This window comes from Canis lupus, chromosome 4 (assembly GCF_048164855.1).
Source record: "Canis lupus baileyi chromosome 4, mCanLup2.hap1, whole genome shotgun sequence".
Taxonomy (NCBI): Eukaryota; Metazoa; Chordata; class Mammalia; order Carnivora; family Canidae; genus Canis; species Canis lupus.
In genome coordinates, this window is record NC_132841.1 from 550,199 (window position 1) to 613,411 (window position 63,213).

General features: G+C 45.3%; 1 long non-coding RNA gene across 1 annotated transcript; it reads left to right on the forward strand.

Moving 5' to 3' along the window:
• Positions 1-24,805: 24,805 nt before the first annotated feature.
• On the forward strand, positions 24,806-60,611 carry LOC140631449 (uncharacterized). The gene is made up of 4 exons (XR_012029001.1): positions 24,806-24,871; positions 36,203-36,947; positions 57,451-57,587; positions 58,652-60,611. It is a non-coding gene; the product is annotated as an uncharacterized lncRNA (long non-coding RNA).
• The last annotated feature ends 2,602 nt before the right edge of the window (positions 60,612-63,213 follow it).

The following is a 63,213-nucleotide window of genomic DNA, read 5'->3' on the forward strand; positions in this document are numbered from 1 at the left end:
CCCTGTTTCAACTGACACTGAAACACTATGAACTCTTTGGAAGACAAATGTCAAGGAAATAAATGTTATACATTGCTAATTTTAAATGCACTTGCAATATGGTGTCTATTTTTTTAGAATATTTTTTTATTTATTTTTTCCATAGTAAAGTGATTCTTTATTGTTATTAATATTATTATTATTATTATATTATCATTATTAAGTTTTTCATAATATATTTTGTAGAAGGAAGTTACTATGTGTATTCCACACATAAGAGTGGGAACTATGCTCATGAACTTGAGTGTGGAATGTCTGCACAAATTGTTTGAAAATCTTCTACATGGGAGATTTCTTATCCCTCTGGGTTTGTTTGTTTGTTTCTCTTTTTTTTTAATTTTTAAATTTATTTATGATAGTCACAGAGAGAGAGAGAGAGGCGCAGAGACACAGGCAGAGGGAGAAGCAGGCTCCATGCACCGGGAGCCCGATGTGGGATTCGATCCCGGGTCTCCAGGATCGCGCCCTGGGCCAAAGGCAGGCGCCAAACCGCTGCGCCACCCAGGTTTCCCTGTTTGTTTGTTTCTTTATCAAAGATGCTATTTATTTATTTGAGAGAGAGAGGAGTGAAAAACATGTGCTAGAGGGGCAGAGGGAGAGGGAGAAGCAGGATCCCTGCTGAACAGGGAGCCTTCCTTTGGACCTGGATCATGATCTGACCCTAAGGCAGAAGCTTAACAGACTAGGACACCCAGGTGCCACTCTTTCTTTCTTTCTTTCTTTCTTTCTTTCTTTCTTTCTTTCTTTCTTTCTTTCTTTCTTTCTTTCTTTCTTTCTTTCTATTCTTAATAATAAATTTACTTTTTATTGGTATTCAATTTGCCAACATACAGAATAACACACAGTGCTCATCCCGTCAAGTGCCCCCCTCAGTGCCCGTCACACATTCACCCCCATCCCCGCCCCCCTCACCTTACATCACCCCTAGTTCGTTTCCCAGAGTTAGGAGTCTTTATGTTCTGTCTCCCTTTCTGATATTTCCCACACATTTCTTCTCCCTTCCCTAATATTCCCTTTCACTATTATCTATATTCCCCAAGTGAATGAGAACATACAATATTTGTCGTTCTCTGATTGACTTACTTCACTCAGGATAATACCCTCCAGTTCCATCCACATTGAAGGAAATGATGGGTATTTGTCATTTCTAATGGCTGAGCAAGGCCCACCTTTTCTCTCTCTTCATCTTCTGAGTCTCCCATGATATGAATGTTATTGTTTTAATAAGTGGCTGAGTTCCGAAGTCTTCCTTTGTGGTCCATAACCTTCCTTGTTTTAAGGCTTCCACTTGGGACTGCATCTCAGTTATAGCATTTTTAACGATGGCCTGACTAGATTTTACTTCTTTTATTTCTACAGTAAGGGATTCTCTACTTTTCTGTTGTGCTCTTTTTCCAGCCCAGCTGCTATCTTTATAATCATTGTTTTAAACTGTAGTTAGACATCATATATTTGTATTGATGGACTTCCTGGCTGTGAGTACTACCTCATGTTTTTTTATGGAGGTGAGTTTCTCCATCTCATTATTTTTTCCAGAAAAGAAAGAAGGAAGAAAAAGAAAAACCAAGAAAAACAATAACAACTGCCCTCCCAAAAAAAACCCACCAGATTATTTTGGCCTGGTTGTTAAAAGATTATAAATCCCAAAATAAGAAACACAATTAAAATACCATGAAACTAAAAATAAGAAATATATAAGGTACATACATAAAAATTAAAATAAGGCAATTAATATAAAAGAATCAAAGAAAATAAATGAATATAAAGCACAAAGTAGAAAGGAATCTAGACCCTACTTTCCAGGCAGAGCTGAATCACTGCAGCCTCTGTGGTCTGACACAATGGTGGCAATGAGTGGTCTGTGTGGGGTCTGGGGATTGGCCATGGCTCTGATTGTCAGGTGCACATATGCCTGGGGGATGGACATGCGGGGTCAGAGGCGTGGTGGGCGTCAGCACTTCTGGCCTCCAGTGGGCAGTGCTGTGCTGCTCCCTGAGACTCCGCGCTGATGGGCGGGATGCGGGTGGGGACAGTGGGTCCTCTGGCTCTGGAGCTGAGCATTCCGTCCCCCAGTCTGCAGGCCCTCCACAGAAGATCACCGAAGCCCCCGAGTCTCTGCTGATTCTCTCAGAACCCTGCTTTCACTCTGCCCACGTCTGAGCCCCTTTTGGTTTTGTTTTTTTATCTCAGACTGTGGGCCCAAGATTGTGAATCTGAGAAACCACCAAGAAGCCGATTCCGATACAAACACATGAGGGATTATTTACATGCTCGATCTTGTGTCCAAGTATACCCGACACAGCGGAGCAAGGACTTGCCCTGAGGAGGGTTTTAGCTTAGTTTTAAGGGCTGGTCTCCGGGACCTCCAGAAGGGCTGGAACAATTCCTCAAGTTCTGTTTACATTTTGATATGGGGCCTTCAAGGGCATTGAGCCCTGTTCTCATTCTAATAGGGGCTTCCTGCCCTTGGCCTGGGCTCAGTTTTGATTCTATTGTGGGGCTTTCTAGGACATTAAGCTGTAAACAGCAAAGGTTCCACACCTGGAAGGGGGACGTCAGACTGTCCCTATATGCTGAAGATGCGGTACTTGAAACAGGAAACCAGAGAGCCTCCACCAAAACTTGTTAGAACTTAGGAGTGAGTTCAGTAAAGTCACGGGACACAAACTGACCCTACAAAGCAGAGTAGCCTTGCTGTGTCCTGACAATGAGCACTCAGGAAGGAAAGGAAGGACGTGAAGGCCTTCTCAGGAGCATCAAGGAGAAGAAATAATGAGATTGAACCAAAGGAGCACAAGACTTGTGCACTGAGCCATACCAGGCTCTGGGAGGCCGTCCTGGGCTTGTGGGGTGGGAGCCTCATCTTGTGAAAATGTCCGCAGTTTCTGAAGCTACCCTCAGTTTCAATGTCATTCCTATCAAAATCATGGTGGCAGATCTTAGAAATAGGAAAAAAAAAAAACAAACTATAACATCCATCCCCCCCAACAAATGACCCCGAACAGCGAATCAGTACTGGAGAAGCATGACAGAGTGGGATGTAGCACTTTCCTATTTCAAATGATATCACAGAGACACAGGATAAAGCAGTGTGGTTCCAGGCCTCTGGCTGGCTCCATCGGTTAAGCATACGACTCCTGACCTCACCTCTGGTCCTGATCTCAGGGGTCTTGAGTTCTAGCCCTGGGCTGGGCCATGGACGAGGCGTGGAGCCTACTAAGACAAACCAGACCCACGTGGGGTGGTCCCGGCATAAGCTGAATGAGCAAAACAGAGAGTCCAGAAGGAAATGTGCTCTGATACAACTGATTTTTTAAATTTAATTTAAACCCAATTAATTAATGTATAGTGTATTATACTTTCAGAGGAAGAATTCAGGGATTCAGGGAAGAATTATCTCACCAGTTGGAGATAACAGCAGTGCCCGTGACATCACGTGCCCTTCTTCATGCCGGTCCCCTGTTATCCTCCCCCCTCCAGAGACCCTCAGTTCATTTCTTATCGTTAAGAGTCTGTATTTCCTGCATCTGTTTTCATCTTATTTGTTTTTCCTTCCCTTCACAGTAGTTCATCTGCTTTGCTTCTATAATTCCATCTATGAGTGACACCACACGGTCATTCTCCTTCCTACTGACTTACTTCACTTAACATGATCCCTTTAGTTCTATCCACATCATTGCAAATGGCAAGATTTCCTTCTCTTTGATAGCTGAGTACCATTCCTCTCTCTATGACCATCATCTATCTCCCATCCTCTTTATCCATCATCTGCCACAGGGCACCGAGTCTCCTCCCACAGTGTGGCTACTGTGGACCCGGCTGCTGTGGACATTGGGGTGCAGGTGTCCCGAGTCTCACTGCATCTGTATCTTCGGAGTGAGCTCCAGGCCGTTCACCTGCTGGTCGCAGAGTGGCTCTATTTGTAACTTCCTGAGGGGCCTCCACACTGTTTCCATTGCGGCTGCACCAACCCGCTGTCCCGCCCACAGTGGAAGAGGATTGAGGAGTTTTGCAGGATGTGGTAAAAGTCTGTTCCACATTTTATTCGTGTGCTGTGGGCTCCAATTCCTTGTCCTTAAGTATTTTTGGGGAAGCCGGGTGTTGGGCTCCTTTTCAGTGAGATGTTTCCGAAGCTAACAGCCCCAGCTGGAGCCTGAAAGAGGCAGGTGCGGCCCATGAAGCACCCGCTGCCTCCTACACAGCCTCCTGCAGCACCTGAGCATCCCGCACGGGGCGCCCGAGACCAGAACCCTCCCATGGGGCGCGCATGTGCAGTAGGCCTCCTCTGCCTGCACTAACAGGAGCCAGCCTGTGCTGGGGAGGCCCGAGGAGGAGGTGGGGACGCATCTATGCTGATGAGCTGCAGCCTCCTCAGGACCCGCAGGGAGTCTTCAGGGGGAAATTGGGCCGTGTTCACGCTCTCAGGAACTCCGGTCTCCTCAGGACCCAAGGTGAGGCATTAGGAAAATGTGGGCCCGCATCCACCCTGTCAGGAGCCCCTGGGCACCTCAGGACCCGCGCGGAACTTCAGGAAGATGTGGGCTGACATCCTCACTGACAGGAACCCTGAGCCTCCTCAGGACCGCCGGGAGGCTTCAGGAATTGTGGGCCCACATCCATGCTGACAGGAGCCCCTGAGCAGCCTCAGGACCCGCGGGGAGGGTTCAGGAAGATATGGGCCCGCATCGACGCGGACAGGAGCCCCTGAGCAACCTCAGGACTTGTGGGGAGGCTTCAGGAAAATGTGGCACCGCGTCCACTCTGGCAGGAGCTCCTGGGCCCCTCAGGACATAAGTTGAGACATCTGGAAGCTGGGGGCCGCATTCATGGTTACAGGAACCCCGGCCTCCTCAGAACCCTCGGTGACGCTCTGGAAGGACTTGGGGCCACATGGACACAACAGGACACTGACTTCCTCAGGACCCCCGGTGTAGACTTTGGGAAATATGGGCATGTGTCCATGCGGACAAAAGACCCCAGCCTTGTCAGAGCCTGTGGTGAGGCCTAAGAAAGATGTGGATGCCGAATCCACACTGACAGGTTTCTCCGGCCTCCTCAGGATGCACTGTGAAGGATTGGGATGATTTGAGGCCACGTCCATGCTGACAGGAGCCCCCAGCCTCCTCAGGTCTTATGGTGAGGCTGAGGAAAATGTGGGGCCACGTCAAGACTGAGAGGACCCCCGTCCTCCTCAGGACCTGCACTTTGGCTTCGGGACACATGAGACTCCATCAAGGCTGACAGGAAACCACAGCCTCCTCAGGATGCGCGGTGAGTTTTCAGGGGATGTGGGGCCATGTCCAGGCTGACGGGAGCCCCGGCCTCCTGAAAACCTGCTGTGAGGCTTCCAGAGGATGTGAGGCATACTCCACGGTGACAGGAGACCCGGTGTCCTCAGGACACGCTGACTATGACTCTGGAACACGTGGGGCCACGTGCGCACTCACAGGAGCCCAGCTTCCTCAGGACCCCCTAGAGGACTCTGGAGGCGCCGTTGGGGGCCACGTCCACATCAGAAGAGACTACTCAGAACCACAGGGTAAGTGAATGGGTAGAATGAATGATAGGATCAGGGGAGGGGAGTCAGTTGGTGGTTAGGCTTAGGTTAGATGTTAGGGGTTAGTGATTATGCTTATGGTTACGGATTAGAGGTTAGGGTGAGGGATAAGGATAAGGGTCAATGTTTAGGAGTTAGGATGGGGGTTGGGTTCCGGACAGGATTAGTGTTAGGGTTAGGGCTAAGATTTTAGGGATTAGGGGGATCTCTGGGTGGCACAGCGGTTTGGCGCCTGCCTTTGGCCCAGGGCGCGATCCTGGAGACCCGGGATCAAATCCCACGTCGGGCTCCTGGTGCATGGAGCCTGCTTCTCCCTCTGCCTATGTCTCTGCCTCTCTCTCTCTCTCTGTGACTAGCATAAATAAATAAATTTAAAAAAAAAAGATTTTAGGGATTAGGGCAGGAGGTTAGGAGTTGGGGTTTGGGTTATGGTTAGATTTAGGATTGGGCTAGGTTTGCAGTTAGGGTTAGGGGTTAGGGTGTGAGTTAGGGTTAGGGTTAGGGGTTAGAGTTAAAGTTAGGGCTAGGTTAAAGGTTAGGGCGAGGGTTAGTTTTAGGATAGGGGTTAGGGCTAGGATTAGGGTTAGTGTTTGGTTAGGGGTTCGGTATAGGGTCAGGTCAGGGTCAGGGTACAGTTTTGGAAAAGGGTAAGAGAGGGTTCAGCAGTGGGTTAGGGATTAGTTTTAGGGTACGGGTTAGGGTACACTTTGGGGTATGAGATAGGATTAGTATTAGAGGGTTAGTGTTAGGGTATAGGTAAAGGTTAGGAATAGAATTTGAGTACATTAAGTTAAGGTTATTGGTAGAGGTTAGGGTTAGGGTTAGATTTAAGTTAAGGGTCAGGGTTAAGGGTTTAGAATAGGTTTAGGAGTTAGGGTGAGGGTAGGCAGGAAGGTTCAGTAAATGTGTTTCGGTCTTTGGGTTTGTGTTTGGTTTTTGATTAGTGATAGTTCTTTTTTTAAATTTTTATTTATTTATGATAGTCACAGAGAGAGAAAGAGAGAGAGGCAGAGACATAGGCAGAGGGAGAAGCAGGCTCCATGCACCAGGAGCCCGATGTGGGATTCGATCCCGGGTCTCCAGGATCGCGCCCTGGGCCAAAGGCAGGCGCCAAACCGCTGCGCCACCCAAGGATCCCGTAATAGTTCTTGTTAAAGGGTTAGGTTAACATTAGGCTTAAGTGTAGGGTTAGGGTTATGTCTGTGTATGGTTAGAGTTTGGGTCTTGGCATGTGCCTGCACTGGGACTCCTAGCATCTTGGGCAGTTTATTTTTATGCAGTCTATTTAGGTTTTGGGTTCTTTGAGCCTGACTCTACCACGTCAGTGGCCTCCCCAGAGAATCAAAATCCAGGCTTCTGCTGGGGTGAGAATAGGCATGTCAGGCTTCTCCTGAGCTGAGCTAAGGAGGGGATTTGTGGCTCTAAAGACTCTTTGTTTGGATTTTCAGTTGTCTTTCTGATTTATCTCTTGTGCACACATGTTTCCTCTATACTACCAATTATTATTTTAAAGTTTTACTTAAATTCCTCTTTGTAAACACAGTATGATATAGTTTCAGGTTTACCACATAGTGATTCAACCCTTGAATACAATGCCTGGTACTGGTCAGAGGTGACCTCCACTATCCCCATCCCCTGATTCCCCATCCCCCCCCACTTTCCTCTGGTATTTATTAGTTTATTCTCTGTGATTAAGAGTGTGTTTCTTGGTTTGCATCTCTCATCCATCCTTCGCCCCTTGCCAGTTTGTTTGGTTTCTTAAAATTCACATGTGAATGCAATTGTATGGTATTTGGTATCTGTCTTTCTCAGACTGACTGAGTTCATTGTGCATAAGTCCCTTCCACTTCTCCCATGTCATTGAAAATGGCTTCATTTCATCCCTTCTGATGAATGAGTGATGTTGCAGTGTGTATATTTACCACATCGTCTCTGACCATTCATCTGTCGATGGACATATAGGCTGTATACACAGTTCCGCTGTTGTTGATAACACTGTGACCAACACTGGGCTGCATGTTCCTCTTTGAATCTACTAAACTACTTTTGTATCCTCTGTGTATACTCTGTGCAATTTTGGAATCATAGGGTAGCTCTATTTTTAACTTCTTTTTTTAAATTTTTTTTTATGATAGTCACAGAGGGAGAGGCAGAGACACAGGCAGAGGGAGAAGCAGGCTCCATGCACTGGGAACCCGATGTGGGATTCGATCCCGGGTCTCCAGGATCAAGCCCTGGGCCAAAGGCAGGCACCAAACTACTGTGCCACCCAGGGATCCCCTATTTTTAACTTCTCGAGGTCCCTCCAGACTGCTTTCCACAGTGGCGGCACCTTTATTTATGTATTCATGCGAGACACAGAGAGGCAGAGTTATAGGCAGAGGGAAAATGAGGCTCTATGCGGGGAGCCAGATGTGGAACGTGATCCCCCAGACCCCGGGATCATGACCTGAGCCAAAGCAGATGCTCAACCACTGAGGCACCCAGGTGCCTTCCTGATTCAATTTCCTTGCTAGTTATGGGTCTCTTCATATTTTCTATTTCTTCCTCTTTCAGTTTTGCTCATTGGCACATTTCTAGGGATTTGTCCATTTCTTCCAGGTCTCCCAGTTTGTTAGCATATAATCTTTCATAGTATTCCCTTATAATCATCTTATTTTTCTGGTGTTGATTGTGATCTCTCTTCTCTCATTTGTGATTTTATTCATTTAAGTTTTCTCTTTTCTCGTTGATAAGGCTGGCTAGGGCTTGATCCATTTTATTAATTATTTTGAAGAACCAGCTCTTATTTTCATTATTCCATTCTACTGTTTTGTTTATGCTGCATTGTTTATTTCTGCTCTCATCTTTATTTTTTCTGTTGGCTTTAGGCTTTCTTTGCTATTCCTTTTCCAGCTCCTTTAGGTGTATGGTTAGGTTGTGTATTGGAGACTTCTTGTTTCTTGAGGTAGGCCTGTATTGCTATGTACTTCCCTTTAGGACTGCCTTTGCTACAACCCAGAGGTTTGGAGAAACATGTTTTCATTTTCATTTGTTTCAAATTTCCTCTTTAATTTCCTGGTTGCTCCATTCATTCCTTATTTGGATGTTCATAATCTCCACATATTTTTGGTATGTCCAATATTTTTTCTTACTTTCGACTTCGAGTTTCATAGCGTCATGGTCCGAAAATGTACAGGGTGTGATATCAACCTTGTTGATATCAACCATGTACCTGTTGTACCTGTTGAGGGCTGATTTGTGGCCATGATATGATCTGTTCTGGAGAATGTCCCATGTGCACTTGGAAGGAATGTGTATTCTGCTTTAGGTTGAAATGTTCAGACATTATCTGTTGAGTCCCTGTGGTCCATTGTGTCAAGGCTATTTTCCCCGGTTGATTTTCTGCATAGACGATCGGCCCATTGCCATAAGTGGGTGTTAAAATCCCCTGTAATTGTATTATTATCAGTGAGTTCCTGTTGTTTGTTGCTAATTGGTTTCTATATTTAGGTACTGTCATGTTGGCAGCATAAATATTTAGTTGTTTGAACTTTTATTTAAAATAAATTTATTTTTATTGGTGTTCAATTTACCAACAAACAGAATAACACCCAGTGCTCATCCCAAAGTGCCCCCCTCAATGCCCGTCACCCATTCACCCGTACCCCCTGCCCTCCTCCTCTTCCAGCTCCCTAGTTCCTTTCTCAGAGTTAGGAGTCTTTATGTTCTCTCTCCCTTTCTGATATTTCCCACACATTTCTTCTCCATTCCCTTATATTCCCTTTCACTATAATTTATATTAACCAATTGCATGAAAACATACGTTTGTCCTTTTCTAATTGCCTTACTTCACTCAGTATAATACCCTCCAGTTCCATCCACGTTGAAGCAAATGGTGGGTATTTGTCGTTTCTAATGGCTGAGTAATATTCCATTGTATACATAAACCACATCTTCTTTATCCATTCATCTTTCAATGGACACCATGGCTCCATCCACAGTTTTGCCTTTGTGGACATTCCTGCTAAAAGCATCAGGGTGCAGGTGTCCCGGTGTTTCAGTGCATCTGAATATTTGGGGAAAATCCCCAAGAGTGCAATTGCTGGGTCATAGGGCAGGTGTATTTTTAACTCTTTGAGGAACCTCCACACAGTTTTCCAGAGTGGCTGCACCAGTTCACATTCCCACCAACAGTGTAAGAGTCTTCCCTTTTCTCCACATCCTCTCCAAAATTTGTGGTTTCCTGCCTTGGTAATTTTCCCCATGCTCACCGGTGTGAGGTGGTATCTCATTGTGGTTTTGATTTGTATTTCCCTGACGCAAGTGATGCTGAGCATTTTCTCATGTACATGTTGGCCATGTCTATGTCTTCATCTGTGAGATTTCTGTTCATGTCTTTTGCCCATTTCATGATGGATTGTTTGTTTCTTTGCTGTTGAGTTTAAGAAGTTCTTTATAGATCTTGGAAACTAGCCGTTTATCTGATACGACATTTGCAAATATCTTCTCCCATTCTGTAGTTTGTCTTTTAGTTTTGTTGACTGTATTCTTTGTTGTGCAAAAGCTTCTTATCTTGATGAAGTCATAATAGTTCATTTTTGCTTTTGTTTCTTTTGCCTTCGTGGATGAATCTTGCAAGAATTTACTGTGGCCGAGTTCAGAAAGGGTGTTGCCTGTGTTCTCCTCTAGGATTTTGATGGACTCCTGTCTCACATTTAGATCTTTCATCCATTTTGAGTTTATCTTTGTGTATGGTGAAAGAGAGTGGTCTAGTTTCATTCTTCTGCATTCGGTTGTCCAATTTTCCCACCACCATCTATTGAACAGACTGTCTTTCTTCCAATGGATAGTCTTTCCCCCTTTATCGATTATTAGTTGACCATAAAGTTCAGGGTCTCTATTCTGATCCATTGATCTATGTGTGTTTCTGTGCCAGTACCACACTGTCTTGATGACCACAGCTTTGTAGTACAACCTGAAATCTGGCATGTGATGCCCCCAGATATGGTTTTCTTTTTAAAAATTCCCCTGGCTTGGGATCCCTGGGTGGCGCAGTGGTTTGGCGCCTGCCTTTGGCCCAGGGCGCCATCCTGGAGACCCGGTTTCAAGACCCACATAGGGCTCCCTGTGCATGGAGCCTGCTTCTCTCTTTGCCTGTGTCTTTGCTTCTCTCTCTCTCCGTGTGTGACTATCATAAATAAATAAAAATTAAAAATAAAATAAAATAAACTTCCCCTGGCTTTTCGGGGTCTTTTCTGATTCCACACAAATCTTAAAATAATTTGTTCTAACTCTCTGAAGAAAGTCCATGGTACTTTGATAGGGATTGCATTAAACATGTACATTGCCTGGGTAACATTGACATTTTCACAATATTAATTCTGCCAATCCATGAGCATGTAATATTTTCCATCTCTTTGTGTCTTCCTCAATTTCTTTCAGAAGTTTTCTATAGGTTTTAGGTATAGATCATTTATCTCCTTGGTTAGGTTTAATCCTAGGTATCTTATGCTTTTGGGTGCAATTGTAAATGAAATTGACTCCTTAATTTCTCTTTCTTCAGTCTCATTGTTAGTATATAGAAATGCCATTGATTTCTGGGCATTGATTTTGTATCCTGCCATGCTACCAAATTGCTGTATGAGTTCTAGCAATCTTCACGGGGAGGGTTTTGGGTTTTCTAGGTAGAGTATCATGTCATTGGTGAAGAGGGAGAGTTTGACTTCTTCTTTGCCAATTTGAATGCCTTTAATGTCTTTTTGTTGTCTGATTGCTGAGGCTAGGACTTCCAATACTATGTTGAATAGCACTGGTGAGAGTGGACATCCCTGTCTTGTTCCTGATCTTAGGGGAAAGGCTCCCAGTGCTGCCCCATTGAGAATGATATTTGCTGTGGGCTTTTCCTACATGGCTTTTAAGATGTCGAGGATTGTTCCCTCTATCCCTACCCTCTGAAGTGTTTTGATCAGCAATGGATGCTCTATTTTGTCAAATGCTTTCTCTGCATCTAATGAGAGGATCATATGGTTCTTGGTTTTTCTCTTGCTGATATGATGAATCACATTGATTGTATTTCGAGTGTTGAACCAGCCTTGTGTCCCAGGGATAAATCCTACTTGGTCATGGTGAATAATATTCTTAATGTATTGTTGGATCCTATTGGCTTTATCTTGTTGAGAATTTTTGCATCCATGTTCATCAGGGATATTGGTCTGTATTCTCCTTTTTGGTGGGGTCTTTGGTTTTGGAATTAAGGTGATGCTGGCTTCATAGAACGAATTTGGAAGTACTCCATCTCTTTCTATCTTTCCAAACAGCTTTAGTAGGTATGGTTTCTTCTTTAAACCTTTGATAGATTTCCCCTGGGAAGCCATCTGGCCCTGGCCTTTTGTGACTTGGGAGTTTTTTGATGACTGCTTCAATTTCCTCCCTGGGTATTGGCCTGTTTAGGTTTTCTATTTCTTCTTGTTCCAGTTTTGGTAGTTTGTGGCATTCCAGGAATGCCTCCATTTCTTCTAGATTGCCTAATTTATTTCCATATAGCTGTTCATAATATGTTTTTAAAATCGTTTGTATTTCCTTGGTGTTGGTAGTGATCTCTCCTTTCTCATTCATGATTTTATTTTATTTTTTTTCATTCATGATTTTATTAATTTGAGTTTTCTCTCTCTTTTAATAAGACAGGCTAATGGTTTATGTATGTTATTCTTTCAAAGAACCAACTCCTGGTTTTGTTTATCTATTCCACATTTCTTGTGGTCTCAATTTCCTTGAGGTCTGCTCAAATTTTAATTAAATCTCTTATTCTCTTGAGCGTAGGATCTAGCTGCTGTTTTTTTCTCTAGCTCCTTTATGAGTAAGGTTAGCTTTTGTATTTGAGTTCTTTCCAGTTTTTGAATGGATGCTTGTATTGTGATGTATTTCCCCCTTAGGACTGCTTTTGCTGCATGCAAAAGATTTTGAACGGTTGTATCTTCATTCCAATTAGTTTCCATGAATCTTTTTAATTCTTCCTCAATTTCCTGGTTGACCCTTTCATCTTTTAGCACGATGGTCCTTAACCTCCATGTGTTTGAAGTCCTTCCAAACTTCTTGTTGTGATTTAGTTCTACTTTCAAGGCATTATGGTCTGAGAATATGCAGGGGACGATCTGAATCTTTTGGTATCGGTTCAGACCCTATTTGTGACCCAGGATGTGGTCTATTCTGGAGAAAGTTCCATGTGCACTTGAGAAGAATGTTTATTCAGTTCAGTTTAGATATAAAGTTCTGTAGATATCTGTGAAATCTATCTGCTCCAGTGTATCATTTAAAGCTCTCGTTTCTTTGGAGATGTTGTGCTTAGAAGACCTATCGAGGGTAGAAAGACCTAGATTGATGTCACCAGTATTTCTTCACTTTTGTTATTAATTGGTTTAAATATTTGGTAGCTCCGATATTCGGGGAGTATATATTGAGGATTGTTAAGTCCTCTTGTTGGATAGATCCTTTAAGTATGATTTAGTGTCCATCTTCATCTCTCACTATAGTCTTCGGGGTAAATTTTAGTTTTTCTGATATAAGGATGGCTACCCCTGCTTTCTTTTGAGGACCATTTGAATGGTAAATAGTTCTCCAACCCATTATTTTCAGATTGTAGGTGTCCTTCTGTCTAATATGAGTCTCTTGAGGGAGGAAATAGTAGGGTCCTGCTTTTTTATCCAGTCTGAAACCCTGCGCCTTTGAGGGGGTTATTAAGCCCGTTCATGTTCAGAGTTACTATCAACAGATATGAGTTTAGTGTCATCATGATATCTATTCAGTCCTTGTTTTGTGGATTGTTCCACTGAACTTCTTTTTAAAGGGGAATTTTAAGAGTCCCCCTTAAAATTTCTTGCAGAGCTGGTTTGGAGTTCACATATTCTTTCAGTTCCTGCCTGTCTTGGAAGCTCTTTATCTCTCCTTCCATTTTGAATGAGAGCCTTGCTGGATAAAGTATTCTTGGTTGCATGTTCTTCTCATGGAGGACCCTGAATATATCTGACCAGCCCTTTCTGGCCTGCCAGGTTGCTGTGGAGACGTCTGCTGTTACCCTAATGCTCCTCCCCATAAAGGTCAGGATTTTCTTGTCTCTTGCTGCTTTAAGGATCTTCTCTTTATCTTTGGAATTTGCAAGCTTCACTATTAAATGTCGAGGTGTTGGACGGTTTTTATTGATTATAGGGGGGGGATCTCTCTATTTCCTGGATCTGAATGCCTGTTTCCCTTCCCAGATTAGGGAAGTTTTCAGCTAGGAGTTGTTCAAATACATATTCTGGCCCTCTATCCCTTTTGGCGCCATCGGGAACCGCATTTACACATAGGTTTTTCTTCCTCAGACTGTCGTTTATTTCCTTTAATCTGTCTTCCTGGTCTTTTAATTGTCTGTCTCTTTTTTCCTCAGTTTCCCTCTTTGCCATCAACTCGTCTTCTATGTCACTCACTCGTTCTTCCACCTCGTTAACCCTCATCTTTAGGACTTCTAGTTTCGATTGCATCTCATTCAATTGACTTTTAAATTTCGGCCTGATTGGATCTAAATTCTGCAGTCATGAAGTCTCTTGAGTCCTTTATGTTTTTTTCTAGAGCCACCAGTAGCTGTATAATAGTGCTTCTGAATTCGTTTTCTGACATTGAATTGTAATCCTGATTTGTAACTCTGTTGGAGAGAGGACTGTTTCTTTTTTTTGGGGTGAGCTTTTCTTTGTAGTCATTTTGCTCAAAGCAGATTGACCAGAAACAAGTGTATTGGGAATAAGAGAAAAAGAGAGGATAGAAAAAAGGAAAGAGAAGAGAAAAAGAAAAAAGGAAAAAGGACTAAAAAAAGCAAAAAAAGAATAAAAGGAGAAAGAAAAAGAAAGAAAGGGGGAGAAAAAGGGTGGGGGAAGCAATCAGAAATAAATAAAACATGGGGGTGTATCTTCTGATTCTGTATACTTTAAGTCCCTTGACTTCCCCTGGAACTTGTCCGTCTAGATGGTCTTCTGGGGGAGGGGTCTGTTGTGCTGATCTTCAGGTGTTAGCCCTTGGGGGAGCTCCTCTCCCCCTGCCAGGTGAAGCGCTCAATGGGGGTAGTTTACCCCATGAAGCCCAAGGAGAAACAACCCCAGTGGCAGTGGCCAGGTCTGAAAACCGGTATTCAACCCCCACAGTAACTCCAGAACAGTCCATCTGCAGGGCCTGGGGGCTCCAGGGTGAGGCTGCTGATCTGCTGAGCTCTTGGCAGGAGCGTCATTGCTGTCCTGGGCCCTCCGGGCCTCTGCCTGTCCTGGGGGAGGCCGAATCCTGGGCTGTGTCATGGCGCCCTGTGCTCCGGGGCCTGTGCTGTTGGATTCTCGCTCCCCGCCGTGCAGCCACCTCTCCATGGAGCTGCCGCCCTAGCCCCTCTGAGCTGCTGTAGGAGCTGCGCAGCCCCCTCCACATGAAGCCTCTTCCTCTGCCCTGGGTGCCACCACCTAGCTGCTCCCAGGGACCCGCAGCCCCCTCCACACACAGCCACCACCTGAGCCCCTCAGAGCTGCTCCTGGGTCAATGCATGTGCCCTGCAGCCCTTAGGGAGCTCGGTTCACTGTCTTGGGAGTGCAGGTGTCTGTTAGTTTCCCATGGACCCCGAAGGTATCCCCACCCTCCTCGGGTCCTGCTCTGAATCCCTGCGGGTGCCATTCCACCCTGGAAGATTGGTGCAGCTCCTGCATCTCTGGGACAGAGCTCTCCTGACCGGGGGGCACTCGCCCTGGCCTTAGCCCGGCTCCTTGGGGGCCTCTCCCCCTTGGATGCCTTTTGTTTCTTTACTCCTTTTTTGGTCTTCCTACCTTGATAGAAGCGCGAACTTTTCTCTCTGTAGCATTCCAGCTGATATATGTTTAAATCTCAGGTCGAATTCCTAGATTTTCAGGATGATTTGAAGGTTATCTAGGTAATTTGGTGGGGACAGGTGACTTGGGGACCCTTCTCTTCCGCCATCTTGCCCTTCTTCCTGTATGTTGCCTTTTAGGTTTGGTTGTTTCCTTCACTGTGCAGAAGCTTTTCAATTTGATGAAGTCCCAATAGTATTTTTGCTTTTGTTTCCCTCACCTCAGAGGCATATCTAGAAACAAGATCCAATGGCCTATGTCATAGATGTTGCTGCCTATCTTTTCTTCTTTGTATGGTTTCAGGTCTCACATTTAGGTCTTTCATCCATTTTGAATTTATTTTTTATATAGATGGTGTAAGAAAGTGGTCTAGTTTCATTCTTCTGCATGTGGCTGCCTGGTTTTCCCAACACCATTTGTTCTTATCCTGGGGTCAGGTTTAGGGTTTCTTGAAGAGACTGTCTTTGTGCCATTGGATATTCCTTCCTGCCTTGTTGTCCATTAATGGATCATAGATACATGTTTGTATCTTGTTTTGGCTTTCCATTCTGTTCTATTGATCTAAGCATCTCCTGTAGGGAGATCCCTGATTGCTGATTCAATTTCTTTGCTGGTTATCGGTCTTTTCAATTTTCTTATTTATTTATTTTTCATTTTTGCTATGTTATATATTTCCAGGAATTGATCTATTTCTTCCAGGTTCTAGGTTGCTGGCATATAATTTTTCATCATATTCTCTTATTATCGTTTGTATTTCTCTAGTGTTGGTTGTTATTTCTCTTTTCTCATTTGTGATCTTATTTCAGTAATTTCTCATCTTTTTATCTTTTCTCTTTTTAAAATATTTTATTTATGTATTCATGAGAGACTCAGAGAGGCAGAGGTATAGGCAGAGGGAAAATGAGGCTCCATGCGGGGAGCCTGATGTGGGACTTGATTCCCCAGGACCCCGGGATCATGACCTGTGCCAAAGCAGATGCTCAACCACTGAGGCACCCAGGTGCCTTGCTGATTCAATTCCTCTGCTAGTTATGGGTCTGTTCACATTTTCTATTTTTTCCTATTTCAGTTTTTCTCTTTTGCACATTTCTAGGGATTTGTCCATTTATTCCAGGTCTCCCAGTTTGTTAACATATATTCTTTCATAGTATTCCCTTATAATTGTCTTATTTTTCTGGTGTTGATTGTGATCACTCTTCTCTCATTTGTGATTTTATTTATTTAGGTCTTTTCTCTTTTCTCATTCGTAAGGCTGGATAAGGCTTGACTCCATTTATTAATTATTTTGAAGAACCAGCTCTTAGTTTCGTTATTCCATTCTACTGTTTTTTTAATTTCTGTATTGTTTATTTCTGCTCTCATCTTTATTTTTCCCTCTTCTGTAGGCTTTAGGCTTTGTTTGCTATTCCTTTTCCGGCTCCTTTAGGTGTAGGGATAGGTTGTGTATTAGAGACTTCTTGTTTCTTGAGGTAGGCCTGTATTGCTATGTACTTCCCTCTTTGGACTGCCCTTTCTACATCCCAGTGGTTTGGAGAAACATGTTTTCATTTTCATTTGTTTTAAATTTCCTCTTTAATTTCCTGTTTGCTCCGTTCATTGTCTAGTAGGATGTTCATAATCTCCACGTATTTTTGGATTGTCCAAATTTTTTCTTACCATTGACTTCGAGTTTCATAGAGTCGTGGTCCGAAAAGGTACAGGGTGTGATATCAACCTCCTTGTTCCTGTTGTACCTGTTTAGGGCTGATTTGTGGCCCATGATATGATCTGTTCTGGAGAATGTCCCATGTGCACTTGAAAGGAATGTGTATTCTGCTTTAGGAAGAAATGTCCAGACTATATCTGTTGAGTCCCTGTGGTCCAGTGTGTCAAGGCTATTTTTCCCCTGTTGATTTTCTGCATAGACAATCAGTCCATTTCCATAAGTGGGTGTTGAAATCCCCTGTCAGTGTATTATTATCAGTGTGTTCCTGTATGTTTGTTGTTAATTGGTTTCCATATTTAGGTACTGCCATGTTGGCAGCATAAATATTTAGTTGTTTGATCCTGATAGAGAGTCTTTTTAATTATGAAATAATGTCCTTCTTCATCTCTTCTTACAGTATTTATTCTTTCTTTTTTGAGATTTAAATATTTTATTTATTTATTTTTGAGAGATACAAAGAGAAGCAGAGGCAGAAACATAGGCAGAGGGAGAGACAGGCTCCCCAAAGGGATGCCAATAAGGGACTCGATCCTGGGATCCCAGGATCACACCCTGAGCCGAAGGCAGATGCTCAAGCACTGAGCCACAAGGTGTCCCCCAGTGTTTGGTTTCAAATCTAGTTAGTCTGATATAAGTATGGGTTCTCCAGCTTTCTTTTCATAACCATTAGCGTGATAGATGATTTTCCATCCCCTGACTTTCAATCTCCCGGTTTCTATAGGTCTAACGTGAGCATCTAGTAGGCAGCATACTGATGGATCTTGTTCTTTTAATAACGATTTTATATTTGAGAGCATGAGAGAGAGAGAGAGAGAGAGAGAGAGAGGCAGAAAATTAGGCAGAGAGAGAAGCATGCTCCCCACTACTAGCACACTATGGGACTCAATCCCAGACTCCAGGATCACACCCGGTGTCAAAGGCAGAGGCTCAACACCTGAGCCACCCAGGCATCCCGGATCCTGTTTTTTAAGCCACTCTGATACCCTCTATCTTTTGATTGGAGCATTTAGTCTATCAGCATTCAGAGTGATTATTGAAAGATATGAACTTACTGCCTTTGTGTTACCGGTAGAGTTGGTGTTTCCAGTGATGTTCTCTGGTCCTTTCTAGTCTTTGTTGCTTTTGGTCTCTTTTTTTCCGCCACTAGAAGAGTCCCTCTTAAAATTCTTTATTGGATTGGTTAAGTGGTCATGAACTCCTTTATATTTTGCCTGTATGGGAAATCTTTATATCTCCTTCTATCCTGAATGACACCCTTGCTGAAGAAAGAATTTATAAAAATTAGACTCTTATAAAAGAAATTTAAAAACATAAAATAAATTTTTGGTGTTATGATCGAAGAAAATGGCATTTAGGAGGAAAACCAGAAGCTGAAAGGGAGGAGGACAGATTTCACCCTCCGTAGCCTTCACAGGGACCTGGTGTCCTTTCCTAGGAGGGCCCCCCCTCCATAGGATGCTTCCTGCTCCTCTGTGCTCCTTGTTGGAACCCAGCAGGCACATCTCTGTACCTCTGACACCTCTGTCGTCGTGGTTTATAACATCTTCCATGTATCCTTTTGGGGACCACAGCGTCGTGTATGGAATCATCTGGCTGCTGTTTGACATTGGGGGGATTCTGATTTTTATTGGTTTTGGGGTGTGTGTGTGTCTATCACATGCAGCTATCACGTGCAGCTATCAGATCCTCTGGCTGGGTCACCCAAATGCCAAAATGGTGGGCATAACATCATTTCTGGTGCTGGAGCTGGGCAGCTACTGGGGTCTCCTACCGACCCTGTGCTGGCTCATGCAATGACTTTCCAGTGGAGTGTCTGCTGAGATGGAAGTTCCGGCTTGACCACATTCCTAGGTCCTGCAGTGGGTCCTGCCAAGCACCATGTGCTTCTCTTCTCCCTGATGTCTCTCCAGCAGGGAGCCAGACCTCAGAGCCGCTCTGGGGGGTGCTCCTGAGGAGAAGGGTGCACATGGAGGGGAGCCCTGGGGCTGCCTGTGTGTGGGAGTCGGGGTGGGGACGGGGATGGGGTTCCTCAGACCCTGTGCTGCCTGGCCTTCAGGCTGAGTCCCATCCTCACCGAGCTCCTACTCACTCGGGCAAGAAGGGTGCCCTCCACACGGTGGTGTGAGAGATCCAGCACCGTAAGGTGTGCACGCTGAGTCCACCTGGTGCAGGTGGCCCAGGTGCATGAGCTGCAAGTGTGGGACCCAGGAAATTTAACAAAAATCTCCTACCCCTGAGCAAGCAGAGCAGGACTGATTCCATTTTGTGCTACACCCGCCAACTCCCCTATGACCCCCTCATCACCTGATTATGGCTTAAGGCGCTGCCCCACCCTAGTCAGATTGCTGGGCACACCCTAATCAGAAATCAGCTCATAACAGTGAACCCCGCTTTGTGCCCACCAAATCTGTGCGCCGATTCTGACCAAAGTAATAGACCAGCTCAAGTGGATACTATACGGTAGGGTGCAATTCAATCAGCCACCTGTGTGAACTGACATGACTGTGCAAATTTCTGCATATCCCATGGTCCACTGGCCCCTATAAAGCTGATATGCCTCTTAGTTTCAGGGTCCAAGTCCCTGCTCCGCTGTGTCGGGTGCACTTGGACACAAGCTCCAGTTTGTAAAGAAAGCCTTGGGAGTTTGCATCGGTGTTGGCTCCTCAGTGGTTTCTCAGTTTCACAATCTTGGGCACAACACAAGGGACTACTGTCCTGACATCCCTTCTAGGGCCATGCTGACTGCCCTGCAGGCCCTCTCTGCCCCAGGCTCACAGGCAAGGGGATGTGGGGAGGGGAGGAAGTGCCCCGTACCTGGCCAGCCACGACCTCCTGGACAGAAGGAGCACAGACATCCGGGTCGCTTTGCACAGACCCTGGTGACCTGAGGCCTCTTGGCTGTCACTCTGTCCCAGGCCCTCCTGCCCCCCACGTCCCCCACCCCATCCCCTGCTTCTCAGGGGGCCGTCCCTCTCCCCTTTGGCATTCAGCTCCCATGGCAACCCCTGGAGGCCCCATCCTACTGGCCTCCTCATCCCCGAGGCACCGGGATTGTGGGCACTGGAGTCCTCCCCAGCATCCTACCATGGAACAGTGTGTGTTGGCTGCTATTGCTCCCCCCGGCCTCAGAAACCCGTTTTCCCTACCCAGAAGGCCCCGGGCCTCCCTCGGGGCCCCGAAGCCCCCTGGCCCAGCAGCCTCACCCGACCCCCTAGCCATCCCAAAATACAGTGTGGCTGCCGAATGTCCTGTTGCCGTCCAAGTCTACCTGGGTGATGTCCCTGGCGGAGACCAGGACCTCCTCCTTCATTTCCTGTGGTAAAACTGGGGAGGAGGAGTAGGCGTCAGGGACACAGACCCCCACCTGTCATGAGCTGCCATGCTGGCCAGGGAGCCCTGGGGCCACCATGGGAGTGTGTCCTGCCGAAACCTCTTTCCTTCCCCTGGGAGCCCGGGCATGGCGGGAGTTCCCACCATGCCTGTAGGACCTGTGTGAGGGCCTGTGCCCAGCTGTTGTGGGCGAGGAGGTGACTGAGGGTCAGCCTGGGTGGGAGGGGATAAGGGTTCAGCCCAGGTGGGAGGGGACATGGGGATGTTGTGCCCAAGATTGCAAATCCGAGAAACCACTACGGAGCTGACACTGATGCAAACCCACAAGGGTTGATTTTCAAACTCGAGCCTGCGTCCAAGTACACCCGACACAGCGGAGCAGGGACTTGGACCACGAGGTGGGTTTTTGCTTAGTTTTAAGGGCTTGTATCGGGGACCTCCAGAAGGGCTGGAGTAATTCCTCAAGTTCTGTTTACATTTTGATATGGGGCCTTCAAGGGCATTGACCTCTGTTCCCATTATAATAGGCGCCTCCATCCCTTGGCGTGGGCTCAGTTCTTATTCTATTGTGGGGGTTTCTAGGACATGAAGCTGTAAACTTTTGTTTTTTTCCTGTAACTGAAGTAATGTAAATTTCATCTCTTCTTCACAGGGGCCTGGGATGGCTGGACGTGTTCGAACGCTGAACTTAAAGCGGAAAGGCCTTCATTTTCTCAGCCTCCTTGCATCCCATCCCATCCTATCTAGCTCCTTTCCCCTTCCCCGGACCTCCTGAGAGAGCAGTTGCAAATGACCTCAGCGTGGCAGTGTGTGTTGGACAGGACCAGGGATTTGGGATCAGGGAGACCTGGGTTGCGTGCACCCCGGCTGTGCAGCGGGATTCGATGCTGCAGATTCTTATTCCCTAAGGCTATCTTGAAAACTGACTTTTACATAGAAAAGCTGTCCTTTATGTTTAAAAGATGAGGAGCGAGTCAAAGCCTTTTTTCTCTGCCCATCTGATTGCTCAGATTCCAATCTGAGATGTATTTCCTGTTAATAAGGATAATTTACTATCCATAGTACTATGGTTAAAATATTCTGACACAAGTAATTCAGAGGGATGAGGGTTTCTCGTCTCTTTCTTCCCAGCTCAGTCACTCCTCAGGAAATGCATCTTTATGGATTTGGAAAGAACTGAGAGACATTATTACCAATGGTCCTATTATTATGTGAAGGATTCTTCCCTGAGAATCTTCCCCTGTTTCAACTGACACTGAAACACTGAACTCTTTTGAAGACAAATGTCAAGGAAATAAATGTTATGCATTGCTAATTTTAATTGCACTTGCAATATGGTGTCTATTATACTAAAAGTATTTTTATCTGATTTTTGCTATTTATTATCCGTTCCTGCTTTTGAGGTTAGGGAGGCATTATACATGTTCATAAGTGTTTTTATTTCCTTCTGATCTAAAATTTTTACTTTGTTTCCATCAAAGGAACTCTTTAAGAATAAGGCAACAGTTAATTAAACTATTCTTAAAATGTCTTCACACTTGGAGCCTGATTCATTTAAGTCAATTTTCAAAATAAATCTTATTTATTAGGAAAAAAACAAAGATATATAGGGAAATTGAGAAGATAGTACAGAGCATTCGCATGCACTTGCACTCAATTTCTCCAATTATTGATATCTTATATTAGTACGGTACAAATGTTAGCTAATGAATCAATATTAAAATAGTCGCATTAACCAAAGACCATACTTTATTCAGATTTCCTTAGTTTTTGCTAAGTTACCATCCCTCATATCACATTCCATTTGTCCTCCTGTTTTCTTAGGCTCCTCTGGATTGTGACAGTCTTTCAACCTTTCCTTGTTGTTGCACTGGAACACTTTGAGAAGTAGAGTATTTTGTAAAATTTCCCTCAGTTGGGACATGTCTGTTGTTTATCTCATGAATGAATTGTTTTTGTGGATTTTATGCAGAGATATACTGCCATTTTTATTATATCATATAAAGGATAGATACTATCAACATGATTTATCAGTTTTGGTATCGATCTGATCATCTTGCTGAGGTAGTGTTTGTCATCTTTCTCCATAGTTAAGTGATTCTTTTCATTATTATTAATTATTGTTATTATCATCATCATGTTATTTTGTTTTTCATAATATATTTTGTAGAAGGAAGTTACTATGTGTATTCCACACGTAAGAGTGGGAAGCTATGCTCATCAACATGAGAGTGGAATGTCTGCACAAATTGTTTGAAATTCTTCTACAAGGGAGATTTCTCTTCTTTGTGGGTTTCTTTTTTTTGTTTCTTTTTCAAAGGTGTTATTTATTTATTTGAGAGAGAGAAGAGAGAAAAAGCATGAGTGAGAGAAGCAGAGGGAGAGGGAGAAGCAGGTTCCCTGCTGAAAACGGAGCCTTCCTTGCGACCTGGATCATGATCTGACTTAAGGTAGAAGCTTAACTGACTGAGCCACCCCAGTGCCACTCTTTCTTTCCTTCTTTTTTTTTAAATAATAAATTTATTTTTTATTGGTGTTCAGTTTGCCAAATCAGAATAACACCCAGTGCTCATCCCATCTAGTGACCCCTCAGTGCCCGTCACCCATTCACCCTCAACCCTGCCCTCCTCCCCTCAATCACCACTAGTTCATTTCCAAGAGTTAGGAGTCTTTATGTTCTGCCTCCCTTTCTGATATTTCCCACACATTTCTACTCCCTTCCCTTATATTCCCTTTAAGTATTACCTATATTCCCCAAATGAATGAGAACATACAATGTTTGTCTTTCTCCGATTGTCCTACTTCACTCAGCATAATACCTTCCAGTTCCATCCACCTTGAAGCAAATGGTGGGTATTTGTTGTTTCTAATGCCTGAGTAAGGCCCACCTTTTCTCTCTCTTCATCTTCTGAGTCTCCTATGATACGAATGTTATTGTTTTAATAAGTGGCTGACTTCCCTACGTCTGCCTCTGTGGTCCATAACCTTTCTTGTTTTGAAGGCTTCCAGTTGGGACTGCATCTCAGTTATAGCATTTTTAACGTTGGACTGACTTGATTTTAGCTCTTTTATTTCTACAGTAAGGGATTCTCTAGTTTGCTTCTGTGCTCTTTTTCCAGCCCAGCTGCTATCTTTATAATCATTGTTTTAAACTGTAGTTAGACATAATATATGTTTATTGATGAACTTCCTGGCTGTGAGTACTACCTCATGTTATTTTATGGAGGAGAATTTCTCCATCTCATTATTTTTTCCAGAAAAAAAGAAGGAAGAAAAAGAAAAACCACGAAAAACAATAACAACTGCCCTCCAAAAAAACCCACCAGATTATTTTGGCCTGCTTGTTAAAAGATTCTAAATCCCAAAATATGAAACACAATTAAACTAACATAAAAGTAAAAATAAGAAATATATAAGGTACATACATTAAATTAAAATAAGGCAATTAATAAAAAAGAATCAAAGAAAATAATTAAAAATAGAGCACAAAGTACAAAGGAATCTAGACCCTACTTTCCAGGCAGAGCTGAAGCTTTGCAGCCTCTGTGGTCTGGCAACTTGGTGGCAGCGAATGGTCTGTGTGGGGTCTGGGGATGGGCCTTGGCGCTGATTGTCAGGTGCACATCTGCCTGGGAGTTGCACCTGTGGGGGTCAGAGTCGGGGTGGGCGTCAGCGCCTCTGGGCTCCAGCGGGCGGCACTGTGCTGCTCCCTGATTCCTGGCCCTGATGGGCGGGATGCCGGTGGGGACGCTGGGTCCTCTGGCTCTGGGGCTGAGCATCCCACCCCCCAGTCTGCTGGGGCCTCCACAGAAGAACCCCGAAGCCCCTGGGTCTCCGCGGCTTCTCTCAGAACCCTGCGTTCACTCTACCTGCACCGAAGCTTCTTTTGGTTTTCTTTTTTTATCTCAGACTGTTGTGCCCAAGATTGTGAATCTGTGAATCTGAGAAATCACAAATCACCGAGAAGCCAACACCAATGCAAACACATGAGGGTTTATTTACAAGCTCGAGCTTGTGTCCAAGTATACCCAACACAATGGAGCGGGGACTTGGACCCCGAGGTGGGTTTTAGCTTATTTTTAAGAGTTGGTCTCGGGGAACTCCTGAAGGGTGGAGTAATTCCTCAAGTTCTGTTTACATTTTGATATGGGGCCTTCAAGGGCATTGAGATCTGTTCTAATAGGGGCTTCCTGCCCTTGGACTGGGCTCAGTTTTTATTCTATTGTGGGGTTTGCTGTGTCCTGACAGTGAGCATTCAGGAAGGAAATGATGGATGTGACTCCCTTCTCAGGTGCATCACAGAGAATAAATAAGGAGACTGAACAAAAAGAGCACAAGACATTGGGGGCTTCGTCCATATCAGAAGGGACTCCTCAGAACCACAGGGTAAGTGAATGGGTAGAATGGATGGTAGGGTCAGGGGAGGTGAGGCAGTTGGTGGTTAGGCTTAGGTTAGATGTTAGGTGTTGTGATTAACCTTATGGTTACGGATTAGAGGTTAGGGTGAGGGATAAGGGTAAGGTCAGTGGTTAGGAGTTAGGATGGGGGTTAGGGATTAGGGAATGAGGTTAGGGTTAGTGACAGTATTTAGAGTTAGGGTTAGGGTTATGCTTTAGGGTTTAGGGCAGGAGGTTTGGAGGTGGGTTTAGGGTTATGGTTACAGTTAGGGTTGGGCTTAGGTTTGCAGTTAGGGTGAGGTGTTAGGGTGTGAGTTAGGGTTAGGGGTTAGCGTAAAATTTAGGGCTAGGTTTAGGGTTAGGGCAAGGGTTAGGTATAGGATAGGGGTTAGGGCTAGGGATAGGATTAGTATTTATTTAGGGTTTAGGGTCAGGTCAGGGTCAGGGTCAGGGTACGGTTTTGGAAAAGGGTAAGAGATAGGTATAGGGAGTGGTTTAGGAGTTAGTTTTAGGGTACAGGTTAGAGTAAAGTTTGGGGTATGAGATAGGATTAGTATTAGAGGGTTAGGGTTAGGGTACAGGTTAAGGTTAGGAATAGGATTTGAGTACATTAAGTTAAGGTTAGGGTTAGAGGTTAGGGTTAGATTTAAGGTAGGGGTCAGGGTTAAGGGTTTAGAATAGGTTTAGGATATAGGGTGAGGGTTGGCATGAAGGTTCCGTGAATGTGTTTTGGTCTTGGGGTTTGTGTTTGGTTTTCGATTAGTGATGGGTCTTGTTTAAGGGTCAGGTTAACATTAAGATTAAGTGTAGGATTAGACTTATGTCTGTGTATGGTTAGAGTTTGGGTCTTGGAATGTGCCTGCACTGGGACTCCTAGCATCTTGGGCAGTTTAGTTTTATGCACTCTATTTAGGTTTTGGGTTCAAAGATAGCCTGACTCCACCAAGTCAGTGGCCTCTCCAGAGAATCAAAATCCTGGCTTCTGCTGGGGTGAGAATAGACATGGCAGGTTTCTCCCGAGCTGAGCTAAGGAGGGGATTTGTGGCTCTAAATACTCTTTATTTGGATTTTCAGTTGCCTTTCTGATTTTATCTCTTGTGTGCACATGTTTTCTCTATACTACCAATTATTATTTTAAAGTTTTACTTGAATTCCTGTTTGTAAACACAGTATGATATAGTTTCAGGTTTACCACATAGTGGTTAGACCCCTGGATACAACGCCTGGTACTGGTCACAGGTGCCCTCCACTATCCCCATCCCCTGATTCACCATCCTCCCCACCTTCCCCTGGTATTTATTAGTTTATTCTCTGTGGTTAAGAGTGTGTATCTTGGTTTGCTTCTCTCATGCCTCCTCCGCCCCTTTGCCAGTTTGTTTGGTTCTCAAAATTCACATGTGAATGCAATTGTATGGTATTTGGTATCTGTCTTTCTCTGAGTTCATTTAGCATAAATCCTTTCCACTCCTTCCACGTCACCGTAAATGGATTCATTTCATCCCTTCTGATGACCGAGTGATGTCGCAGTGTGTATATTTACCACATCTTTCTGCCCATTCATCAGTCGATGGACATCTGGGCTGTATCCACAGTCTGGCTGTTGTTGATAACGCTGCTACAAACAGTGGGCTGCGTGTCCTTCCTCGAATCTACTAAAGTATTTCTCTATCCTCGGGATAAATACCTAGCTGTGAAATTTTGGAATCGTAGGGTAGCTCTATTTTTAACTTCTTTTTAAAAATTTTTTTATGATAGTCACAGAGAGAGTGGCAGAGACACAGGCAGAGGGAGAAGCAGGCTCCATGCCCTGGAGCCCAAAGTGGGATTCAATCCCGGGTCTCCAGGTTCGCACCCTGGGCCAAAGACAGGTACCAAACCACTGCACCACCCAGGGATCCAATTTTTTTAACTTCTCTAGGACCCTCCACACTGTTTTCCACAGTGGCTAAATGTGTTCGCATGCCCACCAGGAATGTAAGGAGGCTACCCTTTCTCCAAAGCCTCACCAACACCTGTTGTTTCTTGTGTTGTTAATTTTAGCCATTATGACGGCTCTTAGCTGACATATCATTGTGGTTTTGGTTTGCATTTTCCTGATGATGGGTGACGCTTTGTGTCTTTCCGTGAGTCTGGTGGCCATCTGGCTGTCTTGTCAGAGACAAAGTCCATTCATTTTTCTGCCCATCTCTAGTTGCATAATTTGTTTTTAGGATCTTGAGATTAATATTTCCTTTATGTGTTTTGCATACTAACTCTTTATTGGATGTGTTGTTTACCAATATCTCCTTTCATTTTGTATGTTGCCTTTTAGCTTTGGTTGTTTCCTTCACTTTGCAGAAGCTTTTCATTTTGATGAGGTCCCAGTAGCATTTTTGCTTTTGTTCCCTCACCTCAGTGGCATATCTAGAAAGAAAAATCAGTGGCCATTGTCAAAGACGTTGCTGCCTATCTTTTCTTCTTTGATTGGTTTCAGGTCTCACATTTAGGTCTTTCATCCATTTTGAATTTATTTTTTATATATATGGTGTAAGAATGTGGTCCAGTTTCATTCTTCTTCATTTGGCTGCCTGGTTTTCCCAACACCATTTATTCTTATCCTGGGGTCAGGGTTAGGGTTTGTTGAAGAGACTGTCTTTCTGCCATTGGATATTCCTTCCTGCCTTGTTATCCTTTATGGGTCATAGATACAGGTTTGTATCTTGTTTTGGCTTTCCATTCTGTTCTATTGATCTAAGCATCTCCTGTTGGGAGAACCCTGATTGCTGATTCAATTTCTTTGCTGGTTATCTGTCTGTTCAAATTTCTTATTTCTTCATTTTTAATTTTTGCTATGTTATATATTTCTAGGAATTGATCTATTTCTTCCAGGTTCTAGGTTGCTGGCATATAATTTTTCATCATATTCTCTTATAATCGTTTGTATTTCTCTAGTGTTGTTTTTTATTTCTCTTTTCTCATCTGATTTTATTTGGGTCCTTTCTCAACTTTTTATCTTTTTTTAAAAAAAATATTTTATTTATGTATTCATGAGAGACACAAAGATGCAAAGGTATAGGCAGAGGGAAAATGAGGCTCCATGGGGGGAGCCTGATGTGGGACTTGAACCCCTAGGACCCTGGGATCATGACCTGAGCCAAACACATGCTCAACCACTGAGGCACCCAGGTGCCTTGCTGATTCAATTCCTTTGCTAGTAATGGGTCTGTTCACATTTTCTATTTCTTCCTATTTCAGTTTTGCTCATTTGCTCATTTCTAGGGATTTGTCCATTTCTTCCAGGTCTCCCAGTTTGTTAGCGTATAATCTTTCATAGTATCCCCTTATAATTGTCTTATTTTTCTGGTGTTGATTGTGATCTCTCTTCTCTCATTTGTGATTTTATTTATTTAGGTCTTTTCTCTTTTCTCATCATAAGGCTGGCTAGGGCTTGATCCATTTTATTACTTATTTTAAAGAACTAGCTCTTAGTTCTGTTATTCCATTCTACTGTTTTGTTGTTTCTGTATTGTTTATTTCTGCTCTGATCCTAATTTTTTCCCTTCTTTTGTAGGCTTTAGTCTTTGTTTGCTATTCCTTTTTCAGCTCCTTCAGGCGTAGGGTTAGGTTGTGTATTGGAGACTTCTTGTTTCTTGAGGTAGGCCTGTATTGCTATGTACTTCCCTCTTAGGACTGCCTTTGCTACATCCCAGAGGTTTGGAGAAACATGTTTTCATTTTCATTTGTTTTAAATTTCCTCTTTAATTTTCTGGTTGCTCCATTCATTCTCTAGTAGGATGATCATAAACTCCATGTATTTTTGGTCTGTCCAATTGTTTTCTTACTGTCGACTTCCAGTTTCATAGCGCCTTGGTCTGAGAATGAACAGGGTGTGAAATCAACATTCTTGTACCTGTTGTACCTGTTGAGGGCTGATTTGTGGGCCCTGATATGATCTGTTCTGGAGAATGTCCCATATGCAATTGAACAGAATGTTTATTCTCCTTTTGGAACTAATATTCTAACTATATCTGTTGAGTCCCTGTTGCCCAGTGTGTCAAGGCTATTGTTCCCTTGTTGATTTTCTGCATAGATGATTGGTCCATTGCCATAAGTGGGTGTTGGAATCCTCTGTCAGTGTATTATTATCAGTGATTTCCCGTACGTTGGTTGTTAATCAGTTTCTATATTTAGGTACTCATGTTGGCAGCATAAATAGTTAGTTGTTTGATCTTGATAGTCTTTTTAATTATGAAATAATGCTCTTCTTCATCTCTTCTTACAATATTTGTTGTTTCTTTTTGAGATTTAAATATATTATTTATTTATTTTTGAGAGATACACAGAGAAGCAGAGGCAGAAACATAGGCAGAGGGAGAGGCAGGCTCCCCAAAGGGAGGGTGATGTGGGACTCGATCCTGGGATCCCAGGATCACACCCTGAGCCGAAGGCATTGCTCAACCACTGAGCCACCAGGTGTCCCCCAGGGTTTGGTTTCAAATCTCGTTTGTCTGATATAAGTATGGGTCCTCCAGCTTTCTTTTGATATCCATTAGCGTGGTAGATGATTTTCCCTCCCCTGACTATCAATCTGCTGGTGTCTATAGGTCTAAGGTGAGCATCTTGTAGGCAGCATACAGATGGATCTTGTTTTTTTAATGATGATTTTATTTATCAGAGAGAGAGAGAGAGGCCGAAAATTAGGGAGAGAGAGAAGCAGACTCCCCACCAGGAGCCCAATATGGGACACGATCCCAGACTCCAGGATCACAGACTGAGCAAAGCCAGATGCTCAACCCCTTGAACCACCCAGGTATCCCGGATCCTGTGTTTTAAGCCACTCTGATACCCTATATCTTTTGATTGGAGCATTTAGTCTATCAGCATTAAGAGTGATTATTCACAGATATGAACTTTGTTCCTTTGTGTTACCAGAAGAGTTGGTGTTTCTGGTGACGTTCTCTGGTCCTTTCTAGTCTTTATTGCTTTGGTCTCTTTTTTCCCCCACTAGAAGAGTCCCTCTTAATCCCTTACTGGACTGGTTAAGTGGTCATGAAATCCTTGATATGTTGACTGTCCAGAAAATCTTTCTCTCTCCTTCTCTCCTGAATGGCACCCTTGCTGAAGCAAGAATTCATACAAATTGGACTCCAATAAAAAGGAATTTAAAAACATAAAATAAATTTTTGGTCTTATGATTGAGGAAAATGGCATTTAGGAGGAAAACCAGAAGCTAAGAGAGAGGAGGACAGATTTCACCATCTGTAGCCATTACAGGGACATGGTGTCCTTTCCATGAAGGGGCCTCCCCTCCCTCTGTAGGATTCTTCCTGCACCTCTGTGCTCCTTGTTGGAAACCAGCAAGCACATCTCTGTATCTCTAGCACCTCTGCAGTCATGGTTTATTGCATCTTCCATGTATCCTACTGGTGACAACAGTGTCGTGTATGTAACCATCTGGCTCCTGTTAGACAACATTGGGGGGGATTCCGACTTCTGTTGGTTTTGGGGTGTGTGTGTGTCTATCACATGTAGCTATCACGTGCAGGTATCTGATCCTCTGGCTGGGTCACCCAAATGCTGAAATGGTTGGCACAACATCATTTCTGGTGCTGGCGCTGGGCAGATAGCTGGGCTCTCCTTGCCGACTCCGGGCTCGCTCCTGCAGTGACTTCCCACTGGAGGGTCAGCTGAGCTGGAAGGTCCAACTCGGCCAAATTCCCATGTCCTCAGGGGGTCCCACTGAGCACCTGCTGTTTCTCTTCTCCCAGAAGCCTCTCCAGCAGGGAGCCAGACCTCAGCGCCGCCCTGGGGGGAGATCCTGAGGAGCTGGCTGCCCATGGTGGGGAGCCCTGTTGCTGCCTGTGTATGGGAGTCGAGTTGGGGTCTGGGCTGGGGTTCTCAGTCCCCTGTGCTGCCTGGCCTTCTGGCGAGCCCCATGCTCACCCAGCCCCTACTCACTAGGGTGAGGAGGGTGCCCTCTACACACTGGTGTGAGAGATCCAGCACCACAAGCTGTGCACAGTGAGTCCACCTGGTGAGGGTGGCCATGGTTCGTGAGCTGCAAGTGTGGGACCCAGGAAAGTTAACAAAAATCCCCTACCCCTGGACAAGCAGAGCAGGACTGATTCCATTTTGTGCTACACCCGCCTCCTCCCCTATGACCCTCACATGAGCTGCTTTTTTCTTAAGGCGCTGCCACAACCTAGTCAGGCCGCTAGGCACACCCTAATCGGAAATCGGCTCATAACAATGTAACCCTGCTTTGTGCCCCCCAAAACTGTGCGACGATTCTGACCAAAGTAATAGGCCAGTTCAAGTGGATACTATTTGGTCAGGTGTAATTCAATTGGCCACCTGCGTGTGGACCATCATGACTGTGCAACTTTCTGCATATCCCATGGGCCACTGGCCCCTATAAAGCTGCTATGCCTCTTAGTCTCGGGATCCACGTCCCTGCTCCGCTGTGTTTGGTGAAATTACACCCAAGCTCCAGCTTGTAAAGAAACCCTCAGGAGTTTCCATCGGTGTGGGCTCCTTGGTGGTTTCCCTGATTTACAATCTTGGGCACAACACCAGGGCCTGGTGTCCTGACATCCCTTCCGGGGCCACGCTGACCGCCCCACAGGCCCTTTGTGTCCCAGGCACACAGGCACGGGGATGCGAGGACGGGAGGAAGTGCCCCGGAACTCGGCCATCCTGGGCCCTCAGGACAGAGGGAGTACAGACCTCCCAGGTCGCTGTGCACAGACCCTGGTGACCTGAAGCTCCCTGGCTGTCACTCTGTCCCATCCCCTCCTGGCCCAGGGGACACAGCCTGAGTCCAAGTAAAGTCTGTGGGGTCCTGACCCTGGCGTCTGGCTGCCCCTGGAAGGCACGGGTGGATGTCAGCTCTGTGTACCTGGCGGCGCCCCAGCAGGGGCTGTTTGGGGCCTGGATGGTGCCCCCTCCTCCTCTCTGGGTGTCTCTCCACACTCCATGCATAGAGTTCTGGGAGACACAGAAACGGGCTGGCTGTGCATTTTCACACAACACTTTATTGACTTTTTACAGCAAAGGGGCTCAGAGCCTAATGCGCGCCTTCCCCTGGGGAGGGAGACCTTTCTGTCCTTTAGGGGAGGGCAATAATCACACGGTGTGGAGAGGCGGGTGCTAGAGTCCACATTGTGGGAACATGTGTGGACTCCAGGTGGGGGCATGTGTCCTGAGATTTCATCCTGAGTGACTGTTCTGAGGACAGCAGAGATGACCTGGACCTGCAGCTCATGGGCTCCTGTACTGGGGCCCCGCAGGGCAGCTGGACACCTGCCTTGGGCCCTCTGGGGCCCCAATACCTGCAAGAGCCTGCCTCCTGGTGTGGGGTTGGGTGGGGCCAACCGGCCTATCCATCCTCTCCCTACCCTGGGGTGTCCCGGGATCCCCCAGTCTGCCCTAGGTTAGCGACCTGGATCTGTGGGGCACGCCCAGGGCCCAGGAGGCCACATCCACCTGTGAGAGGGCTCGCTCAGCCTGGGGCCAGAATCCAGGGCTGGCCAGGACCATGGAGGCCTGGATCCCATTAGTCTTTGTGTTGGGCCTGGGAGGGGCTCAATTCAACCTAGTCCCCACAGAGCACAGAGCCAGGTCAGCCCAGGTCCCTCTGGGTTAGGGGCTGGTGTCCTGTGCAGGGTGTGCCACCCTCCAGGACAGACAGTAGGCGGAGGCAGGGCCCAATGTATCCTCTGCACCACTCACCTACACCCAGCCTTTCGGGGATCTCTGCCTTCCCTCCTCCCTGCAACCTCTGGGTTCTCTATGGGACAATCAGGCTTCTGATGGGAGCAGGGTATCCAGAGAACCCCGGGGAGGCTGAGCATGTCCCACAGGGGGCAGCTGCACTGGGTCCTTGCTGGGGGCCGATGGTGTGGGGGTGGATGTTGTGGGGTAGGGATATGATGTTGGTGGTATATTAGGAAGGTACAAATATTAGCCTTGAATCAATATTAAAATAGTTGCATTAACCAAAGACCATACTTTATTCAGATTTCCTTAGTTTTTGCTAAGTTACCATCCCTCATATCCCATTCCATTTGTCCTCATGTTTTCTTAGGCTCCTCTGGATTGTGACAGTCTTTCTGCCTTTCCTTGTTGTCGTTGAACTGGAACACTTTGAGAAGTAGAGTATTTTGTAAAATTTACCTCAGTTGGGAAATGTCTGTTATCTCATGATTAAACTCTTTTTGTGGATTATATAAAGAGATATACTGCCATTTTAATTATATCATATAAAGGATAGATATTATCAACATGATTTATCAGTCTTGGTATCAATCTGATCATCTTGCTGAGGTAGTGTTTGTCAGCTTTCTCCGTAGTAAAGTGATTATTATTATTATTATATTATCATTTTTATATACACATTTTCATATTCTATTTTGTAGAAGGAAGTTACTATGTGTATTCCATACATATGAGTGGGAGGCTATGCTAATCAACTTGAGGGTGGAATGTCTGTACAACTTCTTTGAAATTCTTCTACATGGGAGATTTCTCTTCCTTCTGGGTTTGTTTGTTTCTTTTTAAAGATGTCATTTATTTATTTGAAAGAGAGAGGAGAGAAAAACCAAGAGCGAGAGGGGCAGATGTAGAGGGAGAAGCAGGTTCCCTGCAAACAGGGAGCCTGCCTTGGGAATTGGATCATGATCTGAGCCTAAGACAATAGCTTATGTGACTGAGCCACCCAGATGCCACTTTTTCTTTCTTTTTCTTTTTTTAGTAATAAATTTACTTTTATTGGTATTCAATTTGCCCACATACAGAATAACACCCAGTGCTCAGCCCGTCAGTACACGTCACACATTCACCCCCACCCCCACCCTCCTCCCCTTCCATCACCCCTAGTTCATTTCCCAGAGTTAGGAGTCTTTATGTTCTGTCTCCCTTTCTGATATTTCCCACACATTTCTTCTCACTTCCCTTATATTCCCTTCACTATCATCTATATTCCCCAAATGAATGAGAACATACAATGTTTGTCCTTCTCCGATTGACTTACTTCACTCAGCGAAATACCTTCCAGTTCCATCCACTTTGAAGCAAATGGTGGGTATTTGTTGTTTCTAATGTCTGAGAAAGGCCCACCTTTTCTCTCTCTTCCTCTTCTGAGTCTCCTATGGTATGAATGTTATTGTTTTAATAAGTGGATGACTTCCCTACGTCTGTCTCTGTGGTCCATAACCATTCTTGTTTTGAAGGCTTCCACTTGGGACTGCATCTCAGTTATACCATTTTTAACATTGGCCTGACTAGATTTTAGTTCTTTTATTTCTACAGTAAAGGTTTCTCTAGTTTTCTACTGTGCTCTTTTTCTAGCCCAGCTGTTGTCTTTATAATCATTGTTTTAAACTGTATTTAGACATCATATATGTGTATTGATGAACTTCCTGGCTGTGAGTAGACCTCATGTTATTTTATGGAGGTGATTTTCTCCATCTCATTATATTTTCCAGAAAAGAAAGAAGGAAGAAAAAGAAAAAACAAGAAAAACAATAACAACTGCACTCCTCCCCAAAAAACAAAACAAAACAAAAAAAAACCCAGATTATTTTGGCCTGCTTGTTAAAAGATTCTAAATCCCAAAATAGAAACAATTAAAGTGATCCCTGGGTGACGCAGCGGTTTAGTGCCTGCCTTTGGCCCAGGGCACAATCCTGTAGACTCTGGATCAAATCCCACGTCGGGGTCCCAGTGCATGGAGCCTGCTTCTCCCTCTGCCTGTGTCTCTGCCTCTCTCTCTCTCTCTCTCTCTCTCTCTCTTTCTCTCTGTTTGTGACTATCATAAATAAATTGAAAAAAAATTAAGAATCACAATTAAAGTACTATGAAAGCAAAAATAAGAAATATATAAGGTACATACATAGAAATTAAAATAAGGTAATTAATAAAAAAGAATCAAAGAAAATAAATGAAAAAAGAGCACAAAGTACAAAGGAATCTAGACCCTACTTTCCAGGCAGACCTTAAGCTCTGCAGCCACAGTGGTCCAACAACTTGGTGGCAACGAATGCTCTGTGTGGGGTCTGGGGATGGGCCATGGCGCTGATTGTCAGGTGCACATCTGCCTGGGAGATGCACCTGCGCGGGTCAGAGGCGGGGTGGGCGTCAGCGCCTCTGGGCTCAGTGGGCTGTGCTGCCCTGTTCCTGAGACCTGGCCCTGATAGGCGGGATGCGGGTGGGGTCTCTGGGTCCTCTGGCTCTGGGGCAGAGCATCCCCCACCCCAGTCTGCTGGGGCCTCCACAGAAGAGCGGCCAAGCCCCCAGAACCCTGCGTTCACTCTACCTGTGTCCGAGCTTCTTTTGGTTTTGTTTTTTTATCTCAGACTGTTATGCCCAAGATTGCTAATCCGAGAAACCACCGAGAAGCTGACACCAAGGCAAACACATGAGAGTTTATTTACAAGCTTGAGCTTGTGTCCAAGTATACCCGACAGAGCAGAGCAGGGACTTGGACCCTGAGGTGGGTTTTAGCTTAGTTTTAAGAGTTGGTCTCGGGGTACTCCCGAAGGGTTGGAGCAATTCCTCAAGTTCTTTTTTTTTTAAACTTCTTTTTTTTTTTTTTTTTTAAGATTTTATTTTTTTTATGATAGTCACAGAGAGAGAGAGAGAGAGAGAGAGAGAGAGGCAGAGACACAGGCAGAGGGAGAAGCAGGCTCCATGCACCGGGATACCGACGTGGGATTTGATCCAGGGTCTCCAGGATCGTGCCCTGGGCCAAAGGCAGGCGCCAAACCGCTGTGCCACCCAGGGATCCCCCTCAAGTTCTGTTTACATTTTGATATGGGGCCTTCAAAGGCATTGAGATCTATTCTCATTCTAATAGGGGCTTCCTGCACTTGGCCTGGGCTCAGTTTTTATTCTATTGTGGGGCTTTCCAGGGTATTAAGCTGTAAACTTTTGTTATTTTCCTGTAACTGAAGTAATGTAAATTTCAGCTCTTCTTCACAGGGGCCTGGGATGGCTGTACTTGTGGAATGCTGAACTTACAGTGGAAAGGCCTTCATTTTCTCGGCCTCCTTGTGTCCCTTCCCATCCTATCTAGCTCCTTCCCCCTTCCCTAGAGCTCCTAAGAGAGCAATTGCTAATGATCTCAGCCTGGCAGCTTGTGTTGGGGGACAGGCCCAGGGATTTGGGATCAGGAAGACCTGGGGCTCGGGCGTCCCAGCTGTGCAGCGGGATTTGATGCTGCAACTCTTATTCCCTAAGGCTATCTTGACAACTGACTTTGTACATAGAAAAGCTGTCCTTTCTCTTTATAAGACGAAGAGCGAGTCAAAGTGTTTTTTTCTCTGCCCATCTGATTGCTCAGATTCCCAGGATAGATGTGGGCCCGCATTCACCCTGACAGGAACACCTGGGCCGCTTCAGGACCTGCAGGGAGGCTTCAGGAAGCTGTGGTGCTGCGTCCACTCTGGCAGGAGCTCCCGGGCCACTCAGGACATAATTTGAGTCTTCTGGAAGGTGGGGGCCGCATCCATGGTGTCAGGAGCCCTGGCCTCCTCAGATTCTGCAGTGAGGCTATGGGAGGACTGGGGGCCACTCCCAAACAACAGGACGCTGACGTCCTCAGGACCCCCGGTGTAGACTTGGGGAAATATGAGGATGCTTCCATGCAGACAGAAGACCCCAGCCTTGTCAGGGCCTGTGGTGAGGCGTAAGAAAAATGTGGGTGCCGAATCCAAACTGACAGGAGTCTCCAGCCTCTTTAGGATCAGCACTTTGGCTTCAGGACATATGGGGCTGCGTCTATGCTGACAGGAGCCCACAGCCCCCTCAGGACCCGCAGTGAGTTTTCTGGGGGCCATGGGGCCATGTCCAGGCTGACAGGAGCCCTCGGCCTCCTGAGGACCTGCTGTGAGGCTTCCAGAGGATGTGAGGCATAGTCCACAGTGACAGGAGACCCGTGTCCTCAGGACCCGCTGACTATGACCCAAGAACACGTGGGGCCACATCCACACTCACAGGATCCTGGCTTCCTCAGGACCCCCTGGAGGACTCTGGAGGTGCCATTGGGGGCCACGTCCACATCAGAAGGGACTACTCAGAACCACAGGGTAAGTGAATGGGTAGAATGAATGGTAGGGTCAGGGGAGGGGAGGCAGTTGGTGGTTAAGTTAGGTTAGATGTTAGGGTTTAGTGATTATGCTTATGGTTACAGATTAGAGGATAGCGTGAGGGATAAGGGTAAGGGTCAATGGTTAGGAGTTAGGCTGGGGGTTAGGGATTAGGGAAAGGGGTTAGGGTTAGTGTTAGGGACAGGATTTAGAGTTAGGGTTAGGGTTTAGGCTTAGGGATTAGGGCAGGATGTTAGGAGTTGGGGTTAGGGTTATGGTTAGTGTTAGGGTTGTGATTAGGTTTGCAGTTAGGGTTAGGGGTTAGGGTGTGAGTTAGGGTTAGGGGTTAGCGTTAAGGGTTAGAGTTAAAGTTAGGCCTAGGTTTAGGGTTAGGGCGAGGGTTAGGCTTAGGATAGGGTTTAGTGCTAGTGTTAGGGTTATTGTTTGGTTAGGGGTTACGGATAGGGTCAGGGTAGGGTCAGGGTATGGTTTTGGAAAAGGGTAAGAGATAGGGTTAGGCAGTGGGTTAGGGATTAGTTTTAGGGTATGGGTAGTGTACAGTTTGGGGTATGAGATAGGGTTAGTATTAGAGGGTTAGGGTTAGGGTACAAATTAAGGTTAGGAATAGGATTTGAGTACATTAAGTTAAGGTTAGGGTTAGAGGTTAGGGTTACGATTAGATTTAAGGTAAGGGTCAGGGTTAAGGAAACCTCAGAATAGGTTTAGGAGTTAGTGTGGCTTGGCAGGTAGGTCAGTGAATGTGGTTCGGTCTTGGGGTTTGTGTTTGGTTTTTTGATTAGTGATAGTTCTTGTTTAAGTGTTAGGTTAACATTAGGCTTAAGTGTAGGGTAAGGGTTATATCTGTGTATGGTTAGAGTTTGTGTCTTGGCATGTGCCTGCACTGGGACTCCTAGCGTCTTGGGCAGTTTAGTTTTATGCACTCTATTTAGGTTTTGGTTTCAAAGATAGCCTGATTCCACCAAGTCAGTGGCCTCCCCAGAGAATCAAAATCCAGTCTTCTCTGGGGTGAGAATAGGCATGGCAGGATTCTCATGAGCTGAGCGAAGGAGGGGATTTGTGGCTCTAAAAACTCTTTGTTTGGATTTTCAGTTGCCTTTCTGATTTTATCTCTTGTGTGCACATGTTTTCTCTATACTACCAATTATTATTTTAAAGTTTTACTTGAATTCCTGTTTGTAAACACAGTATGATATAGTTTCAGGTTTACCACATAGTGATTCAACCCTTGAATACAACGCCTGGTACTGGTCAGAGGTGCCCTCCACTATCCCCATCCCCTGATTTCCCACCCCCCACCTTCCTCTGGTATTTATTAGTTTATTCTCTGTGGTTAAGAGTGTGTTTCTTGGTTTGCATCTCTCATCCCACCCTTTGCCCCTTTGCCAGTTTGTTTGGTTTCTTAAAATTCACATGTGAATGCAATTGTATGGTATTTGGAATCTGTATTCTCTGACTGAGTTCATTTAGCTTAAGTCCCTTCCACTTCTCCCACGTCATTGTAAATGGCTTCATTTCATCCCTTCTGATGACCCAGTGATGTTGCAATGTGTATATTTAACACATCGTCTCTGCCCATTCATCTGTCGATGGACATCTCGGCTCTATACACAGTTTTGCTGTTGTTGATAACGCTGCTACCAACACTAGGCTGCATGTTCCTCTTAAAATCTACTAAACTACTTTTGTATCCTCGGGGTAAATACCTAGCTGTGCAATTTTGGAATCGTTGGGTAGCTCTATTTTTAACGTCTTTTTTTAATTTTTTTTATGATAGCCACAGAGACAGAGGCAGAGACACAGGGAGAGAAAGAAGCAGGCTACATGCACTGGGAGCCCGACGTGGGATTCGATCCCGGGTCTCAGGGATCTCGCCCTGGGCCAAAGGCAGGCACCAAACCACTGCGCCACCCAGGGATCCCCTATTTTTAATTTCTTGAGGACCCTCCAGACTGTTTTCCACAGTGGCTTCACCTTTATTTATGTATTCATGAGAGACACAGAGAGGCAGAGTTATAGGCAGAGGGAAAATGAGGCTTCATGCAGGGAGCCTGATGTAGGACGTGATCCCCCAGGACCCCGGGAACATGACCTGAGCCAAAGCAGATGCTCAACCACTGAGGCACCCAGGTGCCTTACTGATTCAATTTCTTTGTTAGTTATGGGTCTGTTCATATTTTCTATTTCTTCCTATTTCAGTTTTGCTCGTTTGCACATTTCTAGGGATTTGTCCATTTCTTCCAGGTCTCCCAGTTTGTTAGTGTATAATCTTTCATAGTATTCCCTTATAATCATCTTATTTTTCTGGTGTTGATTGTGATCTCTCTTCTCTCATTTGTGATTTTATTTATTTAGGTTTTCTCTTTTCTCGTTGATAAGGCTGGCTAGGGCGTGATCCATTTTATTAATTAATTTTTGAAGAACCAGCTCTTAGTTTCGTTATTCCATTCTACTGTTTTGTTTTTTTCTGCACTGTTTATTTCTTCTCTCATCTTTATTTTTTCCCTTCTTCTGTAGGATTTAGGCTTTGTTTCCTATTCCTTTACCAGCTCCTTTAGGTGTAGGGTTAGGTTGTGTATTGGAGACTTCTTGTTTCTTTAGGCCTGTATTGCTATGTACTTCCCTCTTAGGACTGCCTTTGCTACATCCCAGAGGTTTGGAGAAACATGTTTTCATTTTCATTTGTTTTAAATTTCCTCTTTAATTTCCTGGTTGCTCCATTCATTCTCTAGTAGGATGTTCATAATCTCCATGTATTATTGGTCTGTCCAATTTTTTTTCTTACTGTCGACTTCGAGTTTCATAGCGTTGTGTTCCGAAAATGTACAAGGGGTGATATCAACCTTCTTGTACCTGTTGTACCTATTGAGGGCTGATTTGTGGCCCATGATATGATCTTTTCTGGAGAATGTCCCATGTGAACTTGAAAGGAATGTGTATTCTGCTTTAGGAAGAAATGTTCAGACTATATCTGTTGAGTCCCTGTCGTCCAGTGTGTCAAGGCTATTGTTCCCCTGTTGATTTTCTGCATAGACGATCAGTCCATTGCCATAAGTGGGTGTTAAAATCCCCTGTCATTGTATTATTATCAGTGATTTCCTGTATGTTTGTTGTTAATTGGTTTCTATATTTAGGTACTCCTATGTTGGCAGCATAAATGTTTAGTTGTTTGAACTTTTTTTTTTAGTAAATTTATTTTTTATTGGTGTTCAGTTTACCAACAAACAGAATAACACCCATGCTCATCCCGGCAAGTGCCCCCCTCAGTGCCCATCACTCATTCACCCGCACCCCCTGCCCTCCTCCCCTCCCAGCATCCCTAGTTACTTTCTCAGAGTTAGGAGTCCTTATGTTCTGTCTCCATTTCTCATATTTCCCACACATTACTTCTCCTTTCCCTTATATTCCTTTTCACTATTATTTATATTAACGCATTGAATGACAACATACATTTGTCCTTCTCCGATTAACTTACTTCACTCAGCATAATACCCTCTAGTTCCATCCACGTTGAAGCAAATGGTGGGTATTTGTCGTTTCTAATGGCTGAGGAATATTCCATTGTATACATAAATCACATCTTCTTTATTCATTCATCTTTCAATGGACACCATGGCTCCGTCCACAGTGTCGCTATTGTGGACATTCCTGGTAAAAACATCGGGGTGCAGGTGTCCTGGCGTTTCATTGCATCTGAATATTTTGGGTAAATAGGGAAGAGTGCAATTTCTGGGTCATAGGGCAGGTCTATTTTTAACTCTTTGAGGAACCTCCACACAGTTTTCCACAGTGGCTGCACCAGTTCACATTCCCACCAACAGTGTAAGAGGGTTCCCTTTTCTCCGCATCCTCTCCAACATTTGTGGTTTCCGGCCTTGTTAATTTTCCCCATGCTCACTGGTGTGATTTCTATTTCCCTGAGGCAAGTGATGCAGAGCATTTTCTCATGTGCATGTTGGCCATGTCAGTGTCTCCCTCTGTGAGATTTCTCTTCATGTCTTTTGCCCATTTCATGATTGGATTCTTTGTCTCTTTAGTGTTGATTTTAAGAAGTTCTTTATAGGTCTTTGAAACTAGCCCTTTATCTGATACATCATTTGCAAGTATCTTCTCCCATTCTGTAGGTTGTCTTTTAGTTTGGTTGACTGTATCCTTTGCTGTGCAAAAGCCTCTTATCTTGATGAAATCACAACAGTTCATTTTTGCTTTTGTTTCTTTTGCCTTCGTGGATGTATCTTGCAAGAAGTTACTGTGGCCAAGTTCAAAAAGGGTGTTGCCTGTGTTCTCCTCTAGGATTTTGATGGAATCTTGTCTCACATTTAGATCTTTCATCCATTTTCAGATTATCTTTGTGTATGGTGAAAGAGAGTGGTCTAGTTTCATTCTTCTGCATGTGGATGTCCATTTTCCCAGCCCCATTTATTGAAGAGACTGTCTTTCTTCCAATGGATAGTCTTTCCTCCTTTATCGAATATTAGTTGACCATAAAGTTCAAGGTCCACTTCTGGGTTCTCTATTCTGTTCCATTGATCTATTTGTCTGTTTTTGTGCCAGTACCACACTGTCTTGATGACCACAGCTTTGTAGTACACCCTGAAATCTGGCATTGTGATGTCCCCATATAAGGTTGTCTTTTTTAAATTCCCCTGGCTATTCGGGGTCTTTTCTGATTCCACACAAATCTTAAATAATTTGCTCTAACTCTCTGAAGAAAGTCCATGGTATTTTGATAGGGCTTGCATTAAACGTGTTCATTGCCTGGGTACCATTGACATTTTCACAATGATAATTCTGCCAATCCATGAGCATGGAATATTTTTCCATCTCTTTGTGTCTTCCTCAATTTCTTTCAGAAGTGTTCTATTGTTTTTAGGGTATATCTTTTACCTCCTTGGTTAGGTTTATTCCTAGGTATCTTAAGCTTTTTGGTGCAATTGTAAATGAAATTGACTCCTTAATTTCTCTTTCTTCAGTCTCATTGTCAGTGTATAGAAATGCCATTGATTTCTGGGCATTGATTTTGGTATCCTGCAATGCTACCAAATTGCTGTATGTGTTCTAGCAATCTTGGGGTGGAGGCTTTTGGGTTTTCTAGGTAAAGTATTATGTCATCTGAGAAGAGGGAGTGTTTGACTACTTCTTTGCCAATTTGAATGCCTTTAATGTCTTTTTGCTGTCTGCTGAGGCTGGGACTTCCAGTACTATGTTGAATAGCAGTGGGAGAGTGGACATCCCTGTCTTGTTCCTGATCTTTGGGGAAAGGCCTCCAGTGCGGCCCCACTGAGAATGATATTTGCTGTGGACTTTTCCTAGATTGCTTTTAAGATGACGAGAAATGTTCCTTCTCTCCCTATGCTCTGAAGTGTTTTGATCAGGAATGGATGCTCTATTTTGTCAAATGCTTTCTTTGCATCTAATGAGAGGATCATATCGTTCTTGGTTTGTCTCTTGCTGATATGAAGAATCACATTGATTGTTTGACGAGTGTTGAACCAGCCTGTGTTCCGAGGATAAATCCTACTTGGTCATGGTGAATAATTTTCTTAATGTACTTTTGGATCCTATTGGCTAGTATCTTGTTGAGAATTTTTGCATCCATGTTCATCATGGCTATTGGTCTGTAATTCTCCTTTTTGGTGGGGTCTTTGTCTGGTTTTGGAATTAAGGTGATGCTGGCCTCATGGAATGAATTTGGAAGTACTCTATCTCTTTCTAACTTTCCAAACATCTTTAGTAGGATAGGTATGGTTTCTTCTTTAAACGTTTGATAGAATTCCCCTGGGAAGCCATCTGGCCCTGGACGTTTGTGTCCTGGGAGGTTTTGGAAGACTGCTTCAATTTCCTCCCTGGTTTTTGCCTATTCAGGTTTTGTATTTCTTCCTGTTCCAGTTCTGGCAGTTTCTGTCTTTCCAGGAATGCGTCCATTTCTTCTAGATTGCCTAATTTATTGGTGTATGGCTGGTCATAATGTTTTTAAAATCCTTTGTATTTCCTTGGTGTTGGTAGTGACCTCTCCTTTCTCATTCATGATTTTATTAATTTGAATATTCTCTCTCTTCTTTTTAATAAGGTTGGCTAATGGTCTATCTTATTAATTCATTCAACGAACCAACTCCTCCTTCTGTTGATCTGTTCCACAGTTCTTCTGGTCTCAATTTCCTTGAGTTCTGCTCGAATGTTAATTAACTCTATTCTTCTGTTGGGTGTAGGATCTATCTGCTTTTTTTTTGCTCTAGCCTCTTTATGTGTAAGGTTAGCTTTTGTATTTGAGTAGTTTCGCGTTTTGGAATAGATGCTTATATTGTGATGTATTTCCCCCTTAGGACTGCTTTTGCTGCAAGCCAAATATTTTAATGGTTGTATGTTCTTTCTCATTAGTTTCCATGAAACTTTCTAATCCTTCCTTAATTTCCTGGTTGACCCTTTCATCTTTTAGCAGGATGATCCTTCACCTCCACGTGTTTGAGCTCCTTCCAAACTTCTTGTTATGATTTAGTTCTAATTCCAAGGCATTATGGTCTGAGAATATGCAGGGGACGATCCCAATCGTTTGGTATCGGTTCAGACCCTATTTGTGACCCAGTATGTGGTCTATTCTGGAGAAAGCTCCATGTGCACTTGAGAAGAATGTGCATTCAGTTGAGTTTGGATGTAAAGTTCTGTAGATTTCTGTGAAATCCATCTGGTCCAGTGTATCATTTAGAGCTCTCGTTTCTTTGGAGATGTGCTTAGAAGACCTATCGAGGGTAGAAAGAGCTAGATTGAAGTCACCAAGTATAAGATAATTATTATCTAAGTATTTCTTTGTTTGGTTATTAATTGGTTTAAGTATTTGGCAGCTCCCATATTCGGGGCATATATTGAGGATTGTTAAGTCCTCTTGTTGGATAGATCCCTTAAGTATGATTTAGTGTTCCTCTTCATCTCTCACTACAGTCCTCGGGGTAAATTTTAGTTTGTCTGATATAAGGATGGCTACCCCTGCTTTCTTTTGAGGACCATTTGAATGGTAAATGGTTCGCCAACATTTAATTTTCAGATTGTAGGTGTCCTTCTGTCTAAAATGAGTCTCTCGTAGACAGCAAATAGATGGGTCCTGATTTTTTATCCAGTCTGAAACCCTGGGCCTTTTGACGTGGTCATTAAGCCCGTTCATGTTCAGAGTTACTATCGATAGATATGAGTTTAGTGTCATCATGATATCTATTCAGTTCTTGTTTTTGTGGATTTTTCCACTGAACTTCTTCTTAAAGGGGAATTTTAAGAGTCCCCCTTAAAATTTCTTGCAGAGCTGGTTTGGAGGTCACATATTCTTTCAGTTCCTGCCTGTCTTAGAAACTCTTTATCTCTCCTTCCATTTTGAATGAGAGCTTGCTGGATAAAGTATTCTTGGTTGCATGTTCTTCTTATTGAGGACCCTGAATATATCCTGCCAGCCCTTTCTGGGCTGCCAGGTCGCTGTGGAGACGTCTGCTGTTACCCTAATGCTCCTCCCCATAAAGGTCAGGGATTTCTTGTCTCTTGCTGCTTTAAGGATCTTCTCTTTATCTTTGGAACTTGGAAGCTTCACTATTAAATGTCAAGGTGTTGGACGGTTTTTATTGATTTTAGGGGGGAATCTCTCTATTTCCTGGATCTGAATGCCTGTTTCCCTTCCCAGATTAGGAAATTTTTCAGCTAGGATTTGTTTAAATACTTATCCTGGCCCTCTGTCCATTTTGGCGCCCTCGGGAACCCCAATTACAGGTAGGTTTTCTTCCTCAGACTGTCATTTATTTCCCTTAATCTGTCTTTCTGGTCTTTTAATTGTCTGTCTCTTTTTTCCTCAGTTTCCCTCTTTGCCATCAACTTGTCTTCTATGTCATTCCCTCGTCCTTCTACCTTGTTAACCCTCGTCGTTAGGACTTCTAGTTTGGATTGCATCTCATTCAATTGATTTTTGCTTTCTGCCTGATTGGATTTAAATTCTGCAGTCATGAAGTCTCTTGATCCTTTATGCTTTTTTCTAGAGCCACCAGTAGCTGTATAATAGTGCTCCTGAATTGGCTTTCTGACATTGAATTCTAATCCAGATTTTGTAACTCTGTGGGAGAGAGGACTGTTTCTGATTCTTTCTTTTGAGGTGAGCTTCTCCTTCTAGTCATTTTGCTCAGTGCAGTGGCCAAAAACAAATTGTATTGGGAAAAGGAGAAAAAGAGAGGAGAGAAAGAAGGAAAGAAAAGAGAAAAAGAAAAAAGAATAAAGGAAGATAGAAGAAAAAAGAGAATAAAAAGAGAAAGAAAAGGAAAGAAAAGGAAAGAAGGGGGAAAAGGGAGGGCGAAGCAATCAGAAATAAAAAAAAAACATGGGGGAGTATCTTCTGATTCTGTATACTTTAAGTCCCTTGACTTCCCCTGGAACTTGTCCGTCTAGCTGGACTTCTGGGGCGGGGCCTGTTGTGCTGATTTTCAGATGTTAGCACTTGGGGGAGCTGCTCTGTCCCCTGCCTGGTGCAGGGCTCAGTGGGCGTAGTTTACCCCGTGAGGCCTCAGGAGGAACAACCCTTGTGGCAGCGGCCAGCTCTGGATACCTGTATTCAGCACCCACAGTAACTCCAGAGCAGTCCATCTGCAGGGCCTGGAGGCTCTGGGCCGGGACCGCTGATCTGCTCAGCTCTGGGCAGGAGCATCCTTGTTGTCCTGGGCCATCCGGGCCTCTGCCTGTCCCAGGGGAGGCCAAATCCTGGGCTCTGGGGCCTGCGCTATTGGATTCACGCTCCTGTCTGTGCAGCCGTCTCTCCCCACAGCTGCCACCCAGCCCCTCTGAGCTGCTCCTGGTCGGGCAGCCCCCTCAGGGAGCCGCCGCCTGAGCACCTCCGAGTTGCTTCCAGAGCCGCACAGCCCCCTCTGCATGGAGCCACTTCCTCTGCTTGAGGCACTGCCACCAAGCTGCTCCCGGGGCATGCAACCCGCTCCATGCAGAGCCCTGCCCAAACCCCTCTGAGCTGCTCCCAAGTCAGTGCACTTGCCCTGCAGCACTTAGGGAGCTTGGTGCACTCTCCTGGAGTGCAGGTGTCTCTTAGTGTCCCAGGGAGCACGAGGGTATCCCCGCCTTCCTGGGGTCCTGCTCTGAATCCCTGTGGGCGCCATTCTGCCCAGGAAGATTGGTGCTGATCCTGCTTCTCTGGGACAAAGCTCTCCTGACCAGGGGGCACACCGCCTGGCCTTAGCCCGGCTCCTCGTGGGGCCCCTCCACTTGGATGCCTTTTGTTTCTTTATTTCTTTTTCCCCCCGTCATCCTACCTTGATAGAAGCGCGAACTTTTCTCACTGTAGCATTCCAGCTGGTCTGTCTTTAAATCTCAGGCAGAATTCGAAGATTTTCAGAATGATTTGAAGGTTATCTAGGTAATTTGGAGGGGACAGGTGACTTGGGGACGCTTCTCTTCCGCCATCTTGCCCCTGCTCCTGTATGTTGCCTTTTAGCTTTGGTTCTTTCCTTCACTTTGCAGAAGCTTTTCAATTTGATGAAATCGCAATAGGATTTTTGCTTTTGTTTCCCTCACCTCAGAGGCATATCTAGAAAGAAGATCCAATGGCCAATGTCAAAGTCATTGCTGCCTATCTTTTCTTCTTTATATGTTTTTTGGTCTCACATTTAGGTCTTTCATCCATTTTGAATTTATTTTTTATATATATGGTGTAAGAAAGTGGTCCAGTTTCATTCTTCTGCATGTGGCTGCCTGGTTTTCCCAACACCATTTGTTCTTATCCTGCAGTCAGGGTTAGGGTTTGTTGAAGAGACTGTCTTTCTGCCATTGGATATTCCTTCCTGCCTTGTTGTCCATTATGGGTCATAGATACATGTTTGTATCTTGTTTTGGCTTTCCATTCTGTTCTATTGATCTAAGCATCTCCTATCGGTAGAACCCTGATTGCTGATTCAATTTCTTTGCTGGTCAACTGTCTGTTCAAATTTCTTATTTCTTCATTTTTAATTTTTGCTATGTTATATATTTCCAGGAATTGATCTATTTCTTCCAGGTTCTAGGTTGCTGGCATATAATTTTTCATCATATTCTCTTATAATCTTTTGTATTTCTCTAGTGTTGGTTTTTATTTCTCTTTTCTCATTTCTGATTTTATTTGGGTCCTTTCTCATCTTTTTATCTTTTTTCTTTTTTAAAGATTTTATGTATGTATTCATGCGAGACACAGAGATGCAGAAGTATAGGCACAGGGAACATGAGGCTCCATGCGGGGAGCCTGATGTGGGACTTGATTCCCCAGGACCGCAGGATCATGACCTGAGCCAAAGCACATGCTCAACAACTGAGGCACCCAGGTGCCTTGCTGATTCAATTCCTTTGCTAGTTATGGGTATGTTCACATTTTCTATTTCTCCTATTTCAGTTTTGCTCATTTGCACATTTCTAGGGATTTGTCCATTTCTTCCAGGTCTCCCAGTTTGTTAACATATATTCTTTCATAGTATTCCCTTATAATTGTCTTATTTTTCTGGTGTTGATTGTGATCACTCTTCTCTCATTTGTGATTTTATTTATTTAGGTCTTTTCTCATTCATAAGCCTGGATAGGGCTTGATCCATTTTATTAATTATTTTGAAGAACCGGTTCTTAGTTTCATTATTCCATTCTACTGTTTTTTTATTTCTGTATTGTTTATTTCTGCTCTCATCTTAATTTTTTCCCTTCTTCTGTAGGCTTTAGGCTTCGTTTGCTATGCCTTTTCCAGCTCCTTTAGGTGTAGGGTTAGGTTGTGTATTAGAGACTTCTTGTTTCCTTTTTTTTAAACATTTTATTTAATTTTTATTTATTTATGATAGAGAGAGAGAGAGGCAGAGACATAGGCAGAGGGAGAAGGAGGCTACATGTACCAAGAGCCCGATGTGGGATTCGTTCCCGGGTCTCCAGGATCGCGCCCTGGGCCAAAGGCAGGTGCCAAACCACTGTGCCATCCAGGGATCCCAGACTTCTTGTTTCCTGAGGTAAGCCTGTATTGCTATGTACTTCCCTCTTTGGACTGTCTTTGCTACATCCCAGAGGTTTGGAGAAATATGTTTTCATTTTCATTTGTTTTAAATTTCCTCTTTAATCTCCTGGTTGCTCCATTCATTCTCTAGTAGGATGTTCATAATCTCCACGTATTTTTGGTCTGTCCAAATTTTTTCTTACTGCCGACTTCAAGTTTCATAGCATCGTGGTCAAAAATATACAGGGTGGGGATCCCTGGGTGGCGCACCAGTTTGGCACCTGCCTTTGGCCCAGGGCACGATCCTGGAGACCCAGGATCGAATCCCACGTCAGGCTCCCGGTGCATGGAGCCTGCTTCTCCCTCTGCCTATGTCTCTGCCTCTCTCTCTCCCTGTGTGACTATCATAAATAAATAAAAATTAAAAAAAATATATACAGGGTGTGATATCAAACTTCTTGAACCTGTTGTACCTGTTGAAGGCTGATTTGTGGCCTATGATATGATCTGTTCTGGAGAATGTCCCAAGTGCACTTGAAAGGAATGTGTATTCTGGGATCACTGGGTGGTGCAGCAGTTTGGCGCCTGCCTTTGGCCCAGGGCGCAATCCTCGAGACCCGGGATCAAATCCCACATCGGGCTCCCTGCTTGGAGCCTGCTTCTCCCTCTGCCTATGTCTCTGCCTCTCTCTCTCTCTGTGTGACTATCATGAATAAATAAATAAAATCTTTAAAAAAAAAGAAAGTAACGTGTATTCTGCTTTAGGAAGAAATGTTCAGACTATATCTGTTGGGTCCCTGTGGTCCAGTGTGTCAAGGCTATTGTTCCCCTGTTGATTTCCTGCATAGACAATCGGTCCATTGCCATAAGTGGGTGGGTGTTAAAATCCCGTCATTGTATTATTATCAGTGAGTTCCTGTACATTTGTTGGTAATTGTTTTCCATATTTAGGTACTCCCATGTTGGCAGCATAAATATTTAGTTGTTTGATCCTGATAGAGTCTTTTTAACTATGAAATAATGCCCTTCTTCATCACTTCTTATAGTATTTGTTCTTTCTTTTTTGAGATTGAATATTTTATTTATTTATTCATGAGAGATACACAGAGAAGCAGAGGCAGAAACATAGGCAGAGGGAGAGAAAGGCTCCCCAAAGGGATGCCGATGTGGGACTCGATCCTGGGATCCCAGGAACACACCCTGAGCCAAAGGCAGATGTTCAACGACTGAGCCACCAGGTGTCCCCCAGGGTTTGGTTTCAAATCTAGTTTTTCTAATATAAGCATTGGTCCTCCAGCTTTCTTTTCATAACCATTAGCATGATAGATGATTTTCCATCCCTGACTTTCAATCTGCTGGTGTGTATAGGTCTAAGGTGAGCATCTAGTAGGCAGCATACCTATGGACCTTGTTTTTTTAATAACGATTTTATTTTTGAGAGCATGAGAGAGAGAGAGAGAGAGAGAGAGAGAGAGGCAGAAAATTAGGCCCAGAGAGAAGCAGGCTTCCCACCAGGAGCCCAATATGGGACTCGATCACAGACTCTAGGATCACATCCTGATTCAAAGGCAGAGGCTCAAACCCTGAGCCACCCAGGCATCCCGGATCTTGTTTTTTAAGGCACTCTGATACCCTATATCTTTTGATTGGAGCATTTAGTATCAGCATTCAGAGTGCTTATTCAAAATATGAACTTTGTGCCTTTGTGTTACCAGAAGAGTTGGTGTTTCTGGTGACGTTCTCTTGTCCTTTCTAGTCTTTGTTGCTTTTGGTCTCTTTTTTCCCCCACTAGAATGGTCCCTCTGAAAATTCCTTACTGGACTGGTTTAGTGGTCATGAACTCCTTTATACTTTGCCTGTCTGGGAAAATCTTTCTCTCTCTTTCTATCCTGAATGACACCCTTGCTGAAGCAAGAATTCATACAAATTGGACTCCAATAAAAAGAAATATGAAAACATAAAATAAATTTTTGCTATTATGATTGTGGAAAATGGCATTTAGTAGGAAAAGCAGAAGCTGAAAGAGAAGAGGAATGATTTCACCATCCGTGGGCTTCACAGGGTCCTGGTGTCCTTTCCTAGGAGGGCCCCCCCCCCCATAGGATGCTTTCTGCCCCTCTGTGCTCCTTTTTGGAACACAGCAGGCACATCTCTGTGCCTCCAGCACCTCTGCAGTCATGGTTTATAGCATCTTCCAGGTATCCTATTGGGGACCACGGCGTCGTGTATGTAACCATCCAGCTGCTGTTTGACAACATTGGGGGGATTCTGACTTTTGTTGGTTGTGGGGTGTGTGTGTGTCTATCACATGAAGCTGTCACATGCAGCTATCAGATCTTCCGGCTGGGTCACCCAAATGCCGAAATGGTTGGTACAACTTCATTTCTGGTGCTGATGCTGGGTGGCTAGCTGGGCTCTCCTGGCTGACCCAGGGCTCGCTCCTGAGGTGAATTTCAGCCAGAGGGTCAGCTGAGGTGGAAGGTCTGGCTCGGCCACAATCCAATGTCCAGCAGTGGGTCTCCCCGAGCGCCGCCTGCTTCTCTTCTCCCCAGTGCCTCTCCAGCAGGGAGCCGGACCTTGGGGCCACCCTAGGTGGATCTCCAGAGGTGCCGGGTGCCCATTACGGGGAGCCATGGGGCAGCCTGTGTGTGGGAGTAGGGGTGGTGATGGGGCCGGTGTTCCTCGGTCCTCTGCTGCCTGGCCTTCAGGCCAAGCCCCATGTTCACCCAGCCCCTACTCACTAGGGCAAGGAGGGTGCCCTCTACACACTGGTGTGAGAGATCCAGCACCACAAGGTGTGCACAGTGAGTCCACCTGGTGAGGGTGGCCCAGGTGCATGATCTGCAAGTGTGGGGCCCAGGAAATTTATCAAAAATCGCCTACCCCTGGACAAGCAGAGCAGGACTGATTCCATTTTGTGCTACAACTGCCACCTCCCCTATGACCCCCACATGACCTGCTTATGTCTTAAGGCGTTGCCCCAACCCAGTCAAGCCGCTGGGCACACCGTAATCGTAAATCGGCTCATAACAATGTAACCCTGCTTTGTGCCTGCCAAAACTGCACGCCGATTCTGACCAAAGAAATAGGCCAGGTCAAGTGGATCCTATAGGGTAAGGTGTAATTCAATCGGCCACCTGCATGTGGACCAACACGACTGTGCAACTTTCTGTGTATCCCATGGGCCACTGGCCCCTATAAAGCAGCTACACCTCTTAGTCTCAGGGTCCAAATCCCTGCTCCGCTGTGTCGGGTGCACTAGGACACAAGCTCCAGATTGTAAGGAACCCTTGGGAGTTTGCATCGGTGTTGACTCCTCAGTGGTTTCTTGGATTCACAATCTTGGGCACAACTCAAAGGCCTACTGTCCTAACATCCCTTCTAGGACCATGCTGACCGCCCGGCAGGCCCTCTCTGCCCCAGCCACACAGGCACAGGGATGCGGGGAGGGGAGGAAGTGCCCTGTACCCGGCCAGCCACGGCCTTCTGGAAAGAGGGAGCACAGACCTCTGGGTCGCTTTGCATAGTCCCTGGTGACCTGAGGCTTCCTGGTGTCACTCTGTCCCAGGCCCTCCTGGCCCGCGGGGCACAGCCTGAGTCCCAGTAAAGTCTGTTGGGTCCTGACCCCGGCATCTGGCCACCTGTGTAAGGCACGTGGGGACGTCAGCCGGGTGTTCCTGGCGGCGCCCCTGCAGGGGCTTGTGGGGCCTAGGTGGTACCCCCTCCTCCTCTCTGGGGGTCTCTCCATGCCACATGAACAGTGTTCTGGGAGACACAGAAGCGGGCTGGCTGTGCATTTTCACACCACAACACTTTATTGACTTTCTACAGTAAACGGGCTCAGAGCCGAGGGTGCACGCCTTCCCCTGGGGATGGAGACCTTTCTGTCCCTTAGGGAAGGACAAGAATGACATGGGTTGGGGACGGATGCCGGAGTCCCCCACCTGGAAGCATGTGTGGACTCTGGGTGGGGGCGTGTGTCCTGAGGTTTCAGTCTGAGAGACGGTTCTGAGGACAGCAGAGCTGACCTGACCTGACCTGCAGCTCATGGGCTTCTGCGCTGGGTCTCCACAGGGCAGCTGGATCCCGGCCTCAGGCTCCCTGGGTCCCCAGCACCTGTAGGAGCCAGCCTCCTGGTGTGGGTGCAGGTGGGGCCCACCATCCAGCTGTGAGAGGGCTGGCTCAGCTTGGGGCCAGAATCCAGGGCTAGCCAGGGCTGTGTGTGCTGGATCCCATTAGTCTTTGTGTTGGGCCTGTGGTGGGGGCTCAAATCACCCCCAGCCCTCACAGAGCCCAGGGCCAGGCCAGCCCAGATCCCCATGGGTTAAGGGCTGGTGTCCTGTGCAGTGTTTGCCGCCCTAAATGAGGGACAGTGGGCAGAATCAGGGCACAGTGGGTCCTCTGCATCACTCAACTGCACCCACCCTGTCGGGGGCTTCCTGTCTTCCCTCCTCCCTGCAACCCCTGAGTACTCTATGGGACACCTGGGCTTCTGATGGGATTAGGGTATCCAGAGAACCCCGGGGAGGCTGAGCAAGTCCCACAGGGGGCACCTGCATCGGGTCATTGCTGGGGGCCAATGGTGTGGTGGTGGATGGTGTGGGGGCAGGGGTATGATGGTGGTGGAGTGTGGGGGATTGTGTAGGGGTGATGGTGTTGGGGTATAGTGTGAGTGCGGATTGTGTGGGGCTGTGTGGCTGTGAGGGGGATGTGTAGGTGGGATACCATTGGGGATGATGATGTAGGAGGATGGTGTGAGAGTGGGGAATGTGGGGGATGTCGTGGGGGGGCTGCGGACACAGGAAATCTCCTTCCTCTATGATGCTAAGGAGACATCTACAGTTAAAGGCGACTAGTCTGGGGTTTGCAGTGACACCTGCCCCTGGGGCTCCGTGTGGTCATTGCAGGGCCCTGGCTGGACCGGGGGCATTATCTGGGGGTCATTTTACTATATATGCTTTCAAATTGCAAATTGTCTCAAATTAAATGCATAAAATTTAGAATAATATAAAGCACCGAGAGAGGGTGTCACTCTGACCCGTCCGACCCTCATGGGATCGATGTGGTCCTGCTCCAGCCGCGGCTATGCAGCCTGGCCCCCTGGTCCGGTTCCTGCCCCCCACATCCCCACCCCATCCCCTGCTTCTCAGGGAGCCGTCCCTCTCCTCTTTGGTCTTCAGCTCCCATGGCTACCCCTGGAGGCCCCATCCTAGTGGCCTCCTCATCCCCGAGGCACCGGGAGTGTGGGCACGGGTGTCAGTCCCAGCATCCTACCATGGAGCAGTGTGTTGTTGGCTGCTATTGCTCCCCCGGCCTCAGTAGCCCCGTTTTCCCTACCCAGAAGGCCCCGGGCCTCCCTTGGTGTCCCGAAGACCCCTGGCCCAGCAGCCTCACCCGACCCCCTAGCCATCCCAAAATATGGTGTGGCTGCCGAACATCCTGGTGACATCCAAGTCTACCTCCAAGATGTCCCTGGAGGAGACCAGGGCCTCCTCCTTCATTTCCTGTGGGAAACCCGGGGAGGAGGAGCAGGCGTCAGGGACACAGACCCCAACCTGTCACGAACTGCTGTGCTGGGCAGGGAGCCCTGGGGCCACCATGGGAGTGTGTCCTGCCGAAACCTCTTTCCTTCCTCTGGGAGGCCAGGCATGATGAAAGTGTCCACCGTGCCCGTGACACCTGTGTGAGGGCCTCTGCCCAGCTGTTGTGGGCGGGGAGGTGACTGAGTGGCAGCCTGGATGGGAGGGGATAGTGGTTCAGCCCAGGTGGGAGGGGACATGGGGGTGTTGTGCCCAAGATTGTGAATCCGAGAAACCACTACGGAGCTGACACTGATGCAAACAGACAAGGGTTGATTTCCAAACTCGAGCTTGCGTCCAAGTACACCCGACACAGCAGAGCAGGGTCTTGGACCCCAAGGTGGTGTTTTCCTTTTAAGGGCTTGTCTTGGGGACCTCCAAAAGGGCTGGAGTAATTCCTCAAGTTCTGTTTACATTTTGATATGGGGCCTTCAAGGGCATTGAGCTCTGTTCTCATTCTAATAGGTGCTTCCAGCCCTTGGCGTGGGCTCTGTTCTTATTCTATTGTGGGGCTTTCCAGGGCATTAAGCTGTAAACTTTTGTTTTTTTCCTGTAACTGAAGTAATGTAAATTTCATCTCTTCTTCACGGGGGCCTGGGATGGCTGGACGTGTTCGAACGCTGAACTTAAAGTGGAAAGGCCTTCATTTTCTTGGCCTCCTTGCATCCCTTCCCATCCTATCTAGCTCCTTCCCCCTTCCCCGGAGCTCCTAAGAGAGCAATTGCAAATGACCTCAGCCTGGCAGCGTGTGTGGGGGACAGGCCCAGGGATTTGGGATCAGGAAGACCTGGGGCGTGGGCGTCCCAGCTGTGCAGCGGGATTCGATGCTGCAGAATCTTATTCCCTAAGGCTATCTTGACAACTGACTTCGTACATAAAAAAGCTGTCCTTTCTCTTTATAAGATGAAGAGCGATTCAAAGTGTTTTTTCTCTGCCCTTTTGATTGCTCAGATTCCAATCTGAGACGTATTTCCTGTTAATAAGGATAATTTACTACTATCCGTAGTACTATGGTTAAAATATTCTGACACAAGTAATTCAGAGGGATGAGGGTTTCTCATCTTTTTCTTCACAGCTCAGTCACTGCTCAGGAATTGCATCTTTATGGATTTGGAAAGAACTGAGATATATTATTACCAGTGGTCCTATTATTCTGTGAAGGATTCTTCCCTGAGATTCTTCCCCTGTTTCAACTGACACTGAAACACTTTGAACTCTTTGGAAGACAAATGTCAAGGAAATAAATGTTATGCATTGCTAATTTTAAATGCCCTTGCAATATGGTGTCTATTATAATAGAAGTATTTTTTATCTGATTTTTGCTATTTATTATCCGATTCCTGCTTTTCAGGTTGAGGAGACATTATACGTGTTCATAAGTGTTTTTCTTTCCTTCTGATATAAAATTATTACTTTGTTCCCATCGAAGGAAGTCTTTAAGAATAAGGCAAAAGTTAATTTAACTATTCTTAAAATGTCTTCACACTGGGAGCCTGATTCATTTAAGTCAATTTTCAAAATAAATCTTATTTATTAGGAAAAAAAAGAAAGATTTATAGGGAAATTGAGAAGATAGTACAGAGCATTCGCATGCACTTGCACTCAATTTCTCCAATTATTGATATCTTATATCAGTATGGTACAAATATTAGCTAATGAATCAATATTAAAATAGTTGCATTAACCAAGGACCATACTTTATTCAGATTTCCTTAGTTTTTGCTAAGTTACTATCCCTCATATCACATTCCATTTGTCCTCCTGTTTTCTTAGGCTCCTCTGGATTGTGACAGTCTTTCAGCCTTTCCTTGTTGTTGCACTGGAATACTTTGAGAAGTAGAGTATTTTGAAAATTTCCCTCAGTTGAGACATGTCTTTCGTTTATCTCATGATTGAACTGTTTTTGTGGATTATATACAGAGATATACTGCCATTTTCATTATATCATATAAAGGATAGATACTTTCAACATGATTTATCAGTCTTGGTATCGATCTGATCATCTTGCTGAGGTAGTGTTTGTCATCTTTCTCCGTAGTTAAGTGATTCTTCTTCTCCTCCTTCTCTTCCTCCTCCTCTTCCTCCTCCTCCTCCTCCTTCTTCTTCTTCTTCTTCTTCTTCTTCTTCTTCTTATTATTATTATTATTATTATTATTATTATTATTATTATCATCATTATTATTTTAAGTTTTTCATAATATATTTTGTAGAAGGAAGTTACTATGTGTATTCCACACGTAAGTGTGGGAAGCTATGCTCATCAACTTGAGGGTGGAATGTCTGCACAAATTGTTTGAAATTCTTCTACATGGGAGATTTCTCTTCTTGTGGCTTTGTTTTTTTTGTTTCTTTTTCAAAGATGTTTTTTATTTATTTGAGAGAGAGAGGAGAGAAAAACCATGAGTGAGAGGGGCAGAGGGAGAGGGAGAAGCAGGTTCCCTGCTAAACAGGGAGCCTTTCTTGGGACCTGGATCATGATCTGACTTAAGGCAGAAGCTTAACTGACTGAGCCACCAAGGTGCCACTATTTCTTTCTTTCCCTTTATTTTTTTTTAAATAATATATTCACTTTTTATTGGTGTTCAATTTGACAACATACAGAATAACACTCAGTGCTCATCCCGTCAAGTGCCCCCCTCAGTGCCCGTCACCCATTCATACAGATCCCTAACCTCCTCCCCTTCCATCACCCCTAGTTAGCTTCCTAGAGTTAGGAGTCTTTATGTTCTGTCTCCCTTTCTGATATTTCCCACACATTTCTTCTCCCTTCCCCTATATTCCCTTTCACTATTATTTATATTCTCCAAGTGAATGAGAACATACAATGTTTGTCCTTCTCTGATTGACTTACTTCACTCAGCATAATACCTTCCAGTTACATCTACATTGAAGCAATGGTGGGTATTTGTGGTTTCTATTGGATGAGTAAGGCCCACCTTTTCTCTCCCTTCATCTTCTGAGTCTCTTATGATATGAATGTTATTGTTTTAATAAGTGGCTGAGTTCCCTAAATCTGCCTCTGTGGTCCATAACTTTCTTTGTTTTTAAGGCTTCCACTTGGGACTGCATCTCAGTTATACTATTTTTAACATTCGCCTGACTTAATTTTAGTTCTTTTATTTCTACAGTAAGGGATTCTCTAGTTTTCTTCTGTGCTCTTTTTCCAGCCCAGATGCTATCTTTATAATCATTGTTTTAAACTGTATTTAGACATCATATATTTGTTTTGATGGACTTCATGGCTGTGAATACTACCTCATGTTATTTTATGGAGGTGAATTTCTCGATCTCATTATATTTTCCAGAAAAGAAAGTAGGAAAAAAAGAAAAATCAAGAAAAACAATAACAACTGCCCTCCCCCAAAAAAACCACTAGATTATTTTGGCCTCCTTGTAAAAAGATTCTAAATCCCAAAATAACAAACACAATTAATGTTCCATGAAAGTAAAAATAAGAAATATATAAGGTACATACATAAAAAATAAAATAAGGCAATTAATAAAATAGAATAAAAAAAATGAAAATAAAGCACAAAATACAAAGGAAGCTACACCCTTCTTTCCAGGCAGCGCTGAAGCTATGCAGCCTCTTGGGTCTGACAACTTGGTGGCAGCGAATGGTCTGTGTGGGGTCTGGGGATGGCCCATGGTGCTGATTGTCAGGTGTACATCTGCCTGGGAGATGCACCTGCAGGGTCAGGGTTGGGGTGGTCTTCAGCGCATCTGGCCTCCAGCAGGTGGCGCAGTGGTGCTCCCTGAGATTGGCGTTGTTTGGCGTGATTTGGGAGGGGACACTGGGTCCTCTGATTCTGGGGCTAAGCATCCCACCCCCCAGTCTGCAAGCCCTCCACAGAAGAGCCCCCAAGCGCATCTCTCAGAACCCTGCTTTCACTTTGCCCGCGTCCGAAATGCTTTTGGTTTTCTTTTTTTATCTCAGACTGTTGTGCCCAAGATTGTGAATCCGAAAAACCATGGAGAAGCCCACACCGAAGCAAACACACGAGGGTTTATTTACAAGCTCGAGCTTGTGTCCAAGTATACCTGACAGTGCGGAGCACGGACTTCGACCCCGAGGTGAGTTTTTGCTTAGGTTTAAGGGCTGGTCTCGGGGACCTCCAGAAGGGCTAGAGCAATTCCTCAAGTTCTGTGTACATTTTTATATGGGGCCTTCAAGGGCATTGAGCTCTGTTCTCATTCTAATAGGGGCTTCCTGCCCTTGGCCTGGGCTCAGTTTTGATTCTATTGTGGGGCTTTCTAGGACATTAAGCTGTAAACAGAAAAGGTTCCACACCTGGAAGGGGGACGTCACACTGTCCCTATATGCTGAAGACGCAATACTGGAAACAGGAAACCTGGGAGCCTCCACCAAAACCTGTTAGAACTAAGGAGTGAGTTCAGTAAAGTCACAGGACACAAACTGACCCTACAGAGCAGAGTAGCCTTGCTCTGTCCCGACTATGAGCACTCAGGAAGGAAAGGAAGGACGTGACTCCCTTCTCAGAAGCATCAAGGAGAATAAATAATGAGACTGAACCATAGGAGCACAAGACTTGTTCACTGAGCCATACATGGCTCTGTTCTGGGAGGCCGTCCTGGGTTCGAGGGGTGGGAGCCTCATCTTGTGAAAATGTCCACAGTTTCTGAAGCCACCCTCAGTTTCAAAGTCATTCCTATCAAAATCATGGTGGCATATCTTAGAAATAGCAAAAAAAAAAAAAAAAAAAAAACAAAAACCATAACATCAATCTGCCCCCACAAATGACCCCGGACAGCAAATCAGTACTGGAGGAGCAGGAGAGAGTGGGACGCAGCACTTTCCTATTTCAAACGATGTCACAGACACAAAGGATAAAGCAGTGTGGTTCTCGGGCCCCCAGCTGGCTCCGTTGGTTAAGCATCTGACTCCTGACCTCACCTCCGGTACTGATCTCAGGGGTCGTGAGTTCTAACCCTGGGCTGGGCCATGGACGGTGCGTGGAGCCTACTTAGGCAAACCAGTCCCATGGGGGGTGGTTCCAGCATAAGCTGAAGGAGCAAAACAGAGAGTCCAGAAGGAAATGTGCTCTGATACAATGGATTTTTTTAACTTAATTTAATTTAAACCCAATTAATTAATGGATAGTGTATTATACTTTCAGAGGAAGAATCAGGGATTCACCAGTTGGAGATAACGGCAATGCTCGTGACATCACGTGACCTCCTTCATGCAGGTCCCCTGTTAACCTCCCCGCCTCCAACGACCATCAGTTTGTTTCCTATCATTAAGAGTCTGTATTTTGGGGATCCCTGGGTGGCGCAGTGGTTTGGCGCCTGCCTTTGGCCCAGGGCGCGATCCTGGAAACCCGGGATCGAATCCCACATCGGGCTCCTGGTGCATGGAGCCTGCTTCTCCCTCTGCCTATGTCTCTGCCTCTCTCTTTCTCTCTGTGACTATCATAAATAAATAAAAATTAAAAAAAAGAGTCTGTATTTCCTGCAACTGTTTTCATCTTATTTGTTTTTCCTTCCCTTCACAGTTGTTATATGCTTTGCTTTTTAATTCCACCTATGAATGACACCACACGGTCATTCTCTTTCCTGACTGACTTATTTCATTTAACATGATCCCTCTAGTTCTATCCACGTCATTGCAAATGGCAATATTTCCTTCTCTTTGATAGCTGAGTTCCATTCCTCTCTCTATGACCATCATCTATCTCCCATCCTTTTTATCCATCATCTGCCACAGAGCACCGAGGCTCCTCCCACAGTGTGGCTACTGTGGACCCGGCTGCTGTATACATTGGGGTGCAGGTGTCCCAAGTCTCACTGCATCTGTATCTTCGGAGTGAAATCAGGCCGTTCACCTGCTGTTCACTGGATGTTACAAATAGAGTCGCCCTGCAGAGCCTCCACACTGTTTCCAGGGTGGCTGTACCAGCCCGCAATCCCGCCCACAGTGGAAGAGGGTTGAGTGAGTTTTGCGGGACGTGGTAAAACTCTGGTCCACATTTCATTTCGCGTCCTGTGGGCTCCAATTCCTTGTCCTTAAGTATTTCTGGGGAAGCCAGGTGTTGGGCTCCGTTTCAGTGAGACGTTTCCAAAGCTAACAGGCCACAGCAGGAACCTGAAAGGAGGCAGGTGCGGCCCCTGGAGCGCCCACTGCCTTCTGCACAGCCTCCTGCAGCGCCTGAGCGTCCTGCAGGGGGCGCCCGAGCCCAGGCCCCACCCAGCGGGCATGAATGTGCAGTAGGCCTCCTCTGCCTGCACTAACAGGAGCCAGCCTGTGCTGGGGAGGCCTGAGGAGGAGGTGGGGACACGTCCACGCTGATGAGCCGCAGCTTCAGGAAGATGTGGGTCCGCATCCACGCTGACAGGAGCCCCTGGGCCACCTCAGGACATAAGTTGAGGCTTCTGGAAGCTGCGGGCCGCATTAATGGTGGCAGGAGCCCCGGCCTCCTCAGAACCCTCGGTGATGCTTCGGGAGGACGTTGTGTCACGACACAACAGGATGCTGAATCCTTAGGACCCCTGGTGTTGACTTGGGGAAATATGGGATGCATCCATGCGGACAGAAGACCCCAGGCTTGTCAGGGCCTGTGGTGAGGCCTAAGAAAAATGTGGGTGTCGCATCCACACTGACAAGAGTCTCCAGCCTCCTCAGGACCCACTGTGAAGGTTTGGGAAGATTTGGGGCCACATCTATGCTGACAGGAGCCCCCAGCCTCCTCAGGTCTTCTGGTGAGGCTTGAGGAAAATGTTGGGCCACCTCAACACTGACAGGACCCCCGTCCTCCTCAGGACATGCACTTGGCTTCGGGAAATATGGGGCTGCGTCTATGCTGACAGGAGCCCACAGCTCCTCAGGACGTGTGGTGAGTTTTCTGGGGGACGTGTGGCCATGTCCAGGCTGACAGGAGCCCCGGGCCACCTGAGGACCTGCTGTGAGGCTTCCAGACGATGTGAGGCATAGTCCACAGTGACAGGAGACCCAGCGTCCTCAGGACACTCTGACTATGACTCAGGAACAATTGGGGCCACGTCCATACTCACAGGAGCCCTGCTTCCTCAGGACCCCCTGGAGGACTCTGGAGGCGCTGTTGGGGGTCACGTCCACATCAGAAGGGACTACTCAGAACCACAGGGTAAGTGAATGGGTAGAATGAATGGTAGGGTCGGGAGGGGAGGCAGTTGGTGGTTAGGCTTAGGTTAGATGTTAGGTGTTTGTGATTAAGCTTATAGTTACGGAATACAGGTTAGGGTGAGGGATAAGGTTAAGAGTCAGTGGTTAGGAGTTAAGATGGGGGTTAGGGATTAGGAAACGGGGTTAGGGTTAGTGACAGGATTTAGAGTTAGGCTTAGGGTTTAGGCTTTAGGGATTAGGACAGGAGGTTTGGAGGTGGGGTTAGGGTTATGGTTACAGTTAGGGTTGGACTTAGGTTTCCATTTAGGGTTAGGGGTTAGGGTGTGAGTTAGGGTTAGGGGTAAGTGTTAGGGGTTAGGGTAAAAGTTATGGCTACGTTTAGGGTTAGGGAGAGGATTAGGTTTAGGATAGGGGTTAGGGCTAGGGTTAGGGTTAGTGTTTAGTTAGGGATTAGGGTCAGGTCAGGGTCAGGTTACGGGTTTTTAAAAGTGTAAGAGATAGGTTTAGGGAGTGGTTTAGGAGTTAGTTTTAGGGTACAAGTTAGAGTACCATTTGGGGTATGAGATAGGATTAGTATTAGAGGGTTAGGGTTAGGGTACAGGTTAAGGTTAGGAATAGGATTTGAGTACATTAAGTTAAGGTTAGGGTTAGAGGTTAGGGTTAGATTTAAGACAGGGGTCAGGGATAAGGGTTTCGAATAGGTTTAGGATTTAGGGTGAGGGTTGGCAGGAAGGTTCACTGAATGTGTTTTGGTCTTGGGGTTTGTGTTTGGTTGTCGATTAGTGATGGGTCTTGTTTAAGGGTTAGTTTAACATTAGGATTAAGTGTAGGGTTAGGGTTATGTCTGTGTATGGTTAGAGTTTGGGTCCTGGCATGTGCCTGCACTGGGACTCCTAGTATCTTGGGCCGTTGAGTTTTATGCACTCTATTTAGGTTTTGGGTTCAAAGATAGCCTGACTCCACCAAATTAGTGGCCTCCCCAGAGACTCAAAATCCAGGCTTCTGATGGGGTCAGAATAGACATTACAGACTTCTTCCAAGCTGAGCTAAGGAGGGGATTTGTGGCTCTAAATACTCTTTATTTGGATTTTTAGTTGCCTTTCTGATTTTTTCTCTAGTGCGCACATGTTTCATCAATACTACCAATTATTATTTTAAAGTTTTACTTGAATTCCTGTTTGTAAACACAGTATGATATAGTTTCAGGTTTACCACTTAGTGATTCAACACTTGGATACAACGCCTGGTACTGGTCACAGGTGCCCTCCACTGTCCCCATCCCCTGATTCCCCATCCCCCACCTTCCTCTGGTATTTATTAGTTTATTCTCTGTGGTTAAGAGTGGGTATCTTGGCTTGATTCTCTCATCCCCCCTGAGCCCCTTTGCCAGTTTGTTTGGTTTCTTAAAATTCACCTGTGAATGCAATTGTATGGTATTTGGTATCTGTCTTTCTCTGAGTTTATTTAGCATAAATCCTTTCACTCCTTCCACATCATTGTAAATGGCTTCATTTCATCCCTTCTGATGACCGAGTGATGTCGTAGTGTGTATATTTACCACACTGTCTCTGCCCGTTCATCTGCCGATGGACGTAGGGCTGTATCCACAGTTTGGCTGTTGTTGATAACGCTGCTAGAAACACTGGGCTGCGTGTCCCCCTCGAATCTACTAAAGTACTTTTGTGTCCTCAGGGTAAATACCTAGCTCTGCAAATTTGGAATCGTAGGTTAGCTCTATTTTTAACTTTAAAAAAAAATTTTTTTTATGATAGTCACAGAGAGAGAGGCAGAGACACAGGCAGAGGGAGAAGCAGGCTCCATGCACCGGGAGCCCAATGTGGGATTCGATCCCCGGTCTCCAGGATCATGCCCTGGGCCAAAGACAGGCACCAAACCACTGCACCACCCAGGGATCACCTATTTTTAACTACTAGAGGACCCTCCACACTGTTTTCCACAGTGGCTACTTCTGTTCGCATGCCCACCAGGAGTGTAAGGGAGGGACCCCTTCTCCATAGCCTCACTAAAACCTGTTTTTTCTTATGTTGTTAATATTAGCCATTATGACGGCTGTCAGGTGAAGTATCATTGTGGTTTTTATTTGCATTTCCTTGATGATGGGTGATGCTTAGTGTCTTTCCTTGTGTCTGGTCGCCATCTGGCAGTCTTTCAGAGAGAAAGTCCATTCATTTTTCTGCCCATCTCCAGTTGCATAATTTGTTTTTAGGATCTTGAGATTTATATTTGCTTTATGTGTTTTGCATACTAACTCTTTAGTGGATGTGTTGTTTACCAATATCTCCTTTCATTTTGTATGTTGCCTTTTAGCTTTGGTTGTTTCCTTCACTTTTCGGAAGCTTTTCAATTTCTTAAAGTCCCAATAGGATTTTTGCTTTTGTTTCCCTCACCTCAGAGGCATATCTAGAAAGAACATCCAATGGCCAATGTCAAAGACTTTGCTGCCTATCTTTTCTTCTTTGTATGGTTTCAGGTCTCACAGTTAGGTCTTTCATCCATTTTGAATTTATTTTTTATATATATGGAGTAAGAAAGTGGTCCAGTTTCATTCTTCTGCAT